General features: G+C 42.2%; 1 protein-coding gene across 2 annotated transcripts; it reads right to left on the reverse strand.

Annotated features, from left to right (window-relative positions):
* Positions 1-14,318: 14,318 nt before the first annotated feature.
* TUT1 (terminal uridylyl transferase 1, U6 snRNA-specific) lies at positions 14,319-56,794 on the reverse strand. 2 transcript variants are annotated; one of them, XM_089652875.1, is made up of 10 exons: positions 56,645-56,794; positions 50,992-51,182; positions 32,094-32,294; positions 29,850-29,964; positions 29,530-29,774; positions 22,791-22,978; positions 22,576-22,685; positions 19,336-19,458; positions 19,164-19,256; positions 14,319-15,567 (listed from the first exon to the last, which is right to left on the reverse strand). In XM_089652875.1, the coding sequence occupies exons 1-10, from the start codon at positions 56,781-56,783 to the stop codon at positions 14,456-14,458; spliced, it is 2,517 nt and encodes an 838-aa protein (XP_089509001.1). In that variant the 5' UTR covers positions 56,784-56,794; the 3' UTR covers positions 14,319-14,455. The 2 variants fall into 2 exon arrangements, with proteins under 2 accessions (XP_089509001.1, XP_089509002.1); XM_089652876.1 differs by lacking the exon at positions 32,094-32,294.
* Between the last annotated feature and the right edge of the window lie 4,154 nt (positions 56,795-60,948).

The raw sequence follows: 60,948 nt of genomic DNA on the forward strand, positions 1-60,948 counted from the left end.
TCGCTTGATGGAAATGAAAATTATCCACCTACAGAGGACTGAATTCCAAGACACCCCAAAATAAAAGTGAAAAAATGATGCAGCAGGCTAGTCCATTTTGCTGAAATGTCATTGCAGCAACTCAAAATGGTCCTCAGTAGTTTGTATGGCCCCCACGTGCTTGTATGCATATGCCTGACAACATCAGGGCATGCTCCTAATGAGACCACAGATGGTGTTCTGGGGGATTTCCTCCCAGATCTGGACCAGGATATCACTAAGCTCTTAGACAGTCTGAGATGCAACTTGGTGGTGTCGGATGGACCAAATGTGATATCCCAGATGTGTTCTATTGGATTTAGGTCAGACGAGTGTGGGGGCCATTCAATGGTATCAATTCCTTCATCCTCCAGAAACTGCCTGCATACTCTCGCCACATGAGGCCGGGCATTGTCGTCCACCAGCAGGAACCCAGGACCCACTGCACCAGCGTAGGGTCTGACAATGGGTCCAAGGATTTCATCCCAATACCTAATGGCAGTCAGGGTGCCATTGTCTAGGCTGTAGAGGTCTGTGAGTCCCTCCATGGATATGCCTCTCCAGACCATCACTGACCCACCACAAAAATGGTCATGTTGAACGATGTTACAGGCAGCATGATGTTCTCCATGGCTCTGAGAAAGAGGCAAGTCCTTGAAACGCGTCAGCCTTTTGGATGTCTATACTCCCCATTGCGGACTGTTACTCAGCGCGGTGTTGACCCAGCTGTTCTTTATGATGTGCCTTGACTATATTGTTGTTTGTGAGTACAACACATACTTTATTTTTTATTAAACATTTTTTATGGTAATGCACTAGGCCTGTGCACCCTCTGTTTTTTCTTTCCTCATTCAGTATATTGGGATTTCCCCGGTCCATTTGAGGGCAGCAAGGTGTGCATGTTCCAGGACATTCCTTATGTGGTTGTAGCCTGCATCGAGTCCATCCCCATGCGCAGGAGCATTTGTGTTTGCTGGCTCTTTATTGTCGTCCACCAGCAGGAACCCAGGACCCACTGCACCAGGGTAGGGTCTGACAATGGGTCCAAGGATTTCATCCCAATACCTAATGGCAGTCAGGGTGCCATTGTCTAGCCCAGGGGTGGGCAAACTTTTTGACTTGAGGGCCGCAATGGGTTCATATATTGGACCCGGGGGCCGGACCAAGAGTAGATGAATGATGTGTATGTGTCATCCATAGTAAGTATAGTAATATTCCCCCATAGTAAGCATAGTAATTAATCCCCCATATAGTAATTAATCCCCCATAGTAATTAATCCCCCATAGTAATTCATCCCCCATATAGTAATTCATCCCCCATATAGTAATTCATCCCCCCTATAGTAATTCATTCCTCATATTAATTCATCCCCCATATTAAGTCCCCAAGTCCCCCCTGTGTCAATTCACTTACCTTTGCTCCGCGCGTTCCTCTCGCCGTGTTCCCGCGCCGTTCCGGTGTAGCATGAAAATCTGTCTCCTATGAGGATCTGTCCCCCTTGACGTATCTGCGCATGTGCCAGTTTCAGGCATTAGCAGCCGATCGGCGATCTCCGGCACATGCGCAGATACGTCGAGGGGGACAGATCCTCATAGGAGACAGATTTTCATGCTACACCGGTCTTCAGGGTGGACTGTGAGAGGAGCCTAGCGGGAGCCTAGCTCCGCGGGCCGGATTAAAAGGTCCGCCGGGCCGTATACGGCCCGCGGGCCGTAGTTTGCCCATTGCTGGTCTAGCCTGTAGAGGTCTGTCAGTCCCTCCATGGATATGCCTCCCCAGACCATCACTGACCCACCACAAAAATGGTCATGTTGAACGATGTTACAGGCAGCATGATGTTCTCCATGGCTTCTCCAGACCCTTTAACATCTGTCACATGTGCTCAGGGTGAACCTGCTCTCATTTGTGAAAAGCACAAATTCTGGTGTTCAATGGCAAATGCCAATCAAGCTCTATGGTGCTGGGCAATGAGCACAGGACCCACTAGAGTACGTAGGGCCCTCAGGCCACCCTCATGAAGTCTGTTTCTGATTGTTTGGTCAGAGACATTTACACCAGTGGCCTGCTGGAGGTCATTTTGTAGGGCTCTGGCAGTGCTCATCCTGTTCCTCCTTGCACAAAGGAGCAGATACCAGTCCTGCTGATGGGTTAAGGACCTTCTGTGGCTCTGTACAGCTCTCCTAGAGTAACTGCCTATCTCCTGGAATCTCCTCCATGCTCTTGAGACTGTGCTGGGAGACACAGCAAACCTTCTGGCAATGGCATGTATTGATGAGCCATCCTGGAGGAGGTGGACTGCCTGTGCACCCTCTGTAGGGTCCAGGTATTACCTCATGCTACCAGTAGTGACACTGACCCTAGCCAAATGAAAAACTAGTGAAAAACAGTCAGAAAAGATGAGTAGGGAAAAAAGGTCAGGCCTCCCCCTGTAAAACCATTCCTGTTTTTGGGGTTGTCTCATTGTTGCCCATCTAGTGCACTTGTTGTTAATTTCATTAACACCAAAGCAGCTGAAACAGATTAACAACCCCCTCTGCTACTTAGCTGACCAGAACATTATCCCAGGAGTATAAATGACTTGATGCTATACTCTGATTAAAAATGTTCCTTCAATATTTTTGAGCAGTGTATATAGGGCCCCTTTCTCACAGGGCGGAGGACTCCATCAAGCGTAACCACCTGTTCAGCGGGAGATCTGTCCGCTGATTCCCGCTGAGCAGGCAGATGACAGGTACCTATGTGCACAGCAGAGACAAACACAGCCCACTCTCCTCTCTGGGCAGTCGGATGAAGATCGCCTGTGCCTTTACATCCAACTGTCATCCAATCTGATCTGCTAGACGAATGGGGAACAGATCCCCATCCTTCTGCTTTTGGCGGACCGGATCAGATCAGATTGGATGCAGGTGGGTATAAATGGACACATCCGTTTACACCTACCTCCCCATAGAGAACAATGGGTGGGTCGATCGGGTCCACCTGAAAAATGGACAGGCAGACCCAATCAGTTCACTCGTGTGAAAGGGGACTAAGAACTACACAAATTGTTACATTCATTGGAAATAGTAAGAAAATTGTTACATGGCTCTCCTGTATGTTTGTGACACTAGAAAAATGTCATAAATGTTTTACTGAGTCACTCCGGTGTGCATTCAGTGATCATTTGCACAAGGTCTTGGGGAGCCTTTAGGATTCGAGAGGGGACATTGCTGGTCTTATTCGGCAAGCTATGCACAGGAACTCATGACAACTTAGAATTCATCTTTCAAAATTAAATTTGATCATTTAATAAATGCAACATCAATCTGTGGATAGCCTAGCCATTGGTATGGTTTGGCATGACACTATGGGGAGTGGAATGGACCACTCTGGAGAGGTGAACGTTGTTGTCGGTCCATGTGACCAATGGTCAGGGAACAACTGGGGATCAGCTAAAATGTTTAGTGTCTAATTTTGACAATCTAAAGGCAGTTGTGTAACTGAGTAATATAACATAGTTATCTTTCTTTTGTAAATTACAAATCCAATCAACTACTATGGAACATAGGTGAACAGCAGCAGACATGTTTGAAGCCTAGCCTGTGTCAGGGGCGGACTGACAACTCATGGGGCCCCCGGGCAATAGGGGATCATGGGGCCCCTGTGTCCTTGTTCAAACTCAAAAGAGCCTATGAAAAAGGTACCAGGAGCATCTCATGGGGCCCCTTACTGACCTAGGGCCCTCGGGCAGTGCCCAAGTTTCCAAATGGTCAGTCCGCCCCTGGCCTGTGTGACAATCATGGCTGCCCCTATAGATACAGTGAGGGAGTGTAACCACACAGAGACAGAAAGTGTGATATTTGCAGGAATACAGGTGAGCAAAGGGAAAAAAGAAAACGAACAAAACCAACACAACTAGAGAGTGGCAAGCTGCAATATATCTCACTTTTGTTTTGGGGTTTGCGTGTAAGATCCATGTGTTGCTTGCTGCACAATGTGGGTTTATTCTCTTACTCCTAAGCCCCCGATGTGTCCTGTGGTTGGGGTTGCAGAAGGAAACCACAGCACTCTAGGGCAGTGTTTCTCAACCTTTTTTCAGTCAAGGCACCCTTTAAAATTATGGACAGTCTTGAGGCACCCCAATCTAAAATGGGGTGCATCTAGACAGTCCATAATTTTAAAAGGCACCCCATTCTAAAATATGAAAAATAATTCTAATAGTTGTATATAACACAGCAACATCCACACATGTGGGACACTCAACATTAGAGGCGATTTATTCTTCCAAAGCAAATACACTTTTGCACACTGGTACTGACTAGTATTCCAGTGTTTCTCTTCTCCCTCAGTTTTACTCCATCACGGAGCTAATGTGACCTCAGCACTGATGGAGAGGGGCAGGGGAGGCGTAAACTAGGGCGGACTGACAACTCATGGGGCCCCCGGGCAATAGGGGATCATGGGGCCCCTGTGTCCTTGCCCAAACTCAAAAAAGCCTATGAAAAAGGTACCAGGGGCATCTCATGGGAACCCCTACTGACCCCGGGCCCTCGGGCAGTGCCCGAGTTTCCAAATGGTCAGTCCGCCCCTGCTGTGCAGGCAGCTGCCATCCTCCTTATCAATTGATGTCATTGGTTGTCAGGATGCTGATGACTAGAAGGTCGTAATGGTTCACAATTAAACCCTGTTGCTTTTTGTAACCAGAAGGCATGCTTGTGCCATCCGCTGGCTTGTATACAAGTTTTGGGCAATTTTTAGACATTTTGCCAAGGAACCCCTGGGCACCCTGGTTGAGAAAGGCTGCTCTAGGGGCACACCCTCATCTGATAGAGTCAGATGCTACAGAGTCTGGCTGCCCAGAGTGGGAACTGAGCAAAAGTAGGAGACATGGCTCGCCAGAGAGGTACATTTGTAGAAACTCTTCTATAAGTGAAACAAACCTGAACTGGATTAGAACAAGTAATCCACCTCTGGCAGCACACTGTGGGTATTTCAAGATCAGAATAATTTCCATTTCTATGCTCCCAGAGTTTGGAATCTAAAACTGGCCAGCATAGAGGATTAGAGGAAGAATTCCCCTCCCCACTGGGACATTGTGTGACAGCAGGTCTCTGAGCCATCAGAATACACTGATCAGAGACTGCAGCTGCTGAACTACTCTTTCCAACTTGTTCGTTCAACTTCTGTTAAACAGGGATGACCATACAGTGATCAAAATCAGCTGGTCCTTGCTGAACTTGCCAAAGTTTGGCTACCTTAAGGCCTTGTTTAGACTTGTGGTTGGCGGGCGGCAAAAATGTTTGGTTGAGCTGTGTTTTTGCCACCCGCCCCCCTTAAGCTGCAGTAGACAGCAGAGGGAGGTGTTTACATGTTGCGACTGCCGCCAAGTTTATTTATTTCAGGTACTTATATAGCGCCGTCAATTTATGCAGCGCTTTACATATATATTGTACATTCATCAGTCCCTAACCCTCAAGGGGTGTACAATCTAAGGTCCCTAATTCACATTCATACATACACATACTAGGGACAATTTAGACAGCAAAGGATGTTTACATGCTGCGCCCACCTGCAAGTTCATTTATTTCAGGTACTTACATATCGCCATCAATTTACGCAGCGCTTTACATATATATTGTACATTCAGATCAGTCCCTAACTCTCAAGGGGCATACAGTCTAAGGTCCCTAACTTACATTCATACAGACACATACTAGGGCTAATTTAGACAGGAGCTAATTAACCTACCAGCATGTCTTTGGAGTGTGGGAGGAAACTGGAGTACCCGGAGGAAACCCACACAGGCACAGGGAGAACATGCAAACTCCAGGCAGGTGGTGCCATGGTTGGGATTCAAACTAGCGACCCTAGTACTGCCAGGCGGAAGTGCTAACCATTTAGCCACTGTGCTGCCCTGTATGGCCCAACATGTAGTGATTGGTGAGCAACCAACCCGCTGACCACTACACATTCAAGGGAGTGGGGAAGCACTGCAAATGCCCTGCAACCATGTGCAATACACACAGTTGCTGCACAAAAGGGTTAAAACGGGCAAGAGGCCGCCTGTCAGTAGCCCCTGGAGCACAATCTGAACGCATATCAAGCTTCAGAGGCAAGGTTAATAAAGGATAAGGTCACCTTCTGTAACACGTTACACCCATATTCTGGGTGTAACATGTTATGATCAGACCGCTCCCCTCCAATCCCTACTTTGACAGCTAGCGGGGGATCTTCTCTCCCCTCGCTGTCAAATTTATTAAAAAAAGAAAACATGCGGGGCCCCGCCCACACAGCTGCATCACTCATTCAGTCATCTGTGAAGGAGAGACTACAAGTACCAACAGCCTTAGTGACTGTCAGCTTTTGGTCCTCAATGAACTATCATGCCGCTGTGAAACGCTGTGGTAATTCATTCATTCTTCCGATCAGTATATCTGCTTGTTAATCCTTCCATATGGGCAAGCAGATATTCTGACAGATCTGCAGGAGACCTGCATGGCACCAGTGATCTGCTGATCTGGCAATGGTTTACAGGCTCCTGCAGACAAAAATAATAAATGCATATATTTTTTTACTGCAAAAAAAATGCATTTATTTTTTTTTTCTACAAGGTGAATTTATCCTTTAAGACACCTGTCTAAATGTACCCAAAGGATATTTTGCACACAAATGTCAATGCAGCATCCTGTGCGAAGACAGGCCCACCCCACCTCCTGAGTGTCACTGTTGGTCAGCTGGAGGCCAGCAGTTAGGGGATTTCCCAGTTTGGGTTTACAGTAACCACTTGATGATCATCTCATCACAAACACATAGGCCTGTTTCACACAGGCTTCAGCTTGTGGAAGGCTTAGTTCACCAATAGCTTTGAAAACAGGCGTTTGAGGGGCGTTTTTCTCACTCCTCAAACGCCTATGCAAATGATACTGTGGGCAGCACACAATGCTGTTCACATTATCAAAACATGAAGTCTCATGTCGAGCCAGGAATAGTTTTGAATGGGAGGCGTTGAAAGGCTTCAGTCTATGGTGATGCTTCTCACACTGGCAGGCATTTGCAGTGCAGTTGGGGCATGTTAATCATTAGAGTTTATTATAAGAATTTTTGGTGCAGTTTTACACACTTGTAAAATGCTTATAAAACGCCTCAAAACCGTGCATAGGGCGTTTAGGGAGTGTTTTTAATGCTTGTAAAACCCCCATACTAAAGCTCATTAACGCCTGTCTAATGCCCATACTAACGCTATAGGAGCATTTTTGAAGAGTTAGAAATATAGTCAAGTGTGAATGAGCCCTTAGAGCAGTGTGAACAGCAAGCCTTTATGAAACATTCAGCAGGCTTTTGCAAAGCTTTCAGCAAGCTTCAAGCAGCTTTCTCTATGCTTTTATAGAGCCCTTCCCCTCCTGTATGTATAAAGTTACACACAGATCTTTATCTGCTTGCCCGCTGCCCTATAGCAGAAATAACACTACAGGACAGCAGGACTGCGCAAAATCACGAATATATATATATGTGATTTTGCATTTACGGGTAGGGGGCGGGCGGGCGCGTGCGCGCACCCTACCTGCACCACCATAGGCGGCTTCAGCCGTCGATCACCAAGTCCCAGCCGGTGATTCCCCGCCGGCACCCGGCGATCACCAAGTATTACTGATGGGGGAAGGTTCTGTACAGTAATACAGATCTCTACCCTGTCAGCTCCAGCACACTGCTTTGTATTGCTCTGCATAGCAGAGCAATACAAAGGAATGTGCTGACATTGTGAAAACACAGCACACAGTTAACCCTCTGATCGCCCCATGTTAACCCCTTCCTGCCCAGTGTCAGTGTTTTTTATTAGCACTGATCACTGTATTAGTGTCACTGGAGATGTCAGTGACAGTTTCTCCCCAGTGTCAGAATGCCTGCCACAGTCCCGCAATAAGTCACTGATCGCCTCCATTACTAGTATAAAAGAAAAAAAAATTCCAGTATCTATACCGCCATTTTTAGATGCTATAACTTCACGTGAACCAATTCATTTACATGTATTGGGATTTTTTTTTTTTAGCAAAGGCATGTAGCTGAATACATTTTTGGCCTAAATTTATGATGAAATTCGATTTTTAAAATTTTTTTTACTGGACATGTTTAATAGCAAAATGTCAAAAATATTGTTTTTTTTTCTACAAATTGTCAGTATTTTTTGTTTATAGCAAAAAAAAAAACCTGCAGAGGCAAATACCACCAAAAGAAAGCTCCATTTGTGGGGGAAAAAAGGACAAATTTAATTTGGGAGCAGTGTTGCATGACCACGCAACTGTCAGTTAAAATAACGCAGTGCCGTATTGCAAAAAAATGGCCTGGTCAGGAAGGGGGGTAAATCCTCTGGAGGGCAAGTGGTTAAGGGAGTGCTGTTTGTGTTCAACAAGATTTAAGTATTGAAGACACCTGCTAATCCCTGGTTCACATCTATGCAGCTGTGCGGGCCACGTTTTGCACGGGCACGAGAACCCATTAATTTGAATGGACTCCCATGCCCCGGGACACGCAGAGAAGTCCCCGCACGGGAACCTCGGGTCCCAGTATGGTTGCATTTTCCAGTGCGGGTGGCGTGCCATTAGAAGTAATGGCACCCGCCCACAGGTCTGCATTCCTCTGTGTGGGTGGTGCGGCTGCTCAGATTTTCGTGTGGATCTGCAGCTGCACCACCTGCACATATGTGAACCAAGCCTTACAGCTTGTTTAAAGTGGCAGCCAGAACTCCCATTAAAGCAGTATTAAACCCAAAAGCAAACATTGAGGGCCAGATTAACATTGGGGCTATTGGAGCTGCATCTCCAGACCCCTACCTCAATATAGGCCCAGCTACCCAAAAAGAACTGGCCGTGGCTAATTTATGCCTCAAGCGCCCCGTCTTGCTTCTATCACTACAGCTGACAAACTCCGCCCACCACCTCTAGAGTCAAACCACTGCCCCTTGAATTGAATATGGGCGGCAACTCCTTGTAGCTTCCTGATTCGCTAAAAGTCCTTTGGGGCAGTGTTCTAGTTCTACAGGTGGTGGGCATGGTTTTTCAGCTACAGTGAGAGAAGCTGGATAGCGTGCTCTAGGGAGAAAGTAGGTGCTAATGGGGCGCAAGGTGGGAGGAAGTTAGGCACTAATGGGGCACAGGGTGGAAGTTAGGAACTAATGGGGAACAGGGTGGGAGGAAGTTAGGCACTAATGGGGCACAGGGTGGGAGGAAGTTAGGCACTAATGGGGCACAGGGTGGAAGTTAGGTGTCAATGGGGTGTCAGACATGTGCCCTATCTGCTCAATTTAGCCATACTTGTCCCCCAATACCCTGCTCTGCCTCCCCCACTTTCATTGTAGCTGCCAAACTCCGCCCACCACCCTTAGTAGCCAAGTGTCGCGCCTTGGAGATAATCTGGGTGGGGATTCTACTTTGCAGCCTCCTGATAGGCTATCTCTGGTTGGCAAGGCTGAAGAGACCAGATTGGAGTGTTGGGCTCCCCCTTCTCCCAACATTGGGTGTGCTGCGTGGTTGGGGATGTGCTTTGTAGTGAGGTGATGGGTGAAGGAGGATCATTGGTCAGCAGAAGCTCCTAATAGAAGACATACTGACCCCCCCCCTTAACAGAAGCCCACCATAGAAGACATGCTGACACCCCCCCCCCTCATTTAACCACTTCCCATCCAGCCCATGCACATGAACGGCCGGAGGGGAGCAGTGCCAAAACGGGTTGCAGTTTATAAACGGCCCCCGCATTCACTGCCTGTGCATGCTCCCTGGGAGTGCACGGCACCGATCGCTGTAGGGGACATCTCTGTGAAGTCCCGGTCATGTGATCACTAATTGGCCAATCAGTGATCACATGAATAGGAGTAAAGAAGATGTCACTTGCTGACATCATTGCTTACTACTAGTGAAATCTGGGACTGATCACAGAGGTCACATGGTACTAGGCTATTCACAACAGTCTTGTACCATGTGACAAGCTCTGACCAATCACAGCTCTCACAGTATTTCTCAATGGCTGCAAGAATGCATTCAGAGAGGAGAAATGATTGTTTTTACAGCCTTTATGGGTGTAAACGCAATCCGTGTAAAAAAAAAAAAAAAAATCTTCATCACCCCCCACAAGTAGTACAGTGTCAATATGGTGACACTGTACTGCTAGGGTGACAGTATGTTAAAAAAATAATTAAAAAAAATTATAATTTTTGGTTATACACTAATTTGGTTTTTTTTTTTACTAAAAAGATAGCTGAATACATTTTGGCCAATATTTATGAAGATTATTTATTTGCAAAATTTTATAAGAAAAACATTTTTTTTTTTAAATGTTTGGACTTTCATTTATATAGCAAAAAAAATAAAAATCCCAGTGGTGAATAAATACCACCAAAATAAAGTTACATCTGTCTCAAAAAAATGCTAAAAAATTCATATGGGTACAGTGTTGCATGACCGCGCAATTGCCATTCAAAGTGTGACAGCACCGAAAGCTGAAAATTGGCCTGGGCAGGAAGGAGGTGAAAGTGTCCGGACTTGAAGTGGTTAATTTGTTTTAACAAAAAATAGTTTGCATTTCATTTTATTTCCACAAAAAGGCGCAGCAAAATCCTCAGCAGCAGGCCCATGATGCTCTTAATCCAGTCCTGTAAACATTATCTTGCACTTCAGATGTGGTGGCTGCATTCTCTTGCAGCCTTTCTTACCTTTATTTTCACCTGGTGATCTGGACAGTAAGTTTTTTTTCAACAGAACACGCTGCTCTGCATATGTAGCAGTTAGAGGGCTGAGACAAACCATTTACTACTGCCAGGGGTGCTTACAACAATCAGCTTTTTGTAATGTAAAACCTTTATCCCAAAAAGGAAAAATCTGTTCGCTGTAACTGCTTATAAAGTGTGAGCTGGAGTTCAACTTGTTAGTGTATCTAAATCACTAGTCACTAGTGTATCTAACATGCCTCGCCCCCCAGATTTACATTGCTGCTGACCAGCGTTGCCCCCCTGTGCTCCTTCTTCCAGAGTGGAGGCAGTCTAATACAGGAGATGTGTTACTGGCCAGATCACCAGGTGAACACAGAGGGGGTAAAAAAAAAAAAAGCTTAAAAAAAGAAAATTTGTGCAGCCACCACACCTAAAGGTTGGTAAGCTGCAATTTATTACATTTTTTATTTTGGGTTTAAGACTGCTGTAAGATTGGTTACAGATTGGAGCTGTATGGTATTTAAAAGCTTGCTGAAAGCTCTACAAATGCTTTGTAAAAGCTTACTATTCACACTGCTGAAGCATGTGTGTAACAAACCATTGATCTCAGTGTGCTGTAAAACAGGAATGCCAAGAAGTGGTTAAATCTCTCAGTAGCCATGAGATTAAAATCACCTGTGTAGTCTTAGCATTATGATCCTCATTTTAATGCTATAATTATTATTCTAACTTGCTTCTTACCAGCTTCAAGGGCCAACTTCAAGAGACAATTATCATCAGATGCTCTTTATTGGTAGTGACAAGGCAGGTTTGATGAAACGGTGATGGTAGTCATCTTTCTAGGTAAGTAGCGTGAGTGGTTGTCCCTCTGGGTGGTGTTTGTTCAGCCATAAATCCAGGACAGATGGATGTCAGTTAACCACTTCCCGACCGCCCTATAGCAGAGCTACTGCTACAGGGCGGCAGGGCTGCACAAAATCATATATATAAGCCCTCATGCACACGGGACATTTTGATAACGCTGGTAACATTAGCTGTCATGTTAAAAACGTGAGTTTGTCAGCTTTTTTGCATTAGTCTTTAGGGACGTTTTGTGGCGTTTCCCACGTTTGCGTTTTTTTAGGTTTTTTTTTACCCCCAAATTTTTTTTGGTCACAAAAGGTCCAAAAATGCTATTTTGCCACGTTTTTCAGCGTTAGAGCATTTAACAGCTAAAAAACTCCTCTAGAAACCCACTAGTCCTGGGTTTTTTTTTTCCAGCCAACAAACATTTATTACAGTCTGTGTGCATGGACACATACCGGTAGGATAACATGCTGGGGAGTTTACTAGCTGTAAAAAAAACCCGTCAAAAGCCAAAAACAGCAGCTGTAAAAAAGTCAAGTGTGCATGAAGACTAAACGTGATTTTAAATTTCCTGGTAGGGGGCACACGCCGCCCTACCTGCACCGCCACTGGCGGCTACAACTGTCGATCACTGGGTCCCAGCCGGAGATTCCCTGCCGGCACCCGGCGATCGCTGAGGAACACTGACAGGTAGAGGTCTGTTCGTAAACAATACAGATTTCTCCCGTCAGCACCAGCATGCTGTTTTGTATTGCTCTGGATAACAGAGCAATACAAAGCAGCATGCTTACATAGTAAAACAGCACATAATGTGAAACACACACAGCACACAGTTAACCCTTTGATTGCCCCAGATGTCAGTGGCAGTTAGTCAGTTCCCCCCAGTGTCACAATGCCCGCCGCAGACCCCCTATAAGACGCTGATCGCCGCCATTACTAGTATTAAAAAATAAAAAAAATGATATACATCACTATAACTGTATAGACACTATAACTTTCACATAAACCAATTAATTTACAACTACAGGTGTACCTCAGTTTACGAACACTTTGGTTAACGTAATTTTAGGTTTACCAATGAAAATCCATTGAAAATAATCCCTGTTTACGAATTTTTCTCACAATACGAAGTGTATGTGGGTGCCGATTTTTAAATGTAATTGCCGGCTTTTTTTTTTTTTTTTTCACTATAGCTCACAGAATTAGCTGTCACTTTTCCAGAAGCTAAAGGATACTTTGTTTATTTTATCTCGGGAAACAAACTAAAAGGAAACATTGTTTCTTTTAACTAGGGGAAATGAACTAAAAGGAAACTCTCTCTCTATCTTTTAGCTGGGGGGAAAGTGAAAGCTGATTCTCTGAGCTATAGTGAAGAAAAAAAAAGCCAGTAATTACATTTAAAAACCAGCACTTTTATCTGACCTCCAGAACGGATTAATTGGTTTTCAATGCATTCCTATGGGAAACCACATTTTGGTTTACAAATTTTTCGCAATACGAAATGTCCCGGAGAACGCATTAAATTCATAAACCTGTATTGGGATTTTTTTTTTTTTCACAAAGACATGTAGAATACATTTTGGCCTAAATTTATGACAAAATTTGAGTTAAATTTTTTTTTGCTGGATAGGTTTTAAAGCAAAAAGTCAAAAATATTGTTTTTTTTCCCCAAAACTGTTGGTTTTTTTTGTTTATAGCGCAAAAAATAAAACACGCAGAAGTGATCAAATACCACAGAAAGAACGCTCAATTTCTGGGGGAAAAAAGAACAAATTTCATTTGGGTGCAGCATTGCATGACCATGCAATTGGCAGTTAATGTAATGCAGCGCTCTATCGCACAAAAAGGCCTGGTCAGGAAGGGGAGTAAATCCTCTGGAGGGCAAGTGGTTAATGGAGAAAGGGAGTTTGCACATGAATGGTATGTATTATCACAGGCACCAAAAACAGATAAAAGCAACATAGCAGGTGTAAGGTACAAATATTACTCTGCTTCCAAACTTCCGTCGTCATGTATTATTAAATGATCTAGGCTTAAAGGATAAATTCATCCTTCTAAAAAATAAATAATTAAATGCACATTAATTTATTTTGATAAAGTTGTGATGACGAAACGCGTCAAGATGTCACATCACACATTACCGGAAGTATCGCCGAGACCGATTTGGATGAGGTCTGGACTTTTCATTGAGAATAGTGAGCTATAAGGCCAGTTTTACTGCTGCATTTACTCTGCAAAGGCTATCTTCACTGCTGCAAACTCTGCATATTATGTAAGCGCTTTTATTAAAGTCTTGTTCAATCCTAAAGAGCTTCTGCAAGATGATCCTTTACTTTTAATTTTGAGTACTTACATCGCTGATTTTGGAGTTTGGCACTAGTACCAGGACAGCAATCAGTTCTGAGTAAAGGCTTGCAATACCTGTCAATCTGGTACTAAGGGTAGAAGACGACTTATTGCTTTGAGGAATTTTGGAGATTTAAGGATCACAAAGAACTGGTGGATTTAAAGAAGACCTTACCAGGGTACACGGAGAACTTTGGAAGGACTCCCATTATTTATTTTGGTTGGACACGGACTATCTGCTTATATAGCGACCTATTGCCTGTACCTATTAATGCGTCTGTCTTAAAACATTCCTAATTTCCAGCATTTTCACATCTGCCTAAAACTTTTGCACAGTACAGTGTGTGTGTATAATTATTTTATATAAAATGAAATTTTTAAATCTAAGAGTTGAAAAAGAGCAAACAATACATAAAGAACAACATTAAGTCTTTGTAAATTATAAAAATTTATTTACATCATTCTACAAGCTGGGAAAGTCCACTAGTCAAAGTCAAGGACTAAAGTGAATTGAAAAAAATTCTCTCCTCCATGGACATAAATCTTATCAAGAACAACCAAATGACTCAGTCGTCACCGCTTAGAATTTCTTGTACCATCTGGGGTAAAAAACTTTTCAAAAAGTGTAAGAAATTAGTGCTGCATTGATAATCATCCATCTCCGGAGTAAGGTGCAGCTGTGCATTTCCCTCATTTGTCTGTTTGGTCTTCACAGTTATTTTCATTAATGGTTTGCATGGCTTACTATCTATTGTCCCAGAAGACAACGCACGGGACACTGCAGTCTCTAATTCTATTTTCTGGGTCATCTCTCCAAACTTGCCCCTCCGCTGTCTGCGTCTACCTTCCCACACTTGATGCCATACATTAATCCTCATGAGGGACACGTTTTCCTTTGCAAGTTCTTTTAGCCCTTTAGTCTTTTTACCTTTTTTATGTTCTTTCTGCCCAGGAACTATACTTTCTTGCTCTAAAATCGAGTCTTCATTTGTACATTCCACTTTCCTTCTTTTGGTATCATTCTGGATTTCCTCTGTGTTTTCTCGTTTCCTTCCATGTGGTTCTGTTTTCATCCCATCTTTATTTAACTCTTCAGCTTTAAACTCTGACCTTTCATCGCCAATGACGAGTCCCTCCATGTGTGACACTGCCTGTTCACCTTCATCTCCACTTCTTTTCATTTCATCTTTTCCTTTTCCTGTATTTTCTGCCTCATTTTTCAAGCTTGAGTCTTCCTCACAACTACATAACAACACCTCTACTAAGACCCTCTTGACAGCCAAAGTCACAGCTTTCAATGAAGTTCCTGTTAATGGAATGGAGATATCTATACCTTCTTTCTTACTGCCCTCAGAAGTATTAGGTAGTAACAATGAAATTATGCCCCAAGGGCGGGATAATGACCGTAGGCAATAAAGTGGTGAACGGCAGGTCTTTGCAGCACTGATACACTGTGAGCTAAAGCGTCGAGCTGTTTTTGAACTGACATTGCTACACACATTATGACTCAATTCAAATGGATCCTGGACATTGAATACACCTAGGCGAAAACCATCAGCCCAGGATGGAGGTGCAGAGGTAAAAGGAAGGGTGATGATTACACCATCTCGAGGACAGAAGATGCTTGAACGTAAATCCAATGAAGAGAAAAAGGAGAAAAACTCAGACAGAAGACAACCTGAGTAACAACAAAGAATAACATTAATTGGAGGTAGTAATAAAAAAACAATTCAAGTTATGATTACAGTTCCATTATGTACTGGTAAAAAAATGAACCACCCCTATATAACATCTTCCTTACCAGATAATAATCTTAGCTTTGTATATTGCGCATATTTAGACAATTGTATATTAACTTTAGGTAAAATAAATAAATAAAAATGGTAGAGACAGGAATTTTAATGAGAAGAAACATACTTTACCTCTTCTGCATTAAAGTTACTTACCTGCCTGTACAGTGAGCCACGCATGCGCAGCTCACTGTACAAATTCAGCAAAGCCGAATCTGACTGAACTCCCACATATGTGAGGCAGGCCATAGACAAAAAAATCAGTCGGCCCTGTTGCTGATGCTGCCACCCATGTCCACGAACAACGGCTGTTTTTTGCGGATTTTCCAGCATGACCAATAAAAATAAATGAGGAGATCCGCGAAAAACGGCCGATGGGCTGGCCCCACTAACTGCGTGATTATCGGCCGATTTTTCATAAACGACTCGTCTATGGCCTGCATGGGTGATGTCATCTCTGCCTGCCCAATGACAGCGGCCGGCAATCGGGACCTGGGAGCCGCCCACCCAATGATATCAGCGGCCAGGCGGGGAGCAGAGGTGAGTATAGTTCGTCTTTAAGAGTGTTTCTTTAGATATTGTTATTAATAATATACAGGATTTATATAGCGCCAACAGTTTGCTCAGCACTTTACAATATAACGGGAGACAATACAGCAACAATACAGTTCAATACAAGAGGGATAGGAGGGCCCTGCTCCTTGGAGCTTATAATCTAAGAGAATCTAATCTAAGATACACACTGTATTTACATTGGAGAATCTAATTAGATGCAGAAAGTAACTGTATTTCAGCAGCTAGTCACTGTGACATAAAAGGCATGCTATACAGGCTGGGTAAGTACTAACATATATATTTTATGTTACAACCATGGTATTTGTAGCATCAATCATCGGCTTCCATGGCTTAAAGTGGATCTTCACCCTCAAGATGTGCTTTGCTCATTTTCATCCCACCCCCATATGCTGAACATATATTGTGCTTGTTTGCTTTGTTTTTTGTTATGTAAACAAGGATGTACCTTTTTTTTTTTAACAATTTATGGCCTGCCCCCCCCCCCCCATCCTCCATCATTTGCCTAGGCACATTACATCACTGCCATGGTGCTTCCTGGGATATGTGATGTTCAAATCCTTTTAGGTAGCCCTGCTCAACACTCCATTTACTAACAAAGAAGGGGGCGGGCCTAGCAGTGCGTCATCGGAAGGCTATGCCAGAACCCGGAAGAGCCAGCACAGCCTTTAGATGGCGTCACAGAAAAAACATGGCGGCACGGGACCCAGCAGCGGTTACTGAGAACAACTCATGACAACGCTGGATGGGCTCTGTGGGTGGAACTTAATTGTACACAACCCAGGATCAGAGAAGTGAAAAAAAAAAAATAGGGGGTGGGGGTGTGAGGGGTGGGGAAAGGGTGAAATTCCTCTTCAAGTTACACTTCATTTAGTCCTAATTTACACTGGAAAAATATATACCAGAATCAAATTTGTTCCCAAGATACATTTATTGCAAAGCTTTCCTGCAGGTTGCAGCTCTCCATCACCAGTTATAGTGACGTAATGTAGCAGCAGTGGTCCATGCGGCCTAAAAGATCCAAGAAAATTGGCATCTACATTGCAACATCATCCTGCCTATAAATAGCTACTTTTGCTTTTTTTATTCACAATGCAATTAGTTGAGGCCTTTTTATACATAGAATGTTGTGCCAGCTGATAATTGTACTTTAATTCATTGCTGGGCCCCACAGTTTTTCAAACTGTTTTTGTTTAAAATGATTCTAACGCTTCATTTTTTAAATATTTTTATAACAACTATACTTACCTGCTGTGTGCAGTGGTTTTGCACAGAGCAACCTGAAGCCTCCTCTTCTTGGGTCCCCCGCAAGCTCTCCTGGCTCTTCCTTTCTGTCGGGTGCCCCCATAGCAAGAAGCTTGCTATGGGGGCACCTGCTGCTCCGTGTGTTCATTCACACATGGAGCCGCAGCTTGGCCCCTCCCCTCTCCTCACAGGCCAACTGGCTGTGATTGACAGCAGCGGGAGCCAATGGCTCCTGCTTACTGTCTCAGCCAATAAGGAGACAGAGACCCGGGACAGCTGAGGCTGTCGTGTACATCATTGGATCTTGATGGGGCTCAGGTAAGTATTGAGGGGTCTGGGGGCACTGCTGCACACAGAAGGTCTTTTACCTTCTATAGAATGCATGAAGGTAAAAAACCTTGAGCCTTTACAACCGCTTTAACTACTTGCCCTCCAGAGAATTTACCCCCTCCCTGACCAGGCCATTTTTTTGCAATACAGCGCTGCGTTACTTTAACTGACAATTGTGCAGTCATGCAACGCGCACCAAATTGAAATTTATGTCCTTTTTTTACACACAATTGGAGCTTTCTTTCAGTGTTAATTAATCGCTTTGGCGGTTTTTATTTTATGCACTATGAACAAAAAAAACCCAACAATTTTGAGAAAAAAATAATATTTTTGACTTTTTGCTATTAAACATGTCCAGTAAAAAAAATTTCAAAAATCTAATTTCGTCATAAATTTAGGCCAAAATGTATTCTGCTACATGTCTTTGCTAAAAAAAAATCCAAATATATGTAAACTAATTGGTTTAAGTGAAAGGTATAGCGTTTACAAACGGCGGTATAGATTATAATTTTTTTTATACTAGTAATGGTGGCAATCAGCAACTTATAGCGGGGCTGTGGCGGGCATTCTGACACTGGGAGGGAACTGACTGTCACTGACATCCCCAGTGACACCAATACAGTGATCAGTGCTAATAAAAAGCACTGATACTGTACGAATGATACTGGGCAGGAAGGGGTTATCATCTAGGGCGATCAAAGGGTTAACTGTGTGCTGTGTTTTACCGTGTCAGCACATTGCTTTGTATTGCTCTGCTCTGTGAAGGGGATGACAGGGGAGAGATCTGTATTGTTTACATACAGGTCTCTCCCCCGACAGTGATACTCGGAGATCGCCAGATGCCGGCGGGGAATCACTGGCTGGGACCTGGTGATCAACAGCTGAGGCTTCCAATGGCGGCGTGGGTAGGGCACGTACCCCCTTTCCGGAAATGCAAAATCACGTATATATACATAAGATTTTGCACAGCCCTGCCGCCCTGTTGCAGTATTTCTATAATAATAATGAAATGTGAGCTTTATTTCTTTTCATATCATATCTTAGGTGACTGCTATTTTTATAACAAATGAGGATCATGCACACAAAGTAACAATCCTGTGTTGTATGACCGGTCTGTTTTCTTTGATTTGTCATTGATCAGTTAAACAATAAGTAAAATAAGTGCAAAGTATAAATAGATGGCCTTTGCTAGATTAAAATTAACAAAAGTTGCAGGGTGGACATCTCTCAATTGTTAGGTTTCCGTTTCTTGCTCATCAAGATCATTTTAAAAGTAAAAGTTCCAACCTAAAACACACAGCAAAGTAAAACTATTAATGAAAAAGGAATAGCTCACCAAGACTCTGCTCATTTTTACTAGGTTGTATTTTCGTTGGATCAGAGGGAAAAGTGCAGTCCCAGCTATCAATGACATGCGTGTCCTCTTCAGCTAAAACACAAACATGTCAACTGCTACAACGTGTCTATAAACTGTGCATTCTTGGCAATATAAGCTATAAAACACTCACCAGCCATCTCTCTCAGTTGGCATAGACTGGGAATAACCACAGGGCTCCTTGATTGTAGGAAGAAAATAATAAGTAATGTCAAAGCGTAATTATTCAGCAGGGGCCCACCCCCTAATGGGTTACCTAAGTGTTGGGAAAATAGATGCATTAGTGAAGATGAATGTGCTGGCTTTCCTTGGACAATTCACGATCAGTGATATTTTAACATCTACTGAATAGTACAGAACCAAACAAACAAAAACAAAAAAACATAACATTCATAGAATTCAGAAATATGGGTGCAAAAGTCCCAAGAAGTACAGGATAATACACAGAATTTACACTTTAACCCCTTGGTGCCGGCACCTCCTAGCCCTTTAAGGGGATACAGATGCTGGGAAGCACGACACTTCCTTGATTGGCTGAAACAAGACATACCTGTGCTCAAATCCCAAAAGCTTGTATGTGCATTTATGTGACAAACTCCTGCGCTCCTACCTAAAAACTAATACCTACCAACAAAGGTAAAGCTGCTACATACAGTCATATACCCATAGACAAAAAATATAAATGAAACACAAATGATGCAGCACTACTACCATAAAAATTCTTCACACATAAATGAATAAGTGAAACAGTGCAAAATTAGTGATACAAATAACAAACACACAATATTAAATAGTGCCAGAAAAATCATAAATAATCACGTGTGACAAGTGTCAATACGAGGTCCTAAAAGGACCAAATAACATAAATGGTGCCCCAAGTAATCCAATGGGATCCAATAGTGCTCCAAATCAAACAAGTAAGTCACAACAGGACTCAATGTTATCTATCAGGCGCTAAAGGGGTGTAACCACATATTAACACTAGAAATCCTGGAGGAATATCCTTTCAAAAACACTTTGCTCTTATCATTCAATACTGTATGCAACATGAAATTTTTATCATTTTTTCACACAAATAGAACTTTCTTTTCTTTTGGTGGTATTTGGTTACCACTGGGTTTATTTTTTTATTATATACATGAAAGAGGACCAAAAATGTTAAAATATATCATTTCCACTGTTATAGAAAATATCCAATAAAATCAAATTTTGTCATAAATTTAGGGCAAAATGTATTCTGCTACATGTCTTTGGTAAAAAAAAAAAAATCCCAGTAAGTGTATATTGATTGGTGTGAAAGTGTATATATACTGGAATTTATGCAGCTTTTACTTTCTGATTGCTTATCATATTTCTTGAAGTGCTAAAATGCCAGGGCAGAACAAACACCCCCAAATAACCCCTACAGGCTTTTAAAGGGTGTAATTCCCTCACTTCATTGCCTGACTACCTATCACAGTTTGGAGGCTCTGATATACCAGGATAGTACAAACACCCCCCCCCCCCAAATGAATCCTTTTTTGAAAGTAGACACTCCAATGTATTTGATAAGCGGCATGGTTAGTAGTTTTCAGATCTAATTTTTTGACACAAAGTTTTGAAAAATGAAAATAAATGCATTATTGTTTGTTTTTTTTTTTCCCTCGTAAAACCGAAAATTACATGGATAGTCCGTTGCCCTCTCACAGTACTTATACATTTTGACCCCAGATCTGGCGCACTTGCTGGGGAGATACTGCTTGAATGCAAGGCGGCCAGTAAAATGTATGAGGAACTCGTCTAAACAGATATTTTGTTGGGGCGTATACATATCTGCAAACTTCTCAGTGAAGTAGTTTATGAGGGGCCGAATTTTGTAGAAGCGATCATATTCAAGGTCACTAAAATACTGCAATTCAATCTTTTTTGTAATGCCCATATTGAGGGTTAGGCCCAAAAAAGTTTTACATTTGGAAACCGTGACATGTTTCCATGTGTATTGTCTGGCAAGAGTTGTATTTGGGTTGGCAGCAAAGCACTAGTCAGCTTATAGATTGGTTTGGTCCACAATCAACTGATTCAGGTCTTCCATGAAAAACAGCTAACAAAAATGAGAGTTGTTAAATTTGCTCTTTTCACCTGAATTCCAGGTTGGGCAATGAATGGGGGGAATAACTGGTGCTGAGGAATCTGTTGGCTGCCAATCAGGATTTGCAAGCACATCCGGAAGGACAACAGCTTGGACTGCACTTCTGGGACTCACTACGGCACCATGTGATACTGCAGTGTTGGTGTGTAAAATGCCAGGATGTACTAGGCTGCTGGTGCTTGCCGGATCACCAAAAGGTAGTGCAGCACTAGTACTTGAACCCTGCTGCATATGAGACAAGTCATGCCTTCATAGCACTTTAGCCACTTGGGGCTGGGTATGCCTGGCCTTAGCAGGGACCACTTCTCCATCGCCCGACCTCCCTGTTAGGGTTGTACTGCTTTGTGAAGAATACAAATTCTGAGGCGGATATTGACAGTGAGGCTTTCCCTTTGCACTCATCCATCATACTCAGAATCCTGTAGGTCTCTTCACTGGTGTACCTTGGGGGGACAGGAAAAAGAGTTCCTAGCTGTCAGCTACTGCTTGAACAGCTACAAATAAAATTCACCTGTTAGTGCTAGCAGAGATCAGGCCTAATTCTGCTAATGCTGTGGTTTTGTGTACAATGTATCACAGGTGACAGCGATCTTGTTGAATGGGCTAAATGCAAGTGCTGGCAGGCATTGGGGCTGATCCTGCTAACACTGCATTTTTGGGGACACTATACTAAAGGGAATACTAGTATAATTCTGTTAGTGACAATGTGTTGATCCGTACATATAAAATACTAGTAATGGCAGTGATCAGCAAGCTATAGTGTGATAGTGTGTGAGCAATCTAAAGTTAACTGACCCTGGCTGGGAGGGACACTAACTCAAACTGGCGCTATCTGATGTCGCAAGGGATAGTAGTACAGTGAATAATGGCACTGGCTGGATGACAGTGGTGATCAATGTTCTAAGGGTGATCAAGAGGTAAAAAGGGCTTAACGTGTGTGGGTGCAAAGTGCACTGCTTTATCCCACTGTGTGGTGTTCTCTTCTCTTCCTGGGTGAAAGAGTGCTGGAAAAGAAGATCGACTGCCTGTGTGTACTTTAATGAGCGCATCCTACGGACACAGCTGATCACGCGATGTGGTAAAAGGCCAATCACAGCGGCCTTTTACCACTTTCCTCATGCTGTCAGAACGTGAAGAAAGTACTGCCGAGAACCTGCAGTTGTCAGAGCAGGGATCTGAGGGGGGTATAAGTGCCCGGTAGGCAAGTGGTTAGGTCTTCCCCCTAACCCTAATCTGTATTCTTACCTGCTAGCTGGTTCACTCTAGCCCAGTATCTCACAGTGTACACAAGCTGTGGGACCCGAGGGTCTAAGTCAGAACAGAGACGCAAGTAGAAAGAGTTACGCAGGGCAAGCCTAGGGTTAAAAAAAAAAAAAGGGAAATAAAATAGCAAAATATATTGGAAGTTAAACAAAACACGGAACAAATTTTGACACAATATACTGAAATGACAAGGGTACCTGTTATTGAGAGTGATGTCTCCCCTGAGCCCTGAAGTCTTGTGTTGGAATCGTATTACTGGGCGCCGTGCAGAAGGAACAGTTTGAACTCCGTGTACTCCAGGAACACACTGACGTAGAACTCTGTCAACTAAATTAAGGATTTCCTCATTGGAGAGACCCTTCAAGGACAGGCCAGGAGTAATATTCTGTAAGGGAGAGAAATGGTTAAATGATCCAGCTTTATTAATCCTGTATCCATGAGTTTGTATTGCGATAATCAAAATGCATAAACAAGACTTAGAACACAACAGTCACCAAAAACAAGGCATGAAAGATCTACCGATCCTCGAAATCCACCTCAACTTCCACAACTGTAGATGCTCCATTTTTTTTTTTAAGATGTCAATTTCATTTTCCATTTCAGAACTTTTTCTAGAACATTCCGGAAGTTCTTTATAGAACATTCCAGAACATTTTTTCATAAAACATTCCAGAACATTTTTTCATAAAATATTACGGAACATTTTTTCATAAAATATTCCGGAACATTTTCATAGAACATTCCGGAACATTTTCATAGAACATTCCGGCAAATTTTTCACAGAACATCCTGAAATTTCTTTACAGAACATTCTGGAACATTTTTCATAAAACATTCCGGAACATTTTGCACACATTACAGAATTTCTTCAAAGAACATTCCTACAGAACATTTTCCATATAACATTCCAGAACATTTTTCATAGAACATTCTGGAATTTCTTCACAGAACATTCTCCATTTAACATTCCGGAACATTTTTCATAGAACATTCTTCCAGAACTTCATAGAACATTGCAGAACATTTTTCATACAACATTCCAATGCAACATTTTTCATACAACATTCTGATGGAACAGTTTTCATAGGCCAAAGAGATATAAGTAAAGAATAGAAAATAGGTGAGCGCTAGGTAATAATAGGAAGCAGCTAGCACAGAAGACAGGTAATCCCCAAAATTGAATATGTAAACAAGTGCAGCGCTATGGTACTAAAATAAAACAAAGTGCATCACCTGAAAAATGTATCAATATATGTTAAAGCGGAACAGTAAAGTGCATCGTTTAAAGTGCAGAAAAAAATTTGCTAAATCATATGATATAACACAACTAATTAATGTGTTAAAAACTGAATAGGTAATATGGAACAGCAAAGTGCATCATAAAAAAAAATGCAAAAACCAATCAAACAAATATATTATAAAGTGTCTCAAAACATGCATATATAATGCCCGTGATATCGTATGCAATATAAATAAATATAAAATATATATGTTGGGTAAATAGCAAAATAATATATTTTATAATATAACAGGTAGATAGCCAAATATTATGGATAATCAAAATTAATATTGTCCGTGATATGGTATAATCCACATAAGTGTCCGTTGAAATAATAAAGTGCAGCGAACTAAAGTGCTGGATGTGAAGGTGATAACAATCACATAAGGGAATCCGCCACCTCTAATAGATGTACACTCACCAGAATGTGACTGGTAACAGGCATTTCAAGCAATACATCTTGAACATCTTGAGGTAGGGGGCAGCCAAGAGGTTAGAATGGACCGTCACCTAGAGCTTTAGAATGGACCGTCACCTAGGTCTTTAGAATGGACCGTCACCTAGGTCTTTAGAATGGACCGTCACCTAGGTCTTTAGAATGGACCGTCACCTAGAGCTTTAGAATGGACCGTCACCTAGAGCTTTAGAATGGACCGTCATCAAGGGAGCCTTTGTCCTGAGGAAAACCGCTGGTGTGAGTGCTGTTCCATGTAACCGTAGAGTGTTCCCTTTTTATGGTCTTGCACAGAAGGATGAGAAAAAGTGAGAACAAAGATGCCCAAAGAGCTGAGGAGTACTCCATAAAGATTATGGTCTTGAAATAAAGTCCAGGAAAAAAAGCTGTTTCTCTTCAGGCACTGTAACAGCAGTAACTCTGTCAGTTTGGCTTTCCTGCAGCTTTCCAATATCCCCCCCCATGCACCTCTGACTGCTCCCTTGCAATCACTGACTCTCTCCGGAGGGGATTGTTACCTGTCTTCTGTGCTAGCTGCTTCCCATTATTACCTAGCGCTCACCTATTTTCTATTTACTTATATCTCTTTGGCCTATGAAAACTGTTCCATCAGAATGTTGTATGAAAACTGTTCCATCAGAATGTTGTATGAAAACTGTTCCATCAGAATGTTGTATGAAAACTGTTCCATCAGAATGTTGTATGAAAACTGTTCCATCAGAATGTTGTATGAAAACTGTTCCATCAGAATGTTGTATGAAAACTGTTCCATCAGAATGTTGTATGAAAACTGTTCCATCAGAATGTTGTATGAAAAATGTTCCGGGACGTCCATTGAAGACGCTCCGGGACGTCCATTGAAGACGCTCCGGGACGTCCATTGAAGACGCTCCGGGACGTCCATTGAAGACGCTCCGGGACGTCCATTGAAGACGCTCCGGGACGTCCATTGAAGACGCTCCGGGACGTCCATTGAAGACGCTCCGGGACGTCCATTGAAGACGCTCCGGGACGTCCATTGAAGACGCTCCGGGACGTCCATTGAAGACGCTCCGGGACGTCCATTGAAGACGCTCCGGGACGTCCATTGAAGAAGCTCCGGGACGTCCATTGAAGAAGCTCCGGGACGTCCATTGAAGACGTTCCGGGACGTCCAATGAAGACGTTCCGGAACGTCCAATGAAGACGTTCCGGAACGTCCAATGAAGACGTTCCGGAACGTCCAATGAAGACGTTCCGGAACGTTCAATGGAAAATGTCCTGGAATGCCCTATGGAAAATGTCCTGGAATGCCCTATGGAAAATGTCCTGGAATGCCCTATGGAAAATGTCCTGGAATGCTCTATAAAATTCCGCTCCGGCGGTTTCAACAAAATTCCGCTCCATTGGAATGTTGTATGAAAAATGTTCTGCAATGTTCTATGAAGAACTTCTGGAAGATTGTTCTATGAAGAACTTCTGGAAGATTGTTCTATGAAGAACTTCTGGAAGATTGTTCTATGAAGAACTTCTGGAAGATTGTTCTATGAAGAACTTCTGGAAGATTGTTCTATGAAGAACTTCTGGAAGATTGTTCTATGAAGAACTTCTGGAAGATTGTTCTATGAAGAACTTCTGGAAGATTGTTCTATGAAGAACTTCTGGAAGATTGTTCTATGAAGAACTTCTGGAAGATTGTTCTATGAAGAACTTCTGGAAGATTGTTCTATGAAGAACTTCTGGAAGATTGTTCTATGAAGAACTTCTGGAAGATTGTTCTATGAAGAACTTCTGGAAGATTGTTCTATGAAGAACTTCTGGAAGATTGTTCTATGAAGAACTTCTGGAAGATTGTTCTATGAAGAACTTCTGGAAGATTGTTCTATGAAGAACTTCTGGAAGATTGTTCTATGAAGAACTTCTGGAAGATTGTTCTATGAAGAACTTCTGGAAGATTGTTCTATGAAGAACTTCTGGAAGATTGTTCTATGAAGAACTTCTGGAAGATTGTTCTATGAAGAACTTCTCGAAGATTGTTCTATGAAGAACTTCTCGAAGATTGTTCTATGAAGAACTTCTCGAAGATTGTTCTATGAAGAACTTCTCGAAGATTGTTCTATGAAGAACTTCTCGAAGATTGTTCTATGAAGAACTTCTGGAAGATTGTTCTATGAAGAACTTCTGGAAGATTGTTCTATGAAGAACTTCTGGAAGATTGTTCTATGAAGAACTTCTGGAAGATTGTTCTATGAAGAACTTCTGAAAGATTGTTCTATGAAGAACTTCTGGAAGATTGTTCTATGAAGAACTTCTGGAAGATTGTTCTATGAAGAACTTCTGGAAGATTGTTCTATGAAGAACTTCTGGAATGTTTTATGGAAAATGTTCCGGCATGTCCTGTGAAGAAGTTCCAGAAAAATGTTTGACGAATAATGTTCTGGAATGTTCTTTAAAAAAATGTTCCAGAAGAATGTTCCATGAAGAAGTTCTGGAAGAATGTTCTATAAAGAAATTCTAGAATTTTCTATGAAAAATGTTCCGTAATGTTCTATGAAGAACTTTTGGAATATTCTATGAAAAATATTCTGTACTGTTCTTTGAAAATTGTTCCGGAATGTTCTGTAAAGAAATTTCAGAACATTCTATGAAAAGTGTTCTAGAATGTTCTATGAAAAAATGTGCTGGCATGTTCTGTGAAAAAATGTGCTGGCATGTTCTGTGAAAAAATGTGCTGGCATGTTCTGTGAAAAAATGTGCTGGCATGTTCTGTGAAAAAATGTGCTGGCATGTTCTGTGAAAAAATGTGCTGGCATGTTCTGTGAAAAAATGTGCTGGCATGTGTGACGGGAGTCACTTTTGGGTGTGGGGGGACATCTGTATCTTCTCCCCAAATTCTTATGTTTAAGTGACCCTGTGCCTGTTAGGGTACAGGGTGTGTAAATGTGAATGCCCCAGTATTGTGCATTTGAGTGTTGTCCTTTGTCTTTGTTCTCAACCATGTGGCTGTCCATTGTTTGCCATGTGCTACCCCCCATTGTGCTGTGTCTTCCTGTCCAGCCAACTATTATGGGATGCATGTGTCCCTGCCATGTGGTTGCCTAATGTTCTATGTCATGTGCTTCATCCCATTGTTCTGTGTCTTGGTTGGATGGGGAGGGGTGATGAGGTGTTTCCTGCAGCCTCCCACTGATGGGGCAGGCTGATGATGTATTTCCTGTTCCTGGTTCTGTTTCCCCGCCCTCTGTATATATCCTGTGTTTTGTGTTAAAATAAATGAAGTTGGCTTCCTGTTTAAGAAGAGCTGGGTGCTGTCTATTTCCTGAGGGATTTCAAGGGTGTCGTCCGTGGATGGTGTTCGGACAGGGGAAGCTGCGGTATAACGGAATATACCCAAGTGCGGTCGGGTACCGGTTCCGTTACAGCATGTTCTATGAAAAATGTGCTGGCATGTTCTATGAAAAATGTGCTGGCATGTTCTATGAAAAATGTGCTGGCATGTTCTTTAAAAAATGTTTCGGAAGAATGTTTTATGAAGAAGTTGCGGAACATTATCCATACTACATTCCGGAACAGTTTTCATAGAAAATTCTTCTGTAACTTCTTCACATAACATTCTGGAATATAATCCATAGAACATTCCAGAACTTTTTTCATAGAATTTCTTCTGAAACGTCTTCATAGAACATTCCGGAACATAGTTCACATCAGTGCTTGCAGTTCCAGTGCGTTCCAGATGCAGAAAAAAAGAAAAAGTAGAACATGCTGCATTTTTCCCTCACAGATCTGTACTGGAACATGGTAAAACGCATCAAAAATGAAGAAAACCAGAGAGGAAAAAATGAACTGGAAAGCATAAAAAAAAACACACGGAATGCGCAAAAACGCGTATGTGGAAACACATTTGGAAAATCATTTGACCCAGTTCCCCACTCATGTGTAAGGTAAAGTCTACAGGCTTGGATAAAACTGTATGTAAATGGATAGAAAACTGGCTAAAAGATCGTATTCAGAGAGTAGTGGTTAATGATTCATACTCTGAATGGTCTAGGGTCGTTAGTGGTGTACCCCAAGGTTCAGCGTTGGGACCCTTACTTATTAATACATTTATAAACAATATAGGGTCTGGGATTAAAAATCCAATTTCAGTCTTTGCAGATGACACCAAGCTGTGCAGTGGAATAAACTCCTTACAGGATATCTCCAACTTTCAAGCTGACCTCAATGCACTGTTTAATTGGGCAACTATGTGGCAAATGAGGTTTAATGTTGATAAATGTAAGGTTCTGCACTTTGGGGCTAAGAATACGCATGCATCATACATACTAGGGGGGGTACAACTGGGGGAATCAATGGTAGAGAAGGATCTGGGAGTTCTGGTAGATCACAAGCTTAATAATGGCATGCAATGCCAAGCTGCGATTTCTAAAGCGAGGAACATCCTCTCTTGTATTATAAGAGAGAGATATCATTTCCCCCGGTACAAATCATTAGTAAGACCTAATCTGGAATATGCAGTTCAGTTTTGGACACCAATTCACAAAAAGAACATTAGGGAACTGGAAAAAGTACAGAGAAGGGCAACCAAACTGATAAGAGGCATGGAGGAGATCAGCTATGAGGAAAGATTAGAGGAACTGAATTTATTCTCTCTTGAGAAGAGGAGATTAAGGGAGGATATGATCAACATGTATAAATACATCAGTGGTTCATATAGTGAACTCGGTGTAGAGCTATTCACCCTGAGGTCATCACAGAGGACAAGGGAGCACTCTTTACGTCTGGAGGAAAAGAAATTTAATCTCCAAAACACGGAAAGGTTTCTTCACAGTAAGAGCTGTGAAAATGTGGAATAGACTCCCTCAAGAGTTGGTTCTGGCCAGCTCAGTGGATTGCTTCAAAAAGGGCCTGGATTCTTTCTTAGAAACACAGAATATAACTGGATACTAACATTTCTAGGTAAAGTTGATCCAGGGAATATCCGATTGTCTTTCGGGGGATCAGGAAGGAATTTTTTTCCCAGCAGGAGCAAATGGGATCATGCTTTGCTGGGGTTTTTTTTTTTTGCCTTCCTCTGGATCAAATCTGGGTATAGGATTATAACTTTTTTTTTTTTCAATGGTTGAACTGGAGGGACTTTTGTCTTTTTTTAGCCAGACTAACTATGTAACATCCGGGCTGCTTTTCTCTAGTGTGAACCGACCCCTTAAACAGATCATGACCTTACCTCGTCGTCATCACTACACTTCTCTTCAGTTTCCATGATTTCATCTTCCTGCACTTCTTCTACTTCCAAAGAGTCCACCTTTTCTCCATCTCCATCATTCTTCACATCTTCTTCTTTTGACTCTGCACCTTCAACATCATCTTTCTCTCCATTCAATTCTTCCCCAAGCTCCAGATATAAATCTAGGTCACAGCCACTGATCTCAAAGCCATTTACTGAAGAACCAAAAGGATGAAGCTGGCAGCCTGTCACAGAAAAAAATGTCGATTCAAGAAGAAGTGCACACAGTAACAGACATTTGGATGGTGGTATTTAGTCACCTGGAAAGAACTCGGTGAAAGTTTCTTTCAGCAGAGACAGAAGCAGCTCCCGCAGATGGCTTTCATGACGAGATGGAGAACACAGTGTGACTACGCTCTTCATTTGTTCTTCCACCTTCAAGAGACCAACATTTTACAGACAGATTTATCTTCTGCCACATCTTAGGTTTGCTTAATTTTGATGAAAGGTTTCCTTTTATTTATGACTAGAACTACTTTTACAGCATCACAATTGATACATTGTATCTATGAAAGCTACTACTGACCTTCAGGTTAGCATCTAGTTTGATTGACAATCGGCTGCACTGTGGTTTGCAGGTCCCATTAGTTCCCTTATGTCTCCAGAAGTCTAGGTTCACGTGCCTACCCCTGCCATGTCCTGCAGCATGCGGTAAGTGTCACACCTCATTCTAATCAGCTAGCTTTAAAGAACTATCATCAGAAAGCTGGTAAATAACCCAGAGGCCCCTGTGCGCACTAGTCCCTGTGTCTATCGTTGCAGGTGTTGCTGGACTGAGGACTGTTGGATAGTTCGTTCCACCTGCTCAGATAGTTATCCCAACAACGCTGATCACAAGAGACAAATTTCTGACTGACAAGCACAGCAGAAGGGGGGCGTGACAGGTTATGCACACAGAGCCCGTACATCCCCCCACCCCAACTCTGAGCTGTCAGATAGAACATCCCCCTGCTGTGCTGTCTCCTCATCGCTCCCATTTAGTTTATACACTGGATCCAGACCTGCCACCCAGTATTCAGGGCAGGGAGAGAGTGGAAGACTGGAGTGGAAGTCTGTTGTTGTGAATGATTCCAGCTGGAGAAGAGCAATTTCATTTGAAAAAACACACAAGCTGACAAGAGAACACACCAGCTACTACATGTGTCTGAGACAGCCTAGTGTAGTGCCTGGCCTGTGCTGATGTGAGCTTGTGTTTTTGTGATTAAAATGCTCTTCAGCTGAAATCATTCACAACAAAAGTGGACAGAGTCCACTTTCTCCGTGCCCTGAATAGCAGGCAGCAAGTCCACACTCTGTATGCACGAAGGAGAGATGAAGAGACGCAGCACTTCAGGGGACAGGGCTACTGTACATTTCACTTAAAAATGTATTTATTCCTAGATCACTCACCTACAGTTTCCTCCTGTATTATACAGGCAGGCTACAGATTCACCACTGTAACTTCTCCCAGCATGCACTGCTTCTAGTGTAAGCTGCCCTGTATGTCACTGGTAATTACATTTAGGTTATTATAATTCCAGCTGTCATTTTGCTCTCTACACATTGGAGTTCCAAGTATGAACAGATCACTCACAGTGATGGGAAAGGACAGGTAACTAAACATATCCGAGAAAATGAAAAATGAGTAATAAGTATATCACAGGTAAAATACTTTAACCGCTTCCACGCCGCCCTATAGCAGGCGATTAGCAGCACTGGCGATTCCCTGCAGGCACCAGGCGATCGCCGAGTATCACTGAGGGGGAGAGAACTGTATGTAAACAATGCAGATCTCTCCCGTCAGCTCCTGCACACTGCTTTGTATGGCTCTGCATAGCATAGCCATACAAAGCAGTATGCTTGCAGTGTAAAGCACAGTTAACCCTTTAATCGCCACTGATGTTAACCCCTTCCTGCCCAGTGTCAGTGCTTTTTTATTAGCACTGATCACTGTATTGGTGATGTCAGTGACAGTTAGTTCCCACCCAGTGTCAGAATGCCTGCCGCAGTCCTGCTATAAGTCGCTGATCGCCGCCATTACTAGTAAAAAAAAAAAAATTCCAGTATATATACCGCCATTTGTAAATGCTATAACTTTCACGTAAACCAATTCATTTACACGTATTGGGATTTTTTTTTTTAGCAAAGACATGTAGCAGAATACATTTTGGCCTAAATTTATGACGAAATAAAATTTTTAAAATTTTTTTTTTACTGGACATGTTTAATAGCAAAAAGTCAAAAATATAAATTTTTTTTTTAAATTGTCTGGTCTTTTTTGTTTATAGCGCAAAAAATAAAAAAAATGCAGAAGCAATCAAATACCACCGAAAGAAAGCTCTATTTGTGGGAGAAAACCGCTGTAAATTTCATATGGGTGCAGTGTTGCGTGACCGCGCAATTGTTAAAGTAACGCAGCGCCGTATCACAAAAAATGGCCTGGTCAGGAAGGGGGGTAAACCCTTTTGAGGGCAAGTGGTTAAAGGGAGGGGAAAGGGGGGTGCAGCGCTGGGGTTTACACTCACATCCTTGCAGTGGATAAGTTCCTTGCTCAGCGCCTCCGGGTCAGGAGGCTGCAAGTTTCGTGTTCCTGCTCTCCTTTTCTTGAATTCTTTTTTCTCTCGAGGTTTTACCTTTAGTCGCTGCCCCTCTAGTTTAATATCATGTTCTTCAAGGGTGGCACTGACTCCATCTGAATTCTCAAACTCCACAATGGCATAAAGACCCTACAAAAGGAAGCAAATTCACATATATGAAGAGTCAGTCCTTTATCAGTGAAACTGCTGTAAATGGCAAGCAGATTCTATCTCATAATAAAAAATACTCTACATGCTTTGTGAATAAATGTATGTGGCATTTTCACTATTTTACTTCCTCCATATTTAGAGAAAAAATATGTTTTTCAATATTATGGTGATCAGGTGTGAAAGCGAAGTGAAAAGATGGTTCCCAAAAATGTACAAGCTGAAAAGCTGAAGCTAATCCTTTTCCTGACCCTCATACATAGGACCCTGCAATATTTATCACTTAAATTTAACATTATTGTGTGAATTTTTTATAACATGCTAACACTGCAACAGAGGAATAAAAAAAAGCACACACAAAAATATTATGAAACTGTGAAAACATTGCAGAGTACTCTCATTCATTCCGCCCTACGGTGAAATATTACAATTTATTTTCATTCCTGAGCTCGGAGCAAAGCATTTCCACACTGATACATTGGGGTTTAGTTACTAAAGCTGGTTCACTCAGAATCTGGTGCACTTCTGCAAAGAAATCAATCAGCTTCCAGGTTTTATTGCTAAAGCTTAATTGAACAAGCTGAGGTTAGAAGCTGACTGGATACCATACACAGGTGCACCAGATTCTGAGTGAACCAGCTTTAGCCCTGGTTCACACTGATACGGTGTGGAATTTTCAGCATTTTCAGTGCAAATTCCGCACCGCATCACAATCGCACCCCGTTCATACGAACCGCTGCGGGTGTGTATGTTAACAACATCCCGACATTGGTCCACAAAATGCGGTGCGATGTGCAGAATCGGATCACATGGGTGTGAATACCTATAGGGTCAGATTCTAGTGCGGACCAAAAAAGGGTCCTGCGCGCTATTGGTGCGGGTGCGGTGCGAATAGAGCCATACAAAATGTATGTCTCTAATCGCACCACATACAAATCACATGTGGTTTGCACAGAAATGTGACCCTAGGCTTAGTAAATAATCCACACTGTATCACGGAGTTCCCCTGAGTGCTTTGTACATGGACTGGCGCCTACTGCCGGACGACAAAAAACAAGTGTATGTTCTTTAATGAGTTGACTTTAATGATGTATCTCTCTTATTTTTCCTTGCGGTATTTACTTCACATCTGATATTTTACTTTGAATTTACTCTTATTATCTCATGTGATATTTCTGAAAAAAAGGGTCACGTGACCTTCATATCACATGCAAAATCCTTTAGTTACTTGACCCCTTTCTGTGTTGAGCCAGCATCTATTCCACTCCCTTCACCTCCCTACATAATCCTTTATGCAGCTGCTGGGGGAGAAGCAATGGGGAATACTATAGGGTATCACTAGGGTGAAAGCCTTGAGTCTGCAGTGGCTGCTGACACCACATCCTGGATGGCAGTGCCCAGCTGCAGTCTCAGGGCTTTTCAAGGTCTATGAAAAGGAGGCTTTACAGGTAAATGACAAGCAATAAATATATGCTAAATGCACACACTCTTATGGAAGTATTTTTGTTGAAATCAATGGTCTCTATAACCCTGTCAAAACTAAACTCTAAAATCTAACCATCAGAATTAATCCTCAACACTTAACTCTACTCCTACCACTTTACTGAAACACTTGCATTGCATGGTTGCGGATTATAAATTACATAGAGTTCACAGGAAAAAAAAAAAAAAAGAAGATTTAGGGGAAAATTAGATCCCCTGAGCAGCCAGATAGAGAAAGAAATCCAAGGCGACTTTCTCATGAATTCTCTGAATACAGAGGCTTGGTTAAAGAAAAACTCACTTATTCCAGTAATCAAGGCAAATGAAGGCTTCTGGACTTCACACTACATGCAGAGACCTAAGTATTTTTTTTTAGTATATGATCAAAGCAGGTCTCTGAAAGGCACAAAGAGAACAGCGGTGTGCAACCTCTAGAGATGTCCAGCAGAGGTCAAACTAAAAGACTGACCAACAGAGGGATCTGCCAACATAAGTGTTTATTCCGTAGAACCAGACTCAAGCAGTTAGGCAAGGGGAAAGTTTGTTAGACTGCTTTGTCCAAAAGGACCAGCTTGGTCAAATGTCACATCTATAGAGAGACTAAAAAGGACTGAGGGACAGCACATGAAGGGGGACCACACTAAATGATATCCCCCAACAATACCACAAACCCGCCAAGCGGTGAATGGGAAAAAATCTGGTAAACTCAAGGGAAGCGTCAAAAGACCACAGGGAGTACTTAGGATAGGACCCTCAACTTGGTACAAACTGCAACAATCTAGAACATTGATTCTCCTCAGAAAAGAGTATTCCACACTAAAGATACCAGTAAGAGGCACTAGGGCAGACATAAGGGTCAGTGCCATGGGTATGGTCCATTATTACAGGAGGACACTGAAGAATCTGGTCCTCACAAAGGTAAAGGAACAGCAGGAACTCATCCATGTTTATCTTGCAGATGAAGAGGTCTCTCAGGAAAGGGCTGGGAAGAATCAAGCACTCCAAGGGGTGTAGCTATCTGTAATGCAAACTGACCCCCTTACAAAATGGACTGCAAGATCAAGAGATGTCAGGGTGCAGGAACCTCCCCCCCCAAAAAAAAACCTGGGTGGATGCACAATAGGGTGTAGTAACCCCAGAGGGGCAGTTAAAGATTCTGCCTGACTCAAGGGTCTAGAGTGGAAGCTACTGTGGCTTGAGTGGGAGGAAGAGTCTAATCACCTAAGCAGTACTACTGTAGTAGAAGGACTGGGTTCCTCCAACCCATCCACAGATCTTCTGTATTGGGGCAGGTGCACACTCTAAAAACCAGTGGTATCTGGAATGACACTGTCAAGGGCAGGTATGAAGAGACCCCTTTCCAGGCACAAAGGCAAAGTGCCCTTCGCATTTGAATAGACAAGGTAGATACAAGCTTAGTTCCTTTTAAAAGACCATTGCAGCTGAATCTAGGGGCTCCAGACATTTGTTCCAAAAGCTCCAGGACACAAGTCTTTGACCTTGAGATAGAGGTGTCTTCTTTAAGGGATTTGAACCACAATGACAGATTCACAAATCTGAGTCACCATCACAGAGCCACCTGAGATAATGCAACCTGAGATAATCTGAGACCTAAGTAGAAAGTCCAACTGAATGTTCATGAAATCCCTATAGCCAGCCAGAGATGGAGCAATTTTCTTTCCTGTAATCACAGGTTGCAGGAGAGGAAAAAGTTTGATTCGCCCCAGTTAACAGAGTCCGTGTAGATGAGGGAATATTTCTCGCGGAGCCATTGTGTTCACCCAGTGAGGGAGCCATCCCCGCCAGGAGAACACAGTGAATACAGTTAGCAGCCATATTAGCTGCTAGCAATAATCGCATGTAAAATCCAGTAGGCTGGTAGTACCCAAGTTGATCGATCAACTTGGGTACATTCAGCCTTCCCATACATGGTTCGAATCTTGACTGGTCCCTGCTGAACTGGCCAAGATTCAGACCATCTATGGTCAGCTTAAGTCCTCATGCAAACTTGACCGGCGTTTTTTGGACTTTTCTTGACCAAAAAATAATTTTTTTTAAAAAGCCTCTACAAAACGCAAAAGCGGAAAAATGTGGGAAATGCCGCCAAACGCAGAAAATGCTAATGCAAAAACGCTAAAAAAACCCAGAAAAACTCACATTTTTAATGTGACTTTACACAGCTAACGTTACCAGCGTTAGCAAAACGTCCCGTGTGCATGAGGACTAAAGGTAGGAACGATATCAACCTGTGTGGCTGTGTACTTGTTAAGGTGAATCACCGAGGTGCTGATGGTGGGTGGAGACCACTTAATACAATACATTTCCTTTCAAAAAGGGAAAACGGTTGCTTTGCATTGTCAGGAGACCCATGACCATATAGGTAGTTTCCAGTCCTCTTAAGGCATGGTTTAAATACGTGTATTGGGAAGGTCTTTGCAGCCATAACAGCTCTAACAGACCCTTCGCCCGGAACGGAAAATTGATCCTCCAACTGCAATGTAGAACAATCTGCTTCAATAATATAAGAAAAAACTCCTCGTAAATCTGAAGAATACTGAAATTGGTGAAACACTGTCTCTCTTCAGGAGTACTGTGAGGACTCATCTGATTCAGAGATTGTAATAGCAGCCTCAGGCACACTTGGAGATGGAGCACCAGTAGGGTTAGAAATGGATTATGCTATGGATGGTGTCTGAGCACGTGTAGAGCCTGGGTAAGCAGATTATGCTGTTAAATGTGCATAAACCAACAAAAACACCAAAGTGAACATTACAGGTCTTGTAGATATAGGGGAGGTCCCAGTCTCATGCAGCAGAGTTATAGAAGACTCCGATGAGGAGGACCCTATAATAACAGGAGACCCAGGATCTAAATTGCTGAAAAAAATACTCCTAAAAGCAATGGTGGAAAATGAGTTGACATGACTCACAGCAGCCTGACTGTCCTCTGTGTGTTTCTGAAAAGACATGCTCTGCACCACGAAGCAGAAAACTAGGCCTTAAATGAGGCAAACCCTCCCATACTCACAAACCCATGCAGCCGATACTAATGGGGGTCACAGGTCGCCAGAGGTGACCAGGCCACTGTAGGCGGGTAGTGAAACGAAACCAGAGACTACAAAGTGATTTAGAAGCAGAAGCAGCTACGTAAAGGTGACTTCCCAAGATTAAATGGCAGAAGAAACAGCGCATGGGACACTCCACATAGCAAATTATGTCACTGCTCAGTTCCCTCACCCATTTGGCTACACAAGTAATCTGCCAGCACTGGCTTGAGACTCAACATAGCTGATTTCCAGATCTTTTAAACAGGGAATCCATCCTCCTATCCATAGCATCTTTGACCATGCCTATGTCCTCAAAGTATAGGGCCAAATCTAACTTTGGCATTTTATTCCCTAAAGATGCTGGATCTTTATAGAAGGAAAAACTAATTTTATGAGATCAAAAAAAAAAAAAAAAAGGCATCCTACTCAGATCCTGCCATTCTTTTTTCATAGTGTTCGAGAGAAGCTTGTGTACCGCTGCAAGAAAATAAACTAGGCAGGACGACTGAGCAGACTGAAGAGGGGAGGAGGATCTGAAATAGCCCCTGCCCATACAGAGGGGTACTTAAGGGCCCTATGTGCACCAGCATGTGCAGAGCAACAATATTAAAAAAAAAAAAAAGTAAGTGAGCCACCCTCTCTCCTAAAAGACCATAGCCTCCCCACACTTCCTGCAATGTTACTGTCAAGCTGAGAAAACACTAAAAACGGAGGATTTGTGGGGAAAAAAATCTCCTTTTAAAGATGGGTGGTTCAGTGTTTTCTGTAAAGAGACAACTATTTAGAAGAGATATAGTTAGGCTTTAATTCAGCAGAACTGAAGAAAAAGCATCCAATTTCTAGAACACTAGCAAACAACTGAGACAAGACAGCTGGAGTTAGACATGCGAAGAACAAAAAAATGTGTTACTTTTCGGAACCACATTCGTTAAGTAATTAATTTTGATTTGTTGCATTCGTAACAGTATTCTTTTAGTTTATCCAATCGGATTTGAAGTATTCTAATTGAATTTGAATAAAAAAAAAATCAAATTGATCCGAATTCATTGTGAAGAATAACTGGTTCTATTCTACTCAAATTTCGGAATTTGTCTATATTCTTTCTATTCTATTTATTTTCTATTCTTATCAAAATCTAAATTTCAGAAAATGGCTATATTCTATTTTACTCTATTCATTAATTTTCTATTCTATCCTTTTCAAAATCTGAATTTTGGAAGACAGCTATATTCTTTATAGTTTTTTTCTATTATTTCCTATTGTTTTATTTTCCATTCTAGTATTTTATGTTCTATTCTATTCATTTTTTTATTCTATCCTAATCTTTTCTATATTTTTTTTTTTTTTTTTTTTGGTTTTCAAATTCGATTCAAACTCAATTCAAATAATTTATTATTTTGGACAAAATATTGTTTTATTCCGGATTCATTTAAATTGGTTACTATGGTCATTCGGAAATTCAGATACATCTGAATCTCTGAAGAATGAAAATTTCATCCAAATTTTGATTGTAATGAAACAAATTGCACGTCTAGCTGGGGGTCTGTGTTATACTGGGGCTGGTTTAAAGCATTTTGTTTGCCAGTATCCCAACTTCAAGTAGACAGCGTAACCCAGCTGTTTAAGAACTCCTATGACTTCTGTGTCCCTTAATGCATGATAAAGAAACATAAAAACATAAATGCAAAGAAAGACAAATAGCATAATTATTATCTACCGCGTTATTATTAAGAACGTGGCTTACAGCAGTAGTCTACAGGAAGTGGATTAACCAATGGGGAGGAGCATTGGTGTTTAACCATCCATAAAGCACAAGGCTGATATGCACCAGTGAACAATCAAAGGGAATATAACTATGGGGGGCCTAAAGACATACTTACATTTATATTTATTTATTCATGTGGTGGTAGCATACACCATGATACTTACTCAGTGAAGAAATGCTGTTATTAAAAATATTTAACTTTGCATATGTTATTTAACCACTTGAACTCCTGAGGATTTACCTCCCTTAACGACCAGGCTTTTTTTTTTTTGCTGTTTGGCGCTGCACTAATTCAACTGATAATTGCGCGGTCATGCAATGCTGTACCCAAACGAAATTTATGTCCTTTTTTTCCACACAAATAGAGCTTTCTTTTGGTGGTATTTTATCACCTGTGCTCTTTTTATTATTTGCTCTATAAGCAAAAAAAAAACACGAAAATTTTGAAGAAAAACGATATTTTCTACTTTCAGCTATAAAAAATATATCGCAAACTCATAGTTAGTCATAAATTTAAGAGAAAATGTATTATGCTACATGCTTTTGGTAAAAAAAATTCCAATAAGTGTATATTGATTGCTGGGTGTGAAAGATATAGCGTCTACAAACTATGGTATAGATACTGTAATTTATGCCTTTTTTGCTATAGAGCGCTGCATTCGTTTAATTGACAATTGTGCGGTCATGCAATGCTGTACATAAATGAAATTTACGTCTTTTTTTTTTACACAAATAGAGCTTTCTTTTGGTGGTATTTGATCACCTGTGCACTTTTTATTTTTTGAGCTATAAACAAAGAATCCTATAGGCCTCTTCACTAGTGTATCTTTGGTTGGACATTTTGGACACTAAATTTACAGGTACCTAGTGCGACTCACGGGAAAAAGAGCGCCTGGCTGTCAGGGACTGCTTAAACCGCTACAAAAAATTTACCAACAAGTGCTAACAGAGATCAGGCCTGATTCTGTGAACACTGCGGTTTTGTGTGTAATATATCAAGTGACAGTTATCTACTGACACTGCACTTGCTGGCGGAGAAGGGGGGCGTAGGGGCTAAACGCAGATGCTGGCAGGTGTTGGGGCTGATCCCGCTAACGCTGCGTTTTTGGGGATACTATAGTAATGTGAACGCTGGTATAGTGCTGATCTGATCAAAGATATTGATCCAATCAGACACTATACTAGCAATGGAGGTTTAGCGTGCAAGTGAGCGTGTTCCTGGCAATCAAGGGGTCAAATGTGATTAATGGTGTACTAGCGGCAATCTAACGCTATCTGGGAGGGGCACTGATGCTAACACTATCGGACGTCACCAGTGACACGAATACAGTGATCAGTAAAAATCTGTTCACTGTAATCAATGACACTGGTGACAGGGCAGTGAAGGGGTTAACTGGGGGGGGGGGGGAAACTGGCGCTATCTGGGAGGGGCGCTAACACTATTGGAAGTCCCCAGCGACACTGATACAGTGATCAGTAAAAATCTGTTAATGGGGGCAAGCTGGTAGGAGGGGGGAGGAGCCTGAACATGGCGGCTGTGGGGAGCGTGTGGCAATAGCTCCCTGCTAAGCGCCGCTATTCGACCTCCCCAGTGACCACCTGGAGTAGGATATGGGGAACTGACTCACCGGAGTCTGTCGATCGGTACAGGAGAGGAGGAAAGCTGGAGATGAGACCAGGGCGGAGGTGGCAGTGAAGCGCTGGTCCGCCCGGCGCCTTACGGAGGAGAGACCCAGGAGGCTGAGGGGCGAGGTGACGTGGTGGGAGCGCGTGACCGGCCCCGGAGGCTCTCTGGGAGAGGAAGAAACCGGCCGGCTTCCCGATGCAAGAGGGAGCCGCCGGCTCTCATGTGTTTAATCCCCACGGCCAGCTAATCGATTCTGGGTCTGAGTGACCCAATAGAGAGAAGGGATTCACCCTGCTATCTGGTGAAAAATCTGGATGAAGGGCACGAGGAGAGGAGTGAAACCCAGAGGAATCCCCCCTTGGACTGAATTGCTGTGAAGGCCCCACACCTCAAGCTCGGAGTCTCTGCTGGGAGAAGAAGAAGGGTGAGTGAGAGCTATTGGGGGCTTATTGTGTGGGGGAACCCCGATTGATATGGGAAATCTAGGGGTGAAGGAGAGGAGGGGAGGATTCCCTGGGCCAAGAAAGAGAAAATGAGAAGAGCTCCAGGTGTCCCAGGAGAGTAAAAATACATGGGATATTAGCAGGTACTGTCTCGTGTACAAATTAAAGGACTGATACAACTTCATATAGAGAATAAGAGAAGAAATCAGAGTTTTAGAGGAAATGAAGAACAAAGGTCCTAAGGGAACAGGGCCCAAAGGGTCTCAAATAGATACGATAAAGAAATTTACATCGCAAAGAAATATTACGCCAGAAAGGGCCCAAGGTGCAAACGCAAAAGGGGATATGGACATGTCTCTGGGAAACAGTCCTAGATTATCAATGGGTATGAATAGTAGCGGTAGCCACCTAACAACAGAGGTCTTGGAAAAAAGAGAAGTAGATGGTGAACTACAAGCGCCAAATAAAAAGGAGATGACAGAAATGTTTCAAAGTTTGGAAAAAATGATAAAACAAGAAATGACAGTTGTGCGCAATGATCTAAGACACCTGCTATTGAGAGTGGAAGAAACAGAGGAAAAAGTTAAAAAGCAGGCCCAAACCATAGATAATCTAGAGAAAAAAATAACTTATTTGGAGAATACCCAGAAAAAATTGCTCTATAGGATGGAAGTGCAAGAAAATAAAGAAAGAAGATGTAACCTTAGAGTACGAGGAATTCCAGAGCAAGTAAAAGGGGAATCACTATATGATCTTGTCGTAAAAATTCTAAACTCCATAAGAGACAGACCTGAAACAGACGGGATTAAACTGGACGGAGTGTTTAGAATAGGAAAGTTTAATCAAGCGGTGGAGAAGGAAAGATCAAGAGATACAGTGGTCCAGTTCCAAAAATTTGGGGTTAAAGAGGAGATCTGGAGGAAGATTAAAGGAAGAGCATTAATTAAGTATGGAGACTTAAAAATCCAAATTTTTGCGGACCTAACACCAGAGACCCTATGGAGAAGGAGATCCTTGAGACCCTTGTTGGAACAAATGAGAAAACAGGACGTCCAGTATAGATGGGGTACCCCAGCTTGTTTAATTGGCTGGAAAAATGGCGTAACAGCATATTTGAGATACCTGGAGGAACTGAGGGAGTTCTGTGACAGACTGAAACTGCAAAGAATGGTGATAGTGGGGTGGGAAGAAGAAGAAAAAGAAAGAAGGGAAACAGAAGATACAAGAAAAGAGGACTGGCAGCGGGCCGGGGGGAGGGGAGGCCTGGGGGTGGGGAGAGATGGGAGGGAAAATTGAGAGGAATATATATATATTTTTTTTTTTTTCTTCTCTCTCTCTCGTATCTCTTTCGACCCCCTGGGCCCCACATATGTTGACATGGTAACCCTCGGAAACTTCGGTTGAGGGGGAAAGTAAAGATTTTTGTATTTCTCCTGTGGATAGAGAGAGGGGAACTGGGGAGGTCGAAGGAGAGGGTAGCCGGCCATGGGTGGAGCTTAATCCCAAAGCATTTAATCAGTGGTGGAAATAGATCCACAAATGATTTATAGGCAGTTTTTAAGCCTAATAATGGGTAGGGAGGAAAAAAAGAATGGGGGATGGGGGGAGGGGGGGGGGATGGGAGTTGGGTTGGAAGGAGGGAGGGGAGGAGGTATTGGGTTAATACTCTGCATGACAGTAGGGATAAAGAGGAAGAGGTAAATTGGAAGAGAGATGGAGCGAATTGGGAAGGATGGAAGAAATACAGTTTATAACCTATAATGTGAACGGGTTGAGTTGTCCAGGGAAGAGATTTAGGTTGTTTAAGGAGTTGCATCATAGGGCAACGTCAGTGGTATTTTTACAGGAGACGCACTTTGAGATAGAGGCAAATGTGAAACTGAAATCCAAACACTACCCAATATGGTATTATGCAGACTCTCCAATTAAAAGAGCAAAAGGGGTGGCAATAGGTTTGGCAAAGAATATGAGATTTGAGCTGGAGGATAGAAGAACCGATCCGGAGGGGAGGTTTTTTATTCTTAAAAGGTAGGCTTCAGGGGATTGAGTGTACTTTAGCCAATATATACTGCCCTAATAAAAACCCGGAGATGTATATGAGGGGTCTGATGAAAAAATTGATGGAATTTAAAAAAGGGCGTTTGATAGTTGCAGGAGACCTAAATTTCTGTATGGACCCACAAAAGGATAACACCTCTTCTGTGCAAAGAGAGGGGAGTAGGTCTCTGAGAGCTTTGAAGAAAGTGATGCATGAATATCAACTAGTGGACATCTGGAGAATAATGCATATGTAAGACAGAGACTATACCTTCTTCTCTAATGCACATGAGATATACTCGAGATTAGATTACATCTTAATAGACCATCAATTTATAGATCATCTGGTTAAAATTGACATAGAGACAAGAACGTTCTCGGATCACGCCCCGGTCGTAATGAAAATGGGATGGGGAAGAAGGTGGACTGGAGGATTAGGGTGGAGGTTAAATGAGGCTCTTCTTCTGGATGAGGATTTAGTGCAGAAAATCGAGAAAGAGATTAGGGTGTATTTTCAGGAGAACGAAACAGAGGAGGTGTCGATAGCTACAGTTTGGGAAAGTCATAAGGTATTTATAAGAGGAATCTTGATCGCGGCAGGAGCAAGGAAGAAAAAGGAAAGAAGAGAGAGGGTCAGTGGGTTTCTAAAAGAAATACTGGACTTGGAGCAGATCCACAAGAAGAAAATAACAAAAGATACGAGACAGAAGTTATCGGATAAAAAAGATGAGCTAGAGAGGTTGATGGAAGAAGAGAGGAGAAGAGTATACAACAGGGTATTAAACGAGAGATATAGATGGGGAGATAGACCAGGAAAATACCTAATGAGAGCCTTGAATAAAAAGAAAAATAGGAATTATATAGAAAAGATAAAAAATCCTAAGGGGGAGTTGGTCCACTCAACTAAAGAGATTATTAAAGTGTTTATGGAGTATTACAGAAAGTTATATAATATTAGTCCCCAAGGTCCTCTAAAAGAAGCTCAAGAGGAAATCAAAGAAAAAAAGATGATATATTTAAAAAACGCGGGATTACCAAAACTAAGTGAAGCACAGTTGAACTCCTTGGATGTGGAAATTACCCAGGAAGAAATTAAAACAGCATTAAGAAGCACAGGGGGGGGGAAAAGCCCAGGCCCGGATGGCTATACAGTTAAATACTATAAGAAATTTAGTGAAGTGCTGCTACCCAAACTGGAAAAGTATATGAATGCTCTGGGAGGTGGGATGGAAGTGAGGAGAGAATCTTTACAGGCCCATGTAGTACTTATGAATAAGGAGGGAAAAGACCCATCTCAGTGCTCCAGCTATAGACCTATTTCACTATTGAACACAGATACCAAACTGTATGCAAAGGTTTTAGCAAACAGGTTGAAAGATCTAATGCCTGAATGGATCCATGGAGATCAGGTGGGCTTCGTACCTGGGAGAGAGGGTAGAGATAACGGCTTGAGAACCCTGATGCTTATTCAGAAAAGTAGAAAAGGGAAAGCCATGGTGGTGCTCTTGTCAATTGATGCAGAGAAGGCATTTGATAGAGTGGACTGGGGCTTTATGATGGACAACTTAAAAGTGCTGGGGATAGGTGATAGAATGTGTGAGTGGATAAGTAAATTATATAGGTAGCCTACTGCAATCATCACGGTAAATGGGGAGAGATCAGAACCCATTGGAATGTCTAATGGAACAAGACAGGGTTGCCCACTGTCCCCTTTACTATATGTGTTGTCACTCGAACCTCTGTTGTCAATAATAAGGAACAGTGGAGCGGTAAAGGGAATTCAGATAGAAACTATAGAACATAAAGTAGCGGCCTTTGCGGACGACTTATTGTTCTATGTGGGGAATCCCCGAATAACTCTCCCAAATATAATGAAGATTCTGAAGGAGTATGGTGAACTATCAAATCTAAAAATTAATCCAACGAAAACAGAGATCTTGAATATTAATATATCAAAGAATGAAAAAGAAAAACTACAAAAAGAATTCCCCTTTATATGGAGAGAAAAAGAGATAAAATACCTAGGAATAAAACTCACTGCCTCATCTAAGCATCTGTATAGATTAAACTATATTTCTTTGATAAATGAGATCAGGGAAGATTTAAAAAGATTAGAAGGAGGAAACCCATCCTGGATAGGACGTATAAACCTAGTTAAAATGGTAATTATGCCTAAAATATTGTATAGATTTCAAATGGTACCAATTAAAATTCCAGAGGCCTTCTTTAAGACAATAAAAAAAATGTTAACAAGATACACATGGAAGAATAAAAAACCTAGAATAGCATATGAAACATTGAGTAGGACTAAAGAGAAAGGGGGATTGGGTCTACCAAATGTCAAGAGATACTATAAAGCAGTGGTTTTAGCAAGAATATATGACTGGACATTTAACCACAAGGGGAAAAGTTGGGTAACAATTGAAAATGATCTTAGTGGAATTAGATTGAGTCAGATGATATGGGTTCCAGCACAGTTTAGAGGAATTAAAGAAAGCACAAGTATTTACACTTTAAATGTTTTAAGGGTATGGGACAATTTACACAAAAACATGAAATGGGAATTTAATTCTACACTAATGCCTCTCACAAACACTGAGTACTTTCCCCCGGGAAAGGATAAGATATCAGGGAGATGGTTTAGAAAGGAGGATACCCAACTGAGAGATGTTCTGGTGGAGGGGGAATTGAGATCACTTAAAGAATTAATGGAGAAGAAGGGAGATATCTTTATTAGAATAGATGAGTGGAAATATCATCAATTGAAATGTTTTATTGGAAACCTCCCGAAACCCCTAAGATCAAAACAGGAGTGGAATATGTTTGAAAGGTTGTTGGAAACACGAAGGGATGGGAAGCACGGTATTTCAAAAATCTAATACTCACAGAATTAGACACAAACACAAAGTTAAGTTTTATAACAAAATGGGAAAGGGATATGGAAGTTGGGTTTGACGAGGACAAACAGAGAAAGATGTTTAGATTGATACACGAGAATGTTAGTATGAGAGAGGTTGAGATTAATTATAAGTGTATGACACGATGGCACATTACACCGAGTGTTGAGCACAAGATGAATGGGGAAAATTCAAAAATGTGTTGGAGAGGATGTGGAGAGATAGGCACGGTGTTTCACATATGGTGGGAATGTCCGAAAATCCAGGTTTTTTGGAAGGTAATAGTCAAATTGATTGAAGAAATAACTGAAATTGACATAGGGTTAGACCCAACGATGTGCCTCCTACATAATGTGGAGACATCTGTAAATAAATACAAAAACTCAGGCGTCTGGTACTTCTTAAATGCGGCGAAAGGGTTGATACCCAAGTTTTGGCAGAAAACAGAGGTACCGAAAGAAGAAGACTGGATTAATAGAGTAAACCAGATAGGTAGAATGTAAAGATCATACCATATGCAGGAAGATAGCATGGGAGTTTATTATATGAAATGGGAAAAAGGAGGATGGAAAGAGAAATATAGGAAACTATGAACTAGAAAGTTAGCCAAAAATTAATAATGCCTCGAGAGATTAGAATGGTTTAGAGTCTGCAGAGGGGGAGGAGGAGGGAGGAGGGGTGGGAAGGGAAAGAAAAGAGTTTTTAGAAGGGGAAATGTAGAAATGTTATAAATGCCTATTTATATGTGAATTGTTTCCCTTTTTGGGTATTTGTATTTATATGAAAAATTTAATAAATATTTAAATTAAAAAAAAAAAAAAAAGTAAAAATCTGTTCACTGTGATCAATGACACTGGTGACAGGGCAGTGAAGGTGTTAACTGGGGGGGGGGTGATCAGGGGGTTAAATGTGACCTAGGTGTGTTCTAACTGTAAATGTGTAGTGTTTTACTCACGTTTACTGTGTCTTCTGTCTCTGGGACGGAATGTGCCCAGGCAGAGAAGAATGACATCTTATCCTGTCCTGTGTAACAGTCAACACAGGACAGGATAGGATTGGGACCGATCATCCGATTTCAGCCGGACATCACTGGCTGAAACTGAATGATTAATCCCTCGGGGATCAAATGTTAACAGCCGCGGGTCGGCGGAAGGGCGCGCGTGCACCCCCTGCCCGTGAAAACCTTGGGAGCGCGGAGCGCGTTTAAAAACGTGCCTTTGTGCAGCCATGCCGCCTTGCCACCGTTTTAATACAGTGGCTGGGCAGCAAGAGATTGACATAAGTATAATATTAAAAGCTGATTCCACCTTATCAAAAATACTTCCAGATAGACCTGAGGTCATTTTCAGAAAAAGCACCACTTTGAGAGATAAAATAGCTCCTAACGTCGTTACTCTGCCAACTCCAGCCCCCACATTATTTAACTATACTGGTTTTTACCCCGTAACAAATGTATAGCATGCAAGTGTGATGGCAGAAGAAAAAGAAGGATTGATACTTTCATTTCTAATCAAACTCATAGTGCACACAATTGATAAGTTTATCTGCTGTAACAGCAGGTACGTAGTGTACTTATTAGAGTGCCCTTGTTCCAAGCAATATGTGGGGAGAACTACGCGGAGACTAAGAGATAGTCTCCAGAAACATATTAACAATATTAGGAGGGGGTATAAGGAACATTCTTTATCCCTACACTACAGACAATGCCACAATAGGTATCCTACTAGCTTAAAATTTACAGGCATCGATATTGTCACCCCACACTGGTGAGGAACATACAAAACCAGGGCTGTCTCTCAACTTGAGACCAAGTATATATATGAATTAGATACGTTCCATCCAGTTGGGCTTAATATTGAACTGGATGTGAATTGCTTTATTGATAATAGCTGAACTCCTTCTATGGTATAGTGTGTTTTTATTTATGATACTATTTTATCTTTATGTTACCTTTTTTGACCCTTAATTATGTGATTTTGATAAGCGTATGGTGAATCTTGCCTATGTAAGAATATATTAAAATTAAATTTGATACTTGTTGATGGGACTCACACCCCAGTATATATTAGGAGGTGTGAAAAAAGTTTTCATTCATATATAACTTTATATTATTGATTATGTATACATATAGTTTATCATGATCATGTTTTATTTTAAAGATTGATCACCCCACCTTTAGTACACACAATACTGAAGGATGTTGATCATGTTTGCCAATTTTACCAGGTGGCCATTTTCCCCTTTTTATACGTTTATCTCATGCAATTTTTCATGCATTTTTTTCATGCGTTTTTGAATAAATATGTTTTATAATTTTAGTACGAAAAATCTTTTTTTATATATAAAAGGATCTTTTAATATAATTTTCACTAATAAACGACTTGTATATATTTTTAATAAAAAATTCGGATTTTAATTGATATTACGTTTATTTTATGTTTAGCAGTGGATTGACTGCGGACATTTGTGACATACGTTTTGATGCGGATGGTACCTGCATTTTTGAAAATACCCTTGTCTATGGCTGTGCACATAAAGTTGCTCAATTCCCCTCTCTTGAAGAACATAAACAGGGATTATGTCCAGACATTTCGTATATTAGTCACGTTTACAGCACTATATGCTGTAGCTTGATATACCCGATTTCGGGTGAGCATTTCAATATACTGCAGAAGATTTGCCATTGCCTGTCATTATAATGTTGATTGCAATTTGCCCCTGGTAAAATGGCGCCGCACATGTGCACTTCACAATCGCAGACATGCGGGCTACGACAATATGGCCACCGTAATGCACATGTGCCAGATACTATATAAATTAAACGGCGCTGCTGTCATGATGGTCCTTACTCTACCTCAGAAGAAGTGCGTGCGCACGAAACGCGTCAGAGGGAGCCTGTGGACGTCGTTGACACTACGCCGCCGGTGCCATGTGGAGGCCCGGCGGCCACCTATAATTTTAAGAGGGTCAGTGGGTCACTTTCACTTGCCACCTGATTATATGTTTTACTTGTTTTTTTTAAATAAATTTAAGTAATATACTACACTATGAGTATCTCTCTGTGTTCTCTGTGAGGGGTCTTTCTCCCAATTTCACAGCCACAGAGTGATTTCAATCCCAGCCCTGGTTCCATTGAAGAGGAATATCCTATCCTGGGAGCTTCCTGATCTGCAGGATTTCGTTTTCCCACAAGAGGGCGTTATCGTCATCCATTTCAGCACATATCCATTTTCTGACCAGAGGGAGAGAGGGGAATCTCCAGGATTTCTTACACACATGCGTATTTTAAATGCGCTTCTGGTTAGTTTGCATTCTTTCCATTGGCAATTAATGAGCACCTTTTCAGGACTACTATTGTGTTGATTTGCATGATTTGATCATTTTACAGCGCTGCATTTTTATATGTATATGTTTTACTGAGGATTTTTTATATGCGTTTATCCTGGATGTTCAGCTGCTGTTTCTTTGAGAGCGCTCACTGTGTGTCCTTTACCTATACAATAATAAAAGCCTAACCCACACATAGCCATAATTTCTATTTTTATCATCTTCCACAACTAAAAAAGATGCAGTACTATGCCTGGTAAGGAAACCAGCACACTTTCTGAATAAAGTCACATACTACTGCTATCACACACTTTTCTTTCTGCAAAAGCTAGCCTTTGCAGAAAGCCACAAGTGATATTTATTAAGACAATTTTCTGTATGTACAGTTAGGTCCATATATATTTGGACACAGGGACAATTTTTTTTACTTTTGGCTCTGTATGCCACCAGAATAAACTAAAACGAAAAACCCAAATGAATCTGAAGTGCAGACTTTCAGCTTTAATTCAAGGGGTTGAACATAAATATCAAGTACAAATTTTAGGAACTGCAACCATTTTATACACAGTTCCTCCATTTTCAGGGGCTCAAATGTAATTGGACAAATTATTATAATCAATAAAATATTAATTTTTAATATTTTGTTGAGAATCCTTAACTGATAATGAGTGCCTGAAGTCTGGAACCGATGGACATTACCAAAGACTGGGTTTCCTCCTTTCTGATGCTTTGTCAGGTTCTAACTGCAGCTGTCTTCAGTTGTTCTTTGTTTGTGGGTCTTTCTGCCTTTAGTTTTGCCTTCAGCAAGTGAAATGCATGCTCAATTGGGTTGAGATCAGGTGATTGACTCAGCCATTGCAGAATATTCCACTTATTTTCCTTCAAAAGCTCCTGGGTTGCTTCTGCAGTGTGTTTTGGATCATTGTCCATCTGTACTGTGAAGCACCATCCAATCAACTTTGCTGCATTTGGCTGAATCTGGGCTGACAGTATATCTGTAAGCACTGCAGAACTCATCCAGCTGCTTCGGTCTTCTGTCCCATCATCAATAAACACCAATGACCCAGTGCCACTGGAAGCCATGCATGCCCATGCCATCACACTGCCTCCACCATGTTTTACAGAAGATGTTGCATGCTTTGGATCATGAGCTGTTCCAAGCCTTTTTTTCTTCCTGTCATTCTGGTACAGATTAATCTTAGATTCATCCGTCCAAAGAATGCTTTTCTAGAACTGGTCTGGCATTTTTTTTAGATGTTTTTTGGCAGTCTAATCTGGCTTTTCTATTCTTCAGGCTTATGAATTGTTTGCACCTTGTGATGAACCCTCTGTATTTGCTCTCATGAAGTCTTCTCTTGATTGTAGACTTTGACAAGGATATGCCCACCTCCTGGAGAGTGTCCTTCACTTGTCTGGATGTTGTGAATGGGTTTTTCTTTACCGTAGAGAGGATCCTGCGATCATCCACCACCGTTGTCTTCCGTGGACATCCATGCCTTTTTATGTTGCTGAGCTCACCAGTGCGTTCTTCTTTCCTCTGAATATACCCAACTGTTGATTTGGCCACTCCTAATGTTGCTGTTATCTCTCTGATGGATGTGTTTTGTTTTTGAAGCCTTACAATGGCCCGTTTCACTTGCACAGACAGTTCCTTTGAACGGATGATGTAGGTTCACAGCAATAGACTGCAAATGACACACTTAGAATCAACTCCAGACCTTTTACCTGCTTAATTGATGAAGAAATAAGGAGTAGCCCACACCTGGCCATGAAACAGGTTTTGATTAAATTATCCAATTACTTTTGGTCCTTTGAAAAAGGGGGGATGGCAAATCTTAAGAGCTGTAATTCCTAAACCCTTCCTCCAATTTGGATGTACATACCCTCAAATTAAACCTGAGAATGTGCACTTTCAGCTCATATCCATTATATAACTATAGCTTGAATGTGTTTTGGTAAATACCTTCAAAAACTAAAACATTTTGCCTTTGTCCAAATATATATGGACCTAACTGTATATCATGGGATAGAATGCAATCTGGGAATGCTTTTTACCCTGTCTTTGTCCATGACAATATTCTTGACAGATGATATTGATTGAAAGACATCTTTAAGCTGCTCTTCTGTGGTGCCTTTTTGGAAACCACTGACAAACACACTACGCTCTTGTTGCTGTTGGCGCTTGTCACGCTCCTCACACATTCGCTTATGACGTCGCCCACGTAGGTGATCATCAAGGCTGGGGCCTACAAAAGAGATGTAAAACACAGAGGAGGCTAAGACCAATTACCACTCAACATTATTAGCAGTTTTATTTGACAAGCATGACACTTTTAAACACTGTTGACAGAGGAGTGGAAGCTGCTCTGCTGCCTGAAAATCTGGCATGCCTGCAGTAACTGAATACAATTTCATATCAAACTGCTTCTGGAAAATGTAAAACAAAATGGTAGACACTGTGTGTTTGGATCTGTGCACCCGTGCTCGCCTGCATATAAAATTTTAACATGCAATTGCATTTGTGCAGCCACTGTGTGTGCATCCACTTGGTGACACTGTACTACTTCTGGGGGGTTATGAAGAATTTTTTTTTTTTTTTTACACTGATTGTTTTTACACCCATAAAGGCTGTAAACGCAATCATTTCTCCTTCTCTCTGGCTGCATTCTTGCAGCCATTGAGAAATACTGTATGAGCTGTGATTGGTCACAGCTTGTCCCATGGTACAAGGCTGTTGTGAATAGCCTTGTACCATGTGACCTCTGTGATCATTTACAGATTTCACACGCAGTAAGCAATGATGTCAGAAGTGAAATCTTGCTTACTACTCTTCATGTGATCACTGACTGGCCAATCACCTGATGCCTGAAGCATCAAAATCAAAACAGAGCGATGGGATTGCAGCTGACATTTGTACCATTCTGCAAAGCATTTAATGATTTCCAAAGCCCCGTCCAAGACATGCTATTGACACCTGTGTGAACAGGCCCTAAAAGAGTTTATAGGCCAAGTTCACCTTTTATATAAAAAAAATTGATAATAAATGCACATCTTTTTGCAGGTAAAAAAAATGTTCATTTTTTTACAGTGGAGACTGTAAAGCATTGCACCCATGATCAGCAGTTTGTGGGTGCAATACCAGGCTCCTGAAGACTCTCAATATACTGTCTGCTTGCAGTCCGTTTGGGCAGGCAGTTACTGAACTGTATTCAACAGTGCCCTCACCGTTCATTGAGAACTACGAACCATCAGCAGTGGCGGCCAAAGGTAGTTGTAGTCCATTCATTCATAGAACTCTGTGAATGAATGAAGCAGAACCCCACACAGCCGCACTGTTTCTAAATAGAAATAGTGGGGGTTGTGAGAAAATCCCCCGCCCACTGGGTGAGGGGATCAGGGAAAGGAGGCAGAAGCTGGAACAGTTTACATGTTCCACTATAAATAAGAGTGGAGCATGTAACACATTCCAAAGGTGAACTCATTCTTTAAGTATCTTTCTCTTTTGCTGACTGTAGGTCATGCATTCATGAAAAAAAATGACAGCATGTTTTCTTTTTTTTTTTAAGCTTTTATAGAGTTTTTCAGCATTTGATGTACAAAACATAGAAAGAAATGAGAAACAGTGCATTCCATGAACATATCCCAGCACTGCATGTAAGATAATTAACAGGAGTATGATGTTTCAGTTCCTAATTCCAGTATTAATGCATGGCTAAAAAGTACAGCAGCAAAAAAAATAAATAGAGCTCTACAGTAAGAGCACATCTGAATAATAATGTAAAAGGAATAAACCAGCAAAGAATGAACAGCTAGCCAAGGAGACCGTGGTTTACAGATATGTTATACACAAACCCTATGTATGTTATTTGTTCTCTTTTCAAGAGTTTTGTGGACCATATTTTACCATTGAGGATATGCTGATGGAATAGGAGACAACCATCTCAGAGCTATTCGTTTTGGAGCTAGAAAAAGTAAATGTATGAACGTCTATCTATGCATCAGGATTAACCTGTCCTCAGTAGCATGCTTTCATAACGTACATGCAGTTAAACGCAAAAATGACCAAACTCCCCCTTGGAGTGTGGTCAGAGGAGGACGAAACAGAAGCAAAGACAACTGCTGAAAGAGGGGCAGCTGATTTTGATCGGTGCCCGCTCCCATCTTGTCTTCTTCTGCCTAGGTCAGGGGTCTCAAAACTGCGGCCCACGGTCGTTTGGGTTCTTTTCCTTCCACTGATATGAAGCACTATTTCTTCCATTGATACCAATGATGGGGCGCTGTTCCTCCCGCTGACCCCAGCGACGGCGAAGGGGCACTGTTCCTCCCACTGACGACGGCGAAGGGGCACTGTTCCTCCCACTGACGACGGCGAAGGGGCACTGTTCCTCCCACTGACGACGGCGAAGGGGCACTGTTCCTCCCACTGACGACGGCGAAGGGGCACTGTTCCTCCCACTGACGACGGCGAAGGGGCACTGTTCCTCCCACTGACGACGGCGAAGGGGCACTGTTCCTCCCACTGACGACGGCGAAGGGGCACTGTTCCTCCCACTGACGACGGCGAAGGGGCACTGTTCCTCCCACTGACCCCAGCGACGGCGAAGGGGCACTGTTCCTCCCACTGACCCCAGCGACGGCGAAGGGGCACTGTTCCTCCCACTGACCCCAGCGACGGCGAAGGGGCACTGTTCCTCCCACTGACGGTGAAGGGGCACTGCTCCTTTCCCAACCAGACTAGGGACACATGACTTCTGCTGCTTTACCGAGTGAGGGAGACTGTTCATTTTAATTTAGATTATTCAGGTTTACAACCACTTTAGGATGCCGGTGCTGGGGACAGAGGACGGCCGGTGAAACCAGCTGCGGTGAGCACACCACTGGATCAAGGGACAGGTGAGTGGCTGTTTTTAGCAGCTACAGTTTTCGCAGCTGCTGACTTTTTTTTTTTTTTTTTTAACTGGAGCTCTGCTTTAAGATGGAGAGACACCCAGCTGGTTAGGCAGTGAGAAATCAATGACAGAGTGATACCTCAGTTGTTAGGCCACTGAGGGATCTGTGATGGAATGACACCTTGCTGGTTCAGCCAGTGAAAAATAACTAGCTAGTGACCCTGCACTGGTTTAGCTAGAGAGAAATCAACAATGAAGTCACACCTTGCTGATTTGGCCAGAAAGGATTCAACAATTGAGTGACAACGCAGAATCAGTGATGGGTTGATGCCTTCCTGACTTGGCCAGTGAGGGAGCAGAGGTGGAGTGACACCTTAGTGGTTTTCACCAGGGAGCAGTCATTGGCTGAGACCTCCCTGGCCTGGCCAGTAAGGAAGCATTGATGGGGTGACACTCACTTTGCTCGTTTGGCAACTGAGCGATACAGTAAAAGCAAGCGAGTGCTGACTTAAAAGTGTTACTAAACCCAGGACCCTGTATTCACTATATCTGGTCTCCCACAGTACACAAACGGACATTAAATTATTTTTGTAAACATAAGCTGTTAAATATCTTTTCTCATCGACAGTTAGAGCAATCTTGTGACTTCTATCAGTGTCCAGCAGAGCCCTGGTTAAAGCTTGTAGGAGGCTTTTCATTCTCCTCTGATTGTCCTATGAGGCTTGCTCCCAAGGCCCTGTTCTATCAGCAGATGGACTGGGGACAGTACAAGAAGGGGAAGATCAGAGAAGACAGGACAAACATCCTTTTTACACGATGTGGAGAATTAACCCCCTAAGGTTCCACATTAAGTATAACAAGCATGCTTTACTGCATATACAGACTGATCTTATGGTTGTGGGTTTAGTAACACTTTAACAATCCTGTCCTGCTGTCAGCAACAGATTTACCAGAGTGGCTCTCAAACAACACAAATACTTCTAACAGGTAAAGAGTACATTTATGCAAGTCCCTACACCAGACATAAAACAGAAACAAAGAGGAGAAGAATGTGTGCACTTACAGCCCTTTGACAGCTACACCAGAATGTATGCTGAGCCACTGTCTCATGCACACCAACCAGCCATAACATTATGACCACTGACAGGTAAAGTGAATAACACTGATGATTTCATTACAAAGGCATCTGAAAGTGGGTGGGATTGATTAGGCAGCAAGTGAAACTGTTGTCCTTGAAGCTGATGTGTTGAAAGCAGAAAAAAACAGGCAAGTGTAAGGATTTGAGCGACTTTGACAAGGGACAAATTGTAATGGCTAGATGACTGGATCAGAACAACTCCAAAATTGCAGCTCTCATGGAATGTTCCTGGTCTGCAGAGGTCAGGACCTACCTAAAGTGGTCCAAGGAAGAAGAACCAGTGATAGGGTCTTGGGTGGCCGTGGCTCATTGACGCTTGTAGGGAGCAAAGGCTGGCCTGTTTTGCCCGACCCAATAGAAGAGCTACTGTAGCTCAGATTGCTGAAAAAGTTACTGCTGCTTCTGATAGGAGTGCATTGGTGCATGGCGCTGTGTAGCCGCAGGATGGTTAGGATGCCCATGTGGTCCGCTGTCCACAGCCAGAAATTTATTTATTTCAGGTACTTATATAGTGCTGTCAATTTACACAGCACTTTACATATATATTGTACATTCACATCAGTCCCTAACCCTCAAGGGGCGTACAATCTAAGGTCCCTAACTTACATTCATACATACACATACTAGGGCCAATTTAGACAGGATCCAATTAACCTACCAGCATGTCTTTGGAGTGTAAGAGGAAACCGGAGTACCCAGAGGAAACCCATGCAGGCACAGGGAGAACATGCAAACTCCAGGCAGGTGGTGTCATGGTTGGGAATCGAACCAGCGACCCTAGCACTGCCAGGCAGAAGTGATAACCATTAAGCCACTGTGCTGCCCCAATGCCCCAGAAATGCCTATAATGGACGTGTGAGCATGCAAACTGGACCATGGAGCAAAAATAAAAGATGACCTGGTCTGATCACTTCAAGAATGGTTTGAGGAATACAACGAGTTTGAGGTGTTGACTTGGCCTTCAAATTCCCGATCCAATCAAGCATCTGTGGGATATGCTGCAAAAACAAATCTGATCCATGGAGGCCTCACCTCACAACTTATAGGACTTAAAGCGGAGTTCTACTCACGCTGTCAAAAATAAAAGTCAGCAGCTACAAAAACGTACCTGTCCCTCGGTTCCGCGGTGTGTACCCTGCAGTCCATTTCACAGGCCGTCCTGTATTCCAGGAGGCTGGCATCTTCAGTGTGGGCACCCGGCTGTGATAGCTTGCGGCTTCACAGCCGAGTGCCCACTGCGCATGCGCGAGTAGCGCTGAACTTCATGAATGGTCCTGTAGTCTTCTCGGACCTGTCACATGTCCCCAAAGACTTCAGGGAGGGAGGACACCTTCTGCTTCCGATTGCTTAGGATCGGAAGTGGGAGCGGGCACCTGTCAAATTTGGGTACCCGCTCCCCCCAAAGGTGCCCTAATGGGGAGCAGTCCTTAAAGTGGAACTTCTCCTTTTAAGTGGAGCTCCGCTTTAAAGGATCTTCTCCTGATATCTTGGGGCCAGATACCACAGCATACCTGGTAGTGGAGTCCATACTGGATTATGGTGGATGGTCATAATGTTATGGCTGATCACTGAATGACAGCATCTGTAGCCTTTTCTAGGGACCCCAGAAAACCAGCTACACGGCTAGGGGGGAATGTAGTGACAATGGACAGACGTCTGGCTGCTTTATGACAACACTCACGGTTCGGGACATTGATGCTGCACAGGAGACACAGAAAGCTGCCCCGGTCTCCAGGCTGAATATCCGAGGACACCGGACAGTCGCCTCCATCCTCCTCTGAAGCCATGATTCCTCTACTTCCGGCGCACACGTTACACATCACCTCTAGGAGCAGCTTCCGGCGCTGGTGAGAGCGGCTACTGAATATTCATAACCTCTGCTGACGTCATGAATATTAATGAGATGAAAAGACAAAGGAGCTGGGAGGTGAGTGCTGAGTATTATGTGTGTCAATGGACAGCCAGTATTCAGGGGCCGACACAGGAAACACACACTGCCCAGACATGGCTGCACTTCCAGCATGGGCACACAGGAGGATGAACCATTGACTAGTGCCTTTATTATCTTCATGTATATATATAGGGAGAGGTGTCTCTGCCTTGATTATTTCTCTGACTTATTTTTAAACAATTTCTTGAAGATTTCTATTTTATTGATTCATTTATCTACTTCCAGTCTGACAGCCCTCTCCTACATGTAAACAACCGCATTTTCTGCTAGAAAAATTACTTAGAACCCCCAAACATTATATAATTTTAGGCAACGGCCCTGGAGAATAAAATGGTGGGTGTCGCATATTTTTATGTCACACGATATTTGCGCAATGGTTTTTCAAATGCAAACTTTTAGGAAAAAAACACAGTTTGGTAAAATATAGGAGATGATGATATGTCACATAAATAGATACCAAACATGTCACACTTTAAAATGGCGTGCGCCTATGGAATGGTACCAAATAGTACCCGAGAATCTATAGGTGATGCTTTTTTTTTGTTTTATATTTACATTTTTATTTGATTATTATACAAAATGGAAAAAACATCAGTTATAAAAATATTTCATATATAAAAAAAAAAGCATCACCTATAGATTCTCGGGTACTATTTGGTTACTCCAGTAACCCCATACATTTCCCCTGTCCCTCCCCCTCTACCCATCCCCCCATCCACATCCTTCCTCCCAGTCTAGTTCTTCTCTCATACCTGTCTGTATCAAGTTCATCTCTTTCATGAATTTACCATAGTAACTCTCTTTTAGTTTCTAAACTTCCCCCCTTTACTCTAATCAATTCTGTATATATTTTCAAGGTTTTACATTTTATCCAACTACACCATATTTTCCATTTTATCCTCTTCCATGAATCTATAGGTGATGCTTTAAAAGCTTTTGCAGGTTACCAGTTTAGCGTTACACAAGAGGACTGGCACCATTTATTTATTACAGGTATTTATATATCGCCATCAATTTACGCAGCACCTTACTTATATATATTGTACATTCACATCAGTCCCTAACCCTCAAGGGGCATACAATCTAAAGTCCCTAACTTACATTCATACATACACATACTAGGACCAATTTAGACAGGAGCCAATTAACCTACCAGCATGTCTTCGTGGGAGGAAACTGGAGTACCCGGAGGAAACCCATGCAGGCACAGGGAGAACATGCAAACTCCATGCAGGTGTTGCCGTGGTTGGGATCACTAAGGCTAGGTTCACACCTATGCAATTTGCATTTGATCCATTTCTGTGGTGCGTTTTTGACGCGTTTTGCATTTTTTTCCAACTTGTTGCTGGGCAGATTAAACTGCAAAACTCATCAAAAACGCACTACATGCTTTTCTGCAGTGTCTCCATTGAAGCCCCTAGAATCAAAAATGCAACTTTTTTGTTTAAATAAGTCCCTGATCCTTTCCAAAAAATGCAGATGTGAACCTGTCCCATAGGAAATCATGTTAAATGGACTTCTGTGCATTTCTGAAAAATGCAACGTAAAACATTTAGGTGTGAATCTAGACTAAAATGATTGCCCTCACTCTGATGTTTGCAGTAATACCTCACATGCGGGGTGTGATCATCCTTTACATATGCATGCAGGACCAACATGCACGTGAGCACGGAGGAACAGGGGTGCTTAATTATTTTCTTTAAATTTTAAAATGTATTTTATTTACAAAATAAAATAAATATTGTTATCACAAGGGATGAACAATGGATGAACATCCAATGTGATTGCATATGTGACAGGCGTGGGGTCAGACCTCCAACCATTCTCACCAACTTGTGACCGAAGGACCAGCCAATCTAAAACCGCGCTGCCACTTGCGTAACAATGCCACTCTCAGCTGCACCCTGCACAAAGATTTTCCAGCTCACTGGACCACAATTCATGTGCCGCAGCCTGAGAGCGATTGTTACTGGGTCAGGTAATTTACGCAATTAACCCTTTACATGGCCACCACCACCTTTTTACAGAGGAGGAAACTCACAAATCTTAGCAGTAACACTATGATGTTTGAATAAGCGTCTGTATACGCACTGCCACCGCAGACAAATGTATGCAGAGGTTTTAAAACACACAGTAGCGCTCTTCAGAGACAGGGATTCTTAGTTTGCATTAAAGAGCTTTAGAAACAGTTCAACACTTTTCAGAAAATAGGATTTACTACTAAAAAGGTCAAAATGGTGCAATAAAAATATTTACAGAAAAGAGGTAGCCAATATATATATATATGTATATAAATAGAGAGAGCAATAACACAACAGAGAGATAAAAGAAAGAAGTTTAGGAAGGTAGGACTCTTGCAGAAGTCCTTGGTTTAAGCAGAGTCCAATCGTCTGAACAAAAGGGTTGCCTTTTCTCCCAAAGATGGTTCTTGATGTTAAAAGGGAGAATCTCTTCTTCTTTCTCTCCAGGCCTGACAGCCTGTTTTCTAGTGTCTCAGCAGGGGGTGTCTACTGAAGCCAAGGCCAATCCCCTCATTTGGGGAGGGGTGCTAGGCGGAGACCCAAGCTGTGACCAAATCCTTCCCAAGTTTATACCATGGTCAATAACCTTCACTAGGTACATGTAGCATCCTAGCCACTGGCAGATTAATATGCAGAATCATATCCTGAACGTCCAGACACCAAATATGGCATATCTTATCATTCCCGATAAAAACATATTGCTTTCTACTCTCCTATCGACGCCACATAGGGGTGTAAGGTGTCCGGTGACTCGTATTAAAATGACCTGAATATATGCTTTATTTTACTGTACCCTGTTCCTGTTGAAGGTTATGAATTTGTATGAAAAAGTGATTCAAGTGGGATGTACGTTTTTATGGCCACTCTGAGGTAAGGCTACATGTCAAGGGGCCACCTGAGTTACAGTTTTACAACCGGTAAAGGGTTTATCAGACATCCTGGAACCAGGCTTAATTGGGGTTAAAACCATGAAGCTATCCAGCTGTGCCTTATGCACTTGTGACCCCCAGCACACACACACATATCATTCAATGAGGGAGTGGGGGGACATCTGCAGAGTATGATACAAAATATGGTTGTCATTGTCCATTTCTGTACTCACAATTATCACAGCATGGACTGTGACAGGTCCTCTTTATGGAGAGATCTGGGGTCTATTAGGCCCCATACCTCTGCTCTGGTCTGCACAGCATCTGATCAAACTGAGATTATTTTGATCAGTTGCTTTCACAAACCAGCAGTGTCTTGCTTGCATAAGACCAAAACCAGAAGTGATGAAATCCTCATGGCTTCCAGTTTTTAATTTCACACAGTGGGGGGGGACCAACATTAGTTCCTCCTACTGAGTCCCAGAAAGCGGATGCTACTGGTTTGACTGCTCTCTCCGCCGAAGCTCTGTACATTTATCCTGATCTGCTTATTGTGACGAAGTTAAACCGGTTCCCACTTACTAATACTTAGATGAGACTGTCTTTCCTTTCTTTTTTTTCTCCTGCAGATGTAGCAGTTAGTGGGTTGAGACAAACCATTTACTACTGGCAGGGGTGCTTACAATGATCAGCTTTTATTTATGTAAAACCTTTATCCCAAAAGGAAAAAAACTGTTGCTGTAACAGCTTATAAAGCGTGAGCTGTAATTTGGCTTCAATTTTAGTATATCTTAAAGCTTAGTTCCAGTCTTACTGTAAAAAAATAAAAGCTAGCAGCTACAAAAATTGTAGCTGCTGACTTTTTAAAAAAAAAAAACAGCCACTCACCTGTCCCACGATCCCGCAGTGTCCCCCGCAGCCCGTTTCACCAGCCGTCTGATGTTCCAGGCACCAGCATCTTCAGTTTGGGAACCCGGCTGTGACAGCTTGCGGCTTCACAGCCGGGTGCCCACTGTGCATGCGCGAGTAGCACTGCACTTCCTGAATGGCCCCGTAATCTTCTGGGACTTGTCACGTGCCCCAGACTATGGGGAGGGGGTAGGACGACTTCTGCTTCCGATTGCCTAGGCGATCGCAGCAGAAG

Source organism: Staurois parvus, unplaced genomic scaffold, assembly GCF_062004578.1.
Source record: "Staurois parvus isolate SC_StPar_1 unplaced genomic scaffold, SC_StPar_1.0 ptg000694l, whole genome shotgun sequence".
Lineage (NCBI taxonomy): Eukaryota > Metazoa > Chordata > Amphibia > Anura > Ranidae > Staurois > Staurois parvus.

Bases quoted from the DNA above. Each gene is read 5' to 3' on its own strand.
- TUT1 (XM_089652875.1), bottom strand. From the start codon at position 56,783: ATGTGTAACGTGTGCGCCGGAAGTAGAGGAATCATGGCTTCAGAGGAG. The intron at 51,183-56,644 runs GTGAGTGTTGTC...TCTCTTTTGTAG, and splicing joins CAGCATCAATGTCCCGAACC to GCCCCAGCCTTGATGATCAC. The intron at 19,459-22,575 runs GTAAGAATACAG...CCCAACACTTAG, and splicing joins TAGAGTGAACCAGCTAGCAG to GTAACCCATTAGGGGGTGGG.